Source organism: Apium graveolens, chromosome 4, assembly GCF_009905375.1.
Source record: "Apium graveolens cultivar Ventura chromosome 4, ASM990537v1, whole genome shotgun sequence".
Taxonomy (NCBI): Eukaryota; Viridiplantae; Streptophyta; class Magnoliopsida; order Apiales; family Apiaceae; genus Apium; species Apium graveolens.
The window spans coordinates 28,420,837-28,492,652 of record NC_133650.1 but is presented as its reverse complement, the minus strand read 5'-3'; the positions used below and the strand labels follow the sequence as shown (position 1 = coordinate 28,492,652).

At 37.9% G+C, this 71,816-nt stretch overlaps 4 protein-coding genes across 14 annotated transcripts; all 4 read left to right on the top strand.

The window, feature by feature from the left end:
• Positions 1-17,536: 17,536 nt before the first annotated feature.
• On the top strand, positions 17,537-31,089 carry LOC141717917 (phytochrome-associated serine/threonine-protein phosphatase 3). 3 transcript variants are annotated; one of them, XM_074520166.1, is made up of 12 exons: positions 17,537-17,779; positions 19,125-19,271; positions 19,409-19,476; positions 20,207-20,264; positions 28,331-28,441; positions 28,571-28,621; positions 28,899-28,991; positions 29,105-29,248; positions 29,330-29,425; positions 29,515-29,586; positions 30,652-30,703; positions 30,798-31,089. In XM_074520166.1, exons 1-12 carry the CDS (start codon positions 17,699-17,701, stop codon positions 30,809-30,811), a joined length of 987 nt encoding a protein of 328 aa, XP_074376267.1. In that variant the 5' UTR covers positions 17,537-17,698; the 3' UTR covers positions 30,812-31,089. The 3 variants fall into 3 exon arrangements, with proteins under 3 accessions (XP_074376267.1, XP_074376266.1, XP_074376268.1); XM_074520165.1 differs by having other exon boundaries at positions 17,538-17,779; positions 30,652-31,089; XM_074520167.1 differs by lacking the exon at positions 28,899-28,991 and having other exon boundaries at positions 17,540-17,779; positions 30,652-31,089.
• Positions 31,090-31,200: 111 nt separating this feature from the next.
• On the top strand, positions 31,201-32,551 carry LOC141717918 (NDR1/HIN1-like protein 6). The gene is made up of 2 exons (XM_074520169.1): positions 31,201-31,590; positions 31,718-32,551. The coding sequence occupies exons 1-2, from the start codon at positions 31,571-31,573 to the stop codon at positions 32,517-32,519; spliced, it is 822 nt and encodes a 273-aa protein (XP_074376270.1). The 5' UTR covers positions 31,201-31,570; the 3' UTR covers positions 32,520-32,551.
• Positions 32,552-37,333: 4,782 nt separating this feature from the next.
• Positions 37,334-38,397, top strand: LOC141716736 (uncharacterized). Its single transcript, XM_074518925.1, has 2 exons — positions 37,334-37,771; positions 37,856-38,397. Exons 1-2 carry the CDS (start codon positions 37,346-37,348, stop codon positions 38,336-38,338), a joined length of 909 nt encoding a protein of 302 aa, XP_074375026.1. The 5' UTR covers positions 37,334-37,345; the 3' UTR covers positions 38,339-38,397.
• Positions 38,398-65,943: 27,546 nt separating this feature from the next.
• LOC141716705 (endoglucanase 24-like) lies at positions 65,944-69,107 on the top strand. 9 transcript variants are annotated; one of them, XR_012573300.1, is made up of 6 exons: positions 65,953-66,218; positions 66,585-66,677; positions 67,033-67,120; positions 68,342-68,530; positions 68,615-68,707; positions 68,783-69,107. XR_012573300.1 is itself a non-coding variant. In XM_074518897.1 (5 exons), the coding sequence occupies exons 1-4, from the start codon at positions 66,130-66,132 to the stop codon at positions 68,516-68,518; spliced, it is 447 nt and encodes a 148-aa protein (XP_074374998.1). In that variant the 5' UTR covers positions 65,953-66,129; the 3' UTR covers positions 68,519-68,530; positions 68,615-69,107. The 9 variants fall into 9 exon arrangements, 7 of the variants coding, with proteins under 7 accessions (XP_074374999.1, XP_074375001.1, XP_074375000.1 ...); XM_074518897.1 differs by having other exon boundaries at positions 68,615-69,107; XR_012573299.1 differs by having other exon boundaries at positions 65,956-66,218; positions 68,342-68,707.
• The last annotated feature ends 2,709 nt before the right edge of the window (positions 69,108-71,816 follow it).

The window sequence follows — 71,816 nt, the reverse complement described above, 5'->3', positions numbered from 1 at the left end:
AACGCGTGAGTGGCCGGGTAACGGTCTAGCCCGAGGTCCTAATGCGGCCAGGGTGATGACCGGTGAGGAATTCATCCATCTACAGTAGAAAAGGTTACTTATTGGTATCTTTGCCTGATCAGCAAGATATCTGGTTTATGCCAAAATTCTTTTCCTTCCAAATTCATTGGATATTGCAACTCTGTTCATACTTTACATGACAGAGGTTTTCAGGAAATGTATGGGAGATATATATGAATATATTTATATATCGGGACTTAATGAAGTATCTCGTAACTTCATTATTTATAATGATATTCAAAGATTGAATTTATTCAAGTATTATCTTGTAGTCTCATCTATGTGATGAACTTTTGAACTAATTATAACTTGAACGGTGGTAGTTCAAGTAGTATTTGGAAAAGATATAAGTATATTGGAGTATCTTGTAACTTCATCTTTTAAACTTAAATCTAGTAAATGATTATCTTATGCATGACAAAGATTTTCAGAAAAACGTTGAGACAAGGTTAGATATATGAGATCACCTTGCAACGATATTTTTATACAGTTATACACTGGAACTCTGTGTGTATTATGCATGGAAGAGGACTTCCCATATTTTGAAAAGTATATATATATATACTGAATATTTTGCGACTTCATCGCATTAAGATATCAACTTGGTTTATTTCTTTTGACCAAGACTTTCATGAGTGCTATGAGAAGGCTCATATATTGTTAATCATTATTCATATTATTTTGGTGGGCTTGCTGCTCACCCTTGCATTATTTCTTCATCACACAACAACAGTTAGGAAAGATGGCCAGACTCCAGCAGACCCAGCGCAAGCGCGTGGGAAGCGTCCTGCGTCTTCCCGTTGATATTGTAGCTGCTATAGCTGCAGAGGTAGATCTATTGTAGATCAGACCATCTACTTTTGAGAATCAATTATGTATAATTATAACTTGTGGCAGATAATGGCAATTAACTGTAAATTTATCAAGTAATCATTTTGGGTTGTAATAACTTTTAAAATGTGGATTCAAAGACTTGTACTTATTTAAATTTCATCTCTGAGACTATAACGGGTTGTGGTGTGTGTTAGTGTGGGGTCACAGCATAAGGTTAGTTATTATTAATTAAGTGAAGTGATATTGTGGAAAGAAAGACCGTGACGACCCGGATCCCCGACCTCGGATCTGGGGGTGTTACAAGGTGAAACTGGATGACCTTGAGACCGTTGCTCTAACGGAAGAATGTAGTGCTGTGCTGCAGCAAAAGTTACCTCCAAAGCTTAAAGATCCAGGTAGCTTCACCATTCCTTGCACCATTGGCAAGTTGTCTTTTGATAAATGCCTTTGCGATTTGGGAGCAAGCATCAATCTGATGTCGTTGTCGATCTTTAAAAAGTTGGATTTGCCTGATCCAAAGCCCACCTACATGTCTCTACAATTGGTTGATTGTTCTATTACTTACCCAAGAGGCATAGTGGAGGATGTGCTAGTCAAGATGGATAAGCTCTTCTTTCCTGCAGACTTTGTTATTCTGGATTTTGAGGAAGATAAGAAGATTCCCATAATCTTGGGAAGACCTTTCTTGGCTACTGGCCGTACCTTGATAGATGTGCAGAAAGGTGAACTTACAATGAGGGTGCAGGATCAGGATGTGACCTTCAATGTATTCAAAGCAATAAAATTCCCTACAGAAGATGAGGAGTGCTTAAAAGTGGATTTGATTGATTCTGCGGTTACTTCAGAACTCGATCATATGCTAATGTCTGATGCATTAGAAAAGGCCTTAGTGGGGGATTTTGACAGTGATGATGAGGATGGCAATAAGCAATTACAATATCTTAATGCTTCTCCCTGGAGGCGAAAGCTGGACATGCCGTTTGATTCTCTTGGTACTTCTGACCTCAAAAATGCTGAAGGAAAGCTCAAACCATCAATTGAGGAAGCACCCACCTTGGAGCTTAAGCCATTGCCTGAACACTTGAGGTATGCCTTTTTAGGTGATGCATCTACATTACCTGTTATTATTGCATCTGACCTTTCAGGTAGTGAGGAGGACAAACTCTTAAGGATTTTGAGAGAATTTAAATCACCTATTGGATGGACCATAGCAGACATCAAGGGGATCATCCCTTCATATTGCATGCATAAGATTCTGCTCGAAGAGGGTAGTAAGCCAACTGTTGAGCAACAGCGCAGACTTAATCCTATCATGAAAGAGGTGGTGAAGAAAGAAATTCTGAAGTGGCTGGATGCAGGAATCATTTATCCTATTTCTGACAGTTCTTGGGTGAGCCCCGTGCAATGTGTGCCTAAGAAAGGAGGTATTACTGTGGTAGCAAATGAGAAGAACGAGCTCATCCCCACTCGAATAGTCACAGGATGGAGAGTATGCATGGACTACCGAAAGTTTAACAAGGCCACGAGGAAGGATCACTTCCCTCTTCCGTTTATTGATCAGATGCTTGACTGGTTGGCTGGTCATGAGTATTATTATCTTCTGGATGGCTACTCGGGGTATAATCAGATTTGTATTGCACCAGGGGATCAAGAAAAGACTACCTTCACTTGTCCATTTGGCACGTTTGCTTTTCGCAGAGTTTCGTTTGGGTTATGTGGCGCACCGACCACTTTTCAGAGATGTATGATGGCTATATTCTCTGACATGATTGGCAATAATGTCGAGGTGTTCATGGACGACTTCTCCGTCTTTGGACATTCGTATGATGAATGTTTGAATAATCTTCGTGTCATGCTCAAAAGGTGTATAGAAACTAATTTGGTGCTCAATTGGGAAAAATGTCATTTTATGGTGCGTGAAGGCATTATTCTTGGGCATAAGGTCTCTAGCAAGGGTCTTGAGGTGGACAAAGCCAAGGTGGGAGTTATTAAAAATCTTCCACCACCTATTTCTGTGAAAGGAATCCGTAGTTTTCTTGGTCATGCGGGTTTTTATCGGCTTTTCATCAAGGACTTTTCGAAGATATCTAAGCCGCTGTGCAACTTGCTTGAGAAGGATGTGTCTTTCAAATTTGATGATGAATGTTTGACGGCATTCGAGACTCTTAAGAAGAGTTTGATCACTGCACCAGTTATTACAGCACCGGATTGGACAGAGCCTTTTAAGATGATGTGTGATGCAAGTGATTATGCGGTAGGCGCAGTTCTTGGGCAGCGCAAGAATAATCTCTTTCATGTGGTCTACTATGCTAGCAAGACCTTAAATGGGGCCCAAATGAACTACACCACTACTGAGAATGAGCTCTTGGCTATAGTCTTTTGTTTCGAAAAATTTCGATCTTATCTGCTTGGGATAAAAGTGACAGTATTCACTGATCATGCGGCCATTCGCTATTTGGTTTCCAAGAAGGATTCGAAGCCGAGACTCATTCGTTTGGTGCTCTTACTACAGGAATTTGAGTTAGAGATCAAGGATCGTAAAAGGTACTGAGAATCAAGTAGCTGACCATCTCTCTAGATTGGAGAATCCTGAGTCTACTTCACATGATAAGACATTGATCAATGAATCTTTTCCGGATGAGCAGTTGTTCGCAGTTCAGGAGGAAGAGCCATGGTTTGCAGATATTGTGAATTATCTTGTCAGTAATATAATGCCTCCTAATTTGACCACAGCTCAAAAGAAGAAGTTTTTGCATGAGGTGAAGTGGTATATGTGGGATGAACCGTATTTGTTTAGACATGGAGCTGACCAGATCATCAGGAGATGTATCCCATTCTGTGAGACGGAGGGGATATTACGAGACTGCCACTCCACAGTTTATGGAGGACACTATGGTGGTGAGAAGACGGTAACTCGTATTCTGCAAGCAGGTTTTTTCTGGCCTACCTTGTTTAAGTATGCTCATCAATTTGTTTTAAGGTGTGAACGTTGCCAAAGAGTGGGAAATTTGACGAGAAAGGATGAGATGCCGTTAAATGTGATGCTTGAAGTCGAGGTCTTTGATGTTTGGGGAATCGATTTCATGGGGCCTTTTGTCTCATCCTGCAATAATCAGTACATCTTGCTGGCAGTCGATTATGTCTCAAAATGGGTAGAAGTCAAAGCTCTACCGACAAATGATGCAAAGGCAGTGTTGAATTTTCTTCATAAGCAGATTTTCACAAGGTTTGGAACGCCTCGAGAAATTATAAGTAATGAAGGGTCGCATTTCTGCAACCGTAAGTTCACTTCTATGATGCAGCGTTATAACGTGAATCATCGAGTTGCTACTGCCTATCATCCGCAAACAAATGGTCAAGCGGAAGTATCTAACAGAGAGATCAAGCGCATTCTAGAGAAGGTTGTTTGTCCATCAAGGAAGGATTGGTCTTTAAAGCTCGATGAAGCTGTTTGGGCTTACAGAACAGCATACAAAACTCCACTTGGTATGTCCCCGTTTCAACTGGTGTATGGTAAGGGATGTCATTTACCTGCGGAGCTTGAGCATAAGGCCTATTGGGCGTTAAAAAACTTGAACCTGGATCTAGATGCAGCTGGAAAGAAGCGAATGCTTCAGCTTAATAAACTTGATGAATTTTGACTCCAAGCGTACGAGAACAACAAAATGTACAAGGAAAAGGTGAAAAGGTGGCACGATAGGAAGCTACATCCTAAGTTATTCGTGCCGGGGCAACAAGTTCTCTTATTCAACTCTCGTCTCCGACTTTTTCCTGGAAAGTTGAAATCAAGGTGGTCTGGACCTTTTATTATCAAAACTGTGTTTCCACATGGAGCGGTGGAGATTTTTGAGAATGATCCGGACCAAGCATTCAAGGTTAATGGTCAGCGTTTGAAGCACTACTATGGGGACACGGCAAACCGAGAAGTGGTTGGTGCAGTTTTATTGTTAACTTGAGGAAGGTACACAACGTCAAGCTAATGACGAAAAAGAAGTGCTTCGTGGGAGGCAACCCATGATTTGTTGTTACAGGAACCCTTAGAAGTTAATAACCTATACAAAACCACAAAAAAATCAAAAAAACTGGGCCAAATTTTTTTTTTTCCAGTAGCCTCCTGAGCGCTCGCTCAGCAAGCTGAGCGCCCGCTCAGGGGTCGGCTGGGAGAAAAAATTTTAGTTCCATAAAAATCCAAAAAAAATCAGAAAAAAAAACAAAATACAAACCATAAACCCACGACCTATTTCCCCATTATCCCATGATTTTAACCCTTAAACCCACTCCTAATCAAATTCTACCATAATTCATACCCTATATATACATACACCTATCCCATATATCTCCTACACTCTTTCTACACTTCAACTCTCTCCCAAACACAAAAACATAAATCTCAAGCACTTTTATTCAGATTCGATGGCACCCAAGAGAGCGAGGACTATTGATAGCAGCAGCACTGTCCCTACTGCTGATTCTTCGAGGGGTACTGCTGCGAGGCCTCATTTGAATGATAGGGCTGTTGAGGAGGAGTACACTAGGCTTTTGGGGAAGCCGATTCTGAAGGAGAGGGGCTTTTTACCATCGGGGAGAGATGGTGAGTTGTTGCCTATGATTGCTGAGAAGGGGTGGATAGCTTTTTGTGAGTCACCTGAAGCAGTGCCGATGAGCGTGGTTCGCGAGTTCTATGCGAACGCGAAGGCCGAGAAGAATGGGTATTATGTGGTCCGGGGGATGACGGTTGATTATCACCCAGCGGCGATTCACCGTGTGATTGGGCAGAGACAGAGGAAGCCCACCGAGGAGAGCTGGAACGAGAAGACTGCTGAGGATTTTGACTTGGATTTGATTTGTGCTACTCTCTGTAGGCCGGGCACAGTATGGACTTTCAAGACTGGAACTAATGAGTATCGTCACTTTCCGGCGATCGCGATGAACAGGTATGCCCGTGCATGGAATGCATTTATTTGTGCTAATATGTTGCCTTCTTCGCATGCACATGAGGTCACAGTTGAGAGAGCATAGTTGTTGTGGGGAATTTTGAATGAGGAGTACTATGTGGACCTTGGTGAGTTCATCTACCAAGGAATTCTGAAGTTTTTGAGGGGAGCTAAGCACATGAACATCCCTTATGCATCCACGGTTACTAAGCTTTGCCGAGCAGTGGGAGTTCAGTGGTCGTCTCATGAGCAGTTGCAGTTGCCGGCCACTCCTATTGATTTCGGGACTCTGAATGCGATGCAGGAGTGGACCGGTGGTGAGCCCGAGGAGCATGGGTTGGGTTATCGTCTTCCAGGAGGGCGTCCAGCACGAGGTGCTACTATGGCGAGGCCAAGGCGTGATGAGGCTGGTTCTTCTAGAGCTCAGGAGGGTGCTGGGATGGCTGATGCCCAGTATAGGAGGCTGTCACGGAGGATGGATGCTATGTACGAGATGCAGAGCAGGTTTGCTTAGGAGCTCACCCTTGCGCTAGGGACCGCTTTTCGAGGCCTTGGAGCTGACATCCAGTGGCCAGTTTTTGGTGCGAACTCTGCATATCCGCCTCCTGATACACCACCCACTGAGGGTGATGATGATGATGATCTCTCGGAGTAGGTACACCCTGTGTTCCTTTCTACTACCTTCACTGGGGATAGTGAAGATTTTAAGTTTGGGGGTGGTAGTTAAGGAATATTTTGTGTGTGTTGGTAGTTGCATATTTATGATAGTTAGTTCATATAATTGCATAATTTTTGCCATATAGAGTTTTTTTTATTATTTATAGCTTTATTTGTTTATCATGTCATGTAGCTCATGCATTTGCCATGATCCCTTTTGCGCTGATTTGCCGACTGATTTGTGATGTTGATGCGAGTGTAGTGATAACATTAAAGTAATGTTGAATTGTGTAGGTTGATATGCATGCTAGAAACACTTGTAATTTCACTAAATCTTAGAGAATGCTTAAGGACTAGATTGTTGTTATGGTTCAACGGTTTTCGAGGTTAATCTATTTATTATATTTAGAATTTTATAATAGGTTCTTAGTGATAAAAGGCATGAAAAGAAAAAAATATGGAGTAAAAATGGAATTCATTGCTAATTGTGGCTAGGCGTCAAATGGCTAGTAGCCAGCTCGTATGTGTATGTGAGTAGTCTAGGGTTGAGTAGGATGGAGCGAAACGCACTTGCTCAGAAATTTTTGAAAAAAAATATATATATAAAAAAAAGAGAAAAAAAATAATAAAGAGTTAATGCGTAATTGATCACGAGTGGGCTTTTTGGTATTCGAGTTATTAAGTTCTTAGGGGACTTGTGCCTAGTGACCTAAGGCTTTTATAGTCTGGGATCCGCTAACCTAACGCTCGCTACATGGATACCATTGTATAAGTCTTTTGTGGTTCTCACTCATTGCACGGTCAAATAAGCATTTTTTGTTATAAATAAAAAGCATGATTCTGTAATAAGCTCCAGGATTCTCGAAGTGTTATAAGTCACTTTGTGCCTAGAATTTTTATTCTTTGTATACTCATGCGATTGCCTGGATGATAGTTGAGTCATGATAATTAATCTAGTTGCGAAGCATATCTGTTAAGCATCTGCACACACCACGTTTCTGGCTGTATGTTAGTTTGTATGATTCGATTGATCTTTATTCGCCTAATTGCATTTGTTGAGATGTCGTGAGTTGGTTGGTTTGGTCGTAGTAAGGGGGATCGCTGCATTTCATATAGATTGCATTCATGCATGTTTTTAGTTTGTTTTTGAGTCTGTGACGCTTGAGGACAAACATCGATTTAAGTTTGGGGGTATGATAAGTGGCATTTTATACCACTTAGAACGTCTTATAATAGCTTAAATTGGTGTCTTGAAATCAAGTATTTTGTGTATTTGATGCGTTTTTCTAGTGTTTATGCATTTCAGGGTATTAGTTGCATTTCGGGGGAGAATTCATCAATAATAGGCCTTGGCATGTGTCTAGCATTGCAAGTGGGAAGAGAGGAGCAGATTACAGCGAAGAAACGGAGCAAACAGACCATTTTTCCAGAAGGGGTCTGAGCGCCCGCTCAGCTATGCTGAGCGGCCGCGCAGGAAGCTGAGTGCCCGCTCAACTATGCTGAACGGCCGCGCAGGGTCGTAATTTCAGATTTAATATTTTAGACTTCTAATTCTGTTTGGCTTCCAACTTCTGAGTAATCTGGGTTTTATGGGACTCCTATATAAGTAGATTTCAGAGACGTTTCACGTGTGTTGGATCGTTTTATTAATCAAGAAGCGAAGGAGATAAGGAAGAAGACCGTTTTAGCACATCGCAACGAAGAGGAAGCATATTTTCTTGTGATTCTTTATTTCGTTGTACCGTTGGATGCTAGTTTTCTTTGCTTTGAACCTATTTACTCTTGTGACGTACTCTGGTTTAATATAATTAGTTTAGTTATTATTCTTTTGTGTTTATTTATCATGTTTTCATATGAACCCATGATGACGATGAGTGCTAACATGGGCTAATCATGATCATGGGGTCGTAACGGATTTACTGTGTACTTCTTTAGTTAGTTGTTTAATACCTTAGTGTGTGATGCTTGTATGATATCTAGTATTGGTTGTGCGTATTTGTCTTATGTGCGTCACGAACATATAAGATAGGGTGTTAATCTCTTGTGAAGCGACGGTGGATCTCGAGATTTAGAACTTGCCATGCTAGCATAGGTTCATGTACGAGTCTGCATGATTAGTGGGTAAGTCTAACCGTTTTATTCGCCCTGTGTAATCAAAAGGAATAACTTGTTCTTAAATCATTATGTTGTCAATTTCTGTAGACATATAGGGACTCAACATAATTGATGCTTATTCAACTTCTATCTTAATTGTAAATGTTTGGTAGAATGGTATTAGTACAATGAAAGTTGGCTTTTATCAGTTTCGTGTTATTCGATTAATATCATCGCTGTTGCATGCTAAGGGTAATAACAATGACTACTGAAGGAAGTAGTAATGAAGTTGTGATCTCATGAGTGTTTTAATATTGTTAATTCTAAATGTTAATTAAGTGTTTAATTCTAGTAGTTAATTATAGTTCATAATTAGTTAATCAAATTTAAGTGTTATTGTCTTAACATTGAGAAGTAATCATACATTGGTGAGTGAGTTTAATTGAACATAATTAGTCTGAGTCTCTGTGGGAACGAACTAGAAAGTATTCTATATTACTTGTGAACGCGTATACTTGCGTGAATATTAGCGCGTGTTTTCGCCTTAACATGTACCCCAAGGTGTAGGTTAGGATAAATGTATATTTGAGGTATTAAAGTGTGACTAATAGAACCATTGGAGATTATCAGAATAATGAGAAGAAAAACTAGAATCATATATGATTTGGAAATGATGTGGATGTAGAACTCGGAGCTGAGTCTCCAGAGCATTTAGGGAAAAACGGTATTATTAACACCAAATGTTCATTTGGACAACACGATCCATGTTACTCGTAGTTCTCTATAGGTTGCCCATGAGGGGGCATCACATGTGAGAACCATGAAGTCTAATTATTAATATACAGTTGAGGTTATTGACCCAAACTATTTGAAGGTGTCATTTTACCAATGAGGATGTGAACATCATATTAATCACGAATTCACCAGAGATAGTGTCCAATATACCCTAAAGGATATTTTCTATTAAGAAAGATTTGAATGTAATATAAGAATGTTATCGTAAGACGACTACACTACATGATATTATTAGTGCGCTTAACATGTAAGGATATGATGGTTTAGCTCAGAGATCGAGAGCATCGAGAATTGATGGCATGTCTACAATTAAATGGCGTAAGATTACAACGAGCGATAGTTCGACCTTAGAATCTTTTAGAAGGATAGACCAGTGAGTCTTGAGTGGAATTCTTCGGTAGAAATAATGTCAGAGACTACGTATATATACTCGTAGACCTTTAATATATTCGATAATGTATGTTCACTTACACACACATGTCACCGAACTTCTGGACTACATTGAGATCCCTAAGAGATCTCTTTGATCTGTTCCCAAGGAGAACTGGCCACTTGTAGTTAGTAACGGATGCGTGTAGCAGGCCCCTATCGGCTTAAAAGATGCTTTTGGAATATTTCTGAGTAAGGACTTCGAGGTAAAACACCTGAATGACAGATATACATGTGAAAGTCAAGTTAGTAAGCGATTTTAAAATGATTTGAAAGAGACAATAACTGAAATAAGGAATTACAAAAACGAAGAGGTGGTATCATCCTCAGACTGATAATAATGAGAGTTAGGATAATCTGTGAAATATTTTGGCACCTACTCATTGTCACGCTACTCCCTCCAAACTGTTGATCATTCGATTGCCTTGATAAGTCATATCAGGCAATCCTTTTCATTCCCTACTTTGAACTTCTGATGTGACCATCTTGAATAGTCTTTCTCCGTATCAGGACTTGTTCAATTCTTTTAGTTGATCAATGAACTTTCATTCATAGATTATGATCTTCTTGTTCGGCTCAGAGCTATTTATACTTTATTTCTATTATCCAAGGAATTTTTAATAAATTTTCCTTAATTCATCGACAAATATTCATAATGAATATCTTTATTTGATTCTTCTTTCATACTTACTCTTCTCAGTCGAGATTGTAAAATATTTTACAAATGGTTAAAATATTGGATGATCTAATATCCATAGATTTATGGGGAATTCTTTTCTTCTAATCGGGATAAAATTGTATATTGAACTTTGAAATCATATTAAGGGTATCAATTTGATATTGGTATTCTGAATTCAATTCTATTTGAGAATCTAATAAAGTATGTGAATAAGGGCACCTCTGAGTGTACCATTTTATTGGAAAGAAATAGTTGATGAGAGGCTATCGATTGTTCTAATGCCAAGACCACTCGATTCAGAGTTATAATTGTTTTTCTCGGCCCAAATTTGAAAACTCTTTATTTTAAAATCGTCATCCGGGTAGCCACAAATTTCTTCAGTGGTTACGATGTTGAGATTTTTTTTACAAACAAACTGAAATATGCCTAGTTGCATATGTTCTCATGAATGACTAGTTAATTGTCCTAACTAGTCGAAATTTTAATTAATACGACGAAAGCCTAGCCAATCGTCCTAGCTAGTTGCTATGGGCCAATCCAATTGGGCTGGCCATTTTCTTAGCCGGTTGATAATATTGCTTGATATGGACTAGTTATTATTTTGCTAGTTCCACTTCAAATTAAATTTTTATTACTCCATAGTGCATTATATATGCAAAATTTAATTGTTGATGAAATTTTCAAAGTATGAATTAATTGAGACCTAACTAGGTCGCCCACTCAAACGAGATTTCATATTCAGTTTTATGAAATATTTTGTTCATGAAATGTTCTATCTTTCGCTTATATAATGAATATCCAATTAAAATCATAAAGTGATTCAAGAACAATATACTTCCTTATTTGTTAATCATTGAATAAAATTCCTTCTTTCAAAATAGCATCTCTTTGAACCCTCAATAGTTAACTTTTGGTTAAGGTTGTTATTCGAAATTTCTTTCATTATTCAAAAAGAAAAGTATTCTTTCAATGGGGAAAATCTTGCAAATGTCATTCGAATAATGTTATTATTCAACAATCATTGCTTCAAGGGATATTCTTTATAATGTCATGATATAAAATTCTAAGGACATGGAAGGATAATTCTTGTTGTATTCATTCATCCAAGTTATAAATTTTTTGAGTGTTGCGTCTCTTTTATTCAGAGCTCATTATTTCTTCAGATATTAAATTTTCAAATCTTGATAAGATTGTCTAAATTACATCGACATTGTGAAAATCATTCTTCCAAGGCTGATTGTTTTCCGAACAAATAAAGGTATAGTTGAGAACCAATTATTGTAAAATGAGACTGAAGACTCAGTGTTATGATGGTGCAATCGGAGCATCGTAATGAGTATGTTGTTTTAAAAAGGGAATATTATGTTTAGTTATTATGATAAGAATCTTTAACATGGTTATAGAAGAACGATAATAAAGATACCAACGTGATTAATGAGATACGCCTCTATGGAATATTATCGATAGGTACTAATGAATTCGGGAAAGACCAAGCATATATGAATTCGATGTAAAGGATTTTCAAAAAGTGAAGGTAAGATTAGTAACAACCCTGTGTTAGCAATACTCGACGATAAGAAGAGGATTTTGTATGAAGTATAATGATATGTCTATGCGGCTTAAGGACCGTTACATAAGGTGTTCTAATAATAATCTAGAATAATCGCGATAAGGTTCGCACTGAAAGGGACAAAAAGTTTAACTAATGAGAACAATTTGGATTTTTTTTTTCTTACATTGAACACGAGGTAGAGGCTATAGTCAAATTGATCAAGAGTTGTGATTGAGAAATCTATTATCATCAAGGAAAGGCCAATATGGGGGTCGACACTTTAAGTAGTAAAAGATAGATTGAGAATAATAAATTTCAGGATAACTGATGAAAAGGATTGCATGAATGAATTTTGAAGTTGAGACAAGGTGAATAAAACCCTTTATTAGGTAACCGGGAGACTTGATGATGCCTAAAAACTTAAAAGAATATTAGTCATGACCGAATATGAAAGGGATGTCATTGTTTAGGCAAGTAAGTACTCGACATAGTTGAAAGTGAAAACGGAAAGGCGAGGTTTAAAATTTTTGCGATTGCGGCCTGTAAATGACCCGAATGGGAGTAAGATTTTATTATAATAAATTCTAGAGGAGGATTATCAGGAACCAAGTAAGCCGTCGTGCTATTTTAGGATTTTGAGTAATAGGTTAAATAAGACCGCCTATTTTATTATGCAAAGGATAAATCTCCGCTCTATAAATTTGTTATGAACACGGAAGAGATAATTGGCGATAGGGAGACCCCGTGATATTGCGCCACGTAAGGATTGCGAGAAAGGACAAACAGAGGCATGACTTAAAGTTCTTAAATCGACAAGTAGGATGGGAGGACTATCCAGACCATTGAAGATACGTCTATCAGCTTGCCTTTTATTTGGAACGATTAGGAGAATCGCCTATCATTGACAGGAAATTCGTATAGATATACTTACCACGCGAGCATATGGAAAATAGACGCTGATATCCCTCACGAAGGACAACGTGGAAGAATGAAGAATGTTATGGTTAGAGCTGATCAAAGGCAAGAAAGATCGTACACGCCCTATAAAGGCCACTGGTAGCAGGTACCAATTAATGTGAATACGTCTAAGACGCTAGCGAGAATAACAAGTACGACCCAGAAGGTATCGTAGTACTGTAGATATTATACGGGGAATGATTAAAGAAGTCCGACCGATGACGGAAGATGAACGTTCCACGATCCTAAAACGTGTCAATCAATTGCGTATGAAATGGTGCTTCCTTCAAGGTGGCAACAGGACGATGATGTGCCTTTCATTACTACAGGAAGAAATGTTAAATATGACGCTAATCGTGTAACAGGAGACGAGCGTGTAGAAATGCGACGAGAACTTCTTACATAAAATAATCGACAGAGATGATGCGCCAAAATGGGAAAACATTAAGGAACGAAACTCTAGCACTAGTCGGAGCGATGGAGGGGGAAACGAATAAGTTGAAAGATGATTCGAAACACTAGAAAATGAGCTAATCGTCCATATTATAGATTTTTAAGGTAAATGAAGCGACCAGTTGACGTTAATCGAATTACCGACAATAACGAGTTATCATGCGGGCATTGGAACGGCTACAAAGTTTTGTCCGGAAGAAAGAATTGTTCTCTCTTAGGTTGGAAATAAATTGGTAAGCAGAGGATACTGGACCATAGTTGAGTCAACAGACCAAAGGAATTCCTAGAACTTATCAGAACCCGGCTAGTGGTAGCCCAGGATGAACAATAGAGATATGCGGACCCAAACTATAAAGATAGAAAGTACGAAGTAACAGACCAAGTATTATTGAAAGTGTCTCCCAGGGAGGGAGTGATGAGATTCGAAAGGATAGAGACTATGAAGTAGTGGATTTAGTGTTGTTGAAGGTATCTCCATGGAAGGGGGTAATGAGGTTTGGAAAGAAAGGGAAGTTGAGTCACAGATTCATAGGACCCTTTAAAATTTTGAGGAGAATAGAACCCCTAGCTTACGAGCTCACATTGCATCCTAATCTGCAACAAGTGCACAACATGTTCCACGTGTCAATGCTAAGGAAATACCATGCCGATGCGCGACATGTGATAGAGTACGAGTAAGCAGAGTTACAACCAGACCTAACCTACATTGAGCAACCGGTAAGAGTAATGGACCAAAAAGAACTAATGATGAGGAAAAAGACTGTGAAGCGGGTTAAAATCTTGTGGAAAAATCAAAATGTTGAAGAGCCAACTTGGGAACTAGAAGACGTAATGTGGAATAGATATCCCCACCCATTTTCTAATTGATTCCGGGACGGAATCCTTGTTAGAGGGGAAGACTGTAATAACTCGAATTTTTGAGACTTTGTAAAAACGTTTAATGAATAGTAACCCTGACAGACGGGGAAAATGTTTTAGCCCACACTATGTTGTGCATGAGAAATTGAGTTTCGGAGTTGATAACATGATTATACGTACCAAATGAGTGTATGTAAATGCTATTCATTTTCGAAAAAAATGAACTTTAAAAAATGATCGTATTTACGAACCATCGAGGATTACGGGAATCATAATATAATTACGAATTTAAAATCCTACGGATTTATATACAAGAACGATCCTTCAAAATATAAAGAATAAATACGAATGGATTTACGCCGCGAACCGTTTACGAGAAATCATTACGAAAACTATTAAGCGACCGAACAAACGCGTAAACGAATAAATAAACGTATCACGCTAACTAACCATGGTAGAAAAGTAACCATGGTTACTTATCAAATAGTAAGCTAAGCTATATAGGCATGATCACCTAAAAATAAGGAATAGTGAAGCTAAAGCTAAAACCAACTAGGTTAGCTTGTAACCTAGGAAAGCTAGTAAGATTTGTCCAAGATATGCCAACATAATACTAGATTAGGTTATATACTAAAAGATATACAAACATATAACACAAGTCTTATTCAAGAAGCAAGCAAGAAGCTCACAAAATCTCTATCTCTCTCCATAAACTCAATGCTGATTTTCAAGAACACCATGGAAAGAAAAATTCATATCTCATGATCTACTCATTCAAAACTCACCAAATCTGGAGTTTGGGGGTCTTCCAGGTTTTATGGGTCTCGGAGGACGGTAATCTGGATCTTTTTTTAGTACTGCTAAAAGTGTCGCCTTCTCGGCGTTAAGTTTAGTAAATTCTTTCTCGGGCCGACTACGGGGTTGCCAATCCCTTTCTTTCCTATCCCTCGGGGGGTTATCAACTGTACACGCTGGCGATGACCGGCGTCGTTCTGGGCGCCTTTCGTGTGCGGGCGATCGCGGACTATAGCTACGACGACGTTCATATCTTGATGAACGCCGGGGAGACTGGATGCAGCTTATTGCTTTCTGGAGCATCATGCGATGTTCTATAATATGAAATGTAGCTTGTAGGATTTTTGGCCTTTTCTCAAAAAATTCTTCTAGAAGTAGCCCGTGTCGAGATTTATCAATGCCCGCTGTCAGGAAGTTGACGGCCATCTGCTCTATTAGATCTGGAATTTTTGCTATTTCCTCTCTAAATCAAGTTAAGAAGCTTCTGAGGCTTTCACCTGAACGTCGGTGCATTGTCATCAAGGACGCTGTGACTTTTATTTCTTTATAATTACTGGAGAATCGAGCCTGGAATTTACTTTTTAGTGTTGTTCATGAGTCGATGGACCGATGTGCTAGATTTTTGTACCATCGAAGAGTTGTGCCTTGGAGACATATGGAGAAAAATTGACATCGAGCAATTTCTGAGTGACCAAAGAAGGCCATGCGGCCCTCAAAAGTGTTGAGAAATTCTAACGGGTCAGACGATCCGTCGAAGTGGTCGAGGGCATGTGTTTTCAATGTCCTGTCGATGCGTGCTTTCTTAAGAACCAGAGATAGATGACTCTCACTGACAGTTTCGAATCCCGAGTGATTGCGCATTATGGTACGCATCTGTGTTATTTCCTCTTGCATTTTAGCAAATTCCTCATTGGAGATAGATTCCGTGGACTCCGTTCGTTGAAAGACGTCGGTAGACGATACTGTGTGTTGTCGACGCTCGCGCGATTGCGTGTATATCGACTCTGCTGATGGTTCATATTCGTATTCGGCGTCATCATCTTCGTCGTATAGTTCGTCGTCTTGCCCCTGGTTTTTTATCGACACTTGTTGGAGCTCTCGGCGAAGACGCTAAATTTCACGCTGCCGCTCGAGCTTGGCTTGGAGCTTTCTGGTCTCACGTTCTAAAAGTTCGAGCTCTTCGTCGGAGTAAGGTAGATCCTCCTGGTCTTTATTATTTTGAGTTTTTAACCTCTCACCCTTTTCGAGATGAAGTTGCATATCGCTTGAAAGCACATTTTTGCCCTTGGATGTCTGGATCCTTAATCGCTGATCTGATTTGAACTTTCTCTTCTTGTCGCGCTGATTTGCATTTGTTAAGTTCAGCGGCTGATCATGAGAAGCTCCTCCGGTAGGGGAAATAAACATTTCGGCTTCAGAGTCGACTGTTTGGGTGGTTCCTGCTCACCGTGGCTTTTAGAATCAGCGGCGATTTTTGCCGTCAGCTCCTTCACCAGAGTTGGTTCGGCTGTTGCCGGATCAATTTCTTCCACGATCTTATCTTGGTTGAATCTTCAGAATAAAGCTCTCCTTCTAGCGCTAAATAATAAGCCTCAAATATTATTAATACATAAGACCAATCTTTAAGATGGTATTTTCTTTACTTAATTTGCCAAACTCTTCAAATGAGTTTGTTCCTTTTTATTTATAGAGAGTCGCAAATGGGCTTTTCTTTACCAGTGGGCCTCTTGGGCCATTACATCATTTACGACAACTAAGTCTTGTTGGGCTTTCTCTCCTTTATGCCCATGGTCAAACACAAGCTTATTTATAGTCAAATATAAAATTATGTTATATGACAACTAATTATATTTGTGTATCTTTCTTTCTTGACAATAAAACCAAAACCCCTATGAAACAGCAAAACCTAAAATCTAAAAATAATTAAATCATAACCAATAAAAGTTAATAAGCTAGCAAAGTGTAAATATATACAAACTTACTGAACGAACTAGGACTAAAAAATCTTAAAATATTATCCAAAAAAAATCTTAATTTAAGTGAATTACATGTAATTTACTTCAAAGAGCTGATAGACTTGAATAATACTATGATATTATTGTGTTTATCGAATCTCAACAGTGTTCTGAGTGCTCTGTATAATTTGATTGAAGAAGTTTTTGTGTATTTAATGGTAAAATTGTCGTGGTTGAAATGGATAATCATAATGTATTTAGGATACTCCCAGCTATAAATTGTAATTTGGGCCGAAAGACTTTAAAAATAGAGTATTCTGATGATTTTTTCGCTGTAAAACACGGTTTAGTAAAAATGTAATATAACAGTTTAATAAAAATGAAAAATAATTAAAGACAAAAAAAATGAAAAAAGAAAGAGAGAATTGAAGAATAAAAAACAGGGGGTAAAAAGTGTGAAGAAATATAAATACCGATTCATAGTCTTTTGTTTTTGAACAGAAATAGAAACGTAAGAAACCCAAAAGCAAAAAATCGAAAAACAAGGGTTTGGAATCTGTGTTGTACTGTTTTCACAAATTCCGACCCATTTGAATCTTCATCAACCCCATTTGCGGACGGTGTATATATATATATATCGTGAGTGATGGATTTGGATCTGTGGATTTCAAAAGTTAAAGAAGGCCAACACTTGTCTGAAGATGAGCTTCAGCTGCTGTGCGAATATGTATTGTCCCTTTTTTTTACCATCATGTCTGATTATTCCCATAAATTGAGAATTAGGCCTTTTCTATTTTCTTTTCGATTTCAGATTATTATATTCCAATGTTTCTTGCCAGATTCTCTTAAATAGCATTGGATAATTGTCTTTATTAAGAAAGGAACTCGTGGAAATATGTAAATTTCCGCCTTTTTCTTTCTTTCAAATTAAATGAATTAGGCATACAGCTGGGATACCTTCAACTTTGATGTTCTCTATGGTTAAATTCATTTTGTTTATTCCGACTCATTTCATTATGAATTTTCATGTCCGTTTGCACTATATTTTACGAGTGCACAGGGAATATAAATAACTAACACTTTCGTTAAAAGTATTGCACGCTTGTTGTGTATAAGAATTGAATTGAATATATAATGTTCAAGTGCTACCATAACTACTTAGGTATATAGTTAGGTAGCGTTGATGCACTCTGTATCCCATACGGCCCAGGTGCATATGCGGTGTGCCATTCTGACGGGGTGCGGGAAGGGTGGATTCCGTACTTAACGGTTAAATGTAAAATATATCAAAAGAATTGATTTGTTTTACATATTGTATATATACGTCTATATGTATAAAGGTGATATACATAGATTAACTATTTGACTTCGTCTACCTATGTACCCACCGATAGTTCACATTGTCTATGTAATATCTTCCTATGATATATCCTATAATATATAAAATTTAAAATTTGTTTTCTACTTCTAGTGTTTAATATTTAGTTTAATTTGAATGCAACTCTTGGATTGTATATATTTTATGTATTATTTATATATGGTTTTCATATTCTAATAAATGCCGTATTTCCCCGCAACGGAATTCCCATAGTTTTGGATTTGCTGAATTCCCTTATACATGTACTGCGCACCCGCACTCATACTTCTTAAACAGCTAGGTATAGTGATGCTGATACCCTGGCACAAATGGTAGTATTGACATTTTAGGCTTGCTAATTGTAAATTATGGTCCAATGGTTTTTTTGTGTCACTGAATAAAATATGGCATTTCTCTTCGTTTGGAGATTTTAAATTCTATTTAATGTTACACGCTACATGGTGGACAAATTCATTTCAAAAAATGTGGACTCTTTTCAGAAGCAGCTGTCCACCTCAGACATTCCATTTTTATCAAGATGTTTTTGTTAGGTTGCATTTTAAGCGGCATATTCTTAATTATTTCTTTTTCATTCATCTTATAGCTATCTTTCTAGGTACTAATTGCCAAGTAACAACTATTTACATTTTTTTTAGCAAAAATTGCGTCTGACTTGAGTCCATTTGTGTATTTATATGTATATTAATTGTGACAGGTGAAGGACATCTTGATTGAAGAGTCAAATGTGCAGCCTGTTAACAGTCCAGTTACAGTTTGTGGCGACATTCATGGTCAGTTCCATGACTTAATGAAGCTCTTTCAGACAGGAGGTCACGTACCAGATACAAACTATATTTTTATGGTCTCTCTCTCTCTCTCTCTCTCCCCCCTCCCCCCTATTACTTTCTCTGTGTGTGTCTCGTGGCTTCGAATTTTAAAACAACGTTAACCATATATATGCTTTTTTTATTAATTGTGAAACTTTTTGTTTCTCGGCAGGGAGATTTTGTTGACCGTGGATATAATAGTCTTGAAGTTTTTACAATTCTGTTACTTCTTAAAGCAAGGTACGGTATTCATGGGTATAGTTCTCTGCTCGAGCCCTTGTGCATATGAAGTGACTTTATGATATTTTTTATGTAGTTTAGTCACAAACTTTCTCCGACTAATATTTGTGTATCTTTATCAAGCCTGAAGCTGGCATATAGCAAAAAATCAATTTAATCAGTATATTATTATATTCTGCCACTAATCTGGGTACATAAGCAGTATCAGAAGGCAAGGTTAAAAGAGATATAATTTCTACGATGTTCTAGTACAGTAGTATCGCAGAAGCTTCTATAAAAAAGCATCTACTATGTGTCTGAGATGTGCATCATTCCATGAAACAATGTAAACACTTGTAGTGATGGTCCTGGTCTTATCTCTTAGTCTTAGTAATAATTTCAGTTTAGGTAGCATGTAACTATATGATTCTTCAAAACATTTAACTAAAAACTTAACTACAGACTACCAAATTGGGAACATGTTGTAAAATTATTGTGAAATTGGTGGTTACCAAATTAGTTCAAATTTTATGGAATCTGCTACATTAGATCTAAAAAAGGTCACCTGGATAGGATATGCCTATGCTCGTGTTCCTTCAGGAACATTTAACTGTATGGATACATAAATACACTTTTAAACTTGAAATCTATACTTTTTCAAATTTTGGTTGATTGAGCATAAAAATTCGATATTTGCTACTTTATTTGTTGATTTATTTTCTCTGGTTTGCTTTTTCCTACTTCCTACCAGATATCCTGCAAATATTACTCTTCTACGGGGGAATCATGAGAGCAGGCAACTCACACAGGTAAAATTGATGTAGGACAAGATTTGTAGAAACGATGATTTAATAAACAAAACACAATAAAAAGATCAAAGCAGCAATGAATTATACAAATCCCAAGAATAATTAATCAATATTATTCCAAAGAAAGTGTATAATCAAAGTTTAGTAATAATGTGGGGGATTATATTACTTATATAGACTATAAAACCTTAGTATCAAACCTAATGGACCAAGGACCGTAAACATTTGGGCTTTATTGTAAATAAACTCCTAACCCCACATATAAAACATATAGATAAATACATTATTTATCTCTACTCTAAACAAATATAAACTACTAATAACATATAAATTAATTGATTATATCCGTTCCTCATCATTCTCCCCTTGGAGAAAACTCGACCACGAGTTTTGTAGAAGTCAAGAATGATCCAAGGATAAGATGGAACCAAGATAAAATTCATGGTTTTCTGGAAAAATGGAGGCGCAAAGAACTTTGAAAATTGACAAACAAGTGAAGGAAGCCTAGGCAAGTACTACGGAATGATGAAGTCGATATGCTCAACCTCAATAATATCATCATCTACTTTATGATACCCAAAAGTTTGAAAGCAATCTGGTTGTGGCTTGGTTTCTTCCACTTGCTCCTCACAAGCAACCTCTAAATGCTCAACTTGTTTAAACTCCTCGACTGAATATTGCGTAACTTGTTTAACCTCCTCAATTGAATCTTCCCTATCAGCTTCTTCAGTATGCTTAACTTCCATCTCTTCTTTAATCATCTTCTCATTTTACAAATGTACAAGACGTTCAACCTGAGATGTGAGAGTCTCAAAAGCCCTATGTACTTCCACCTTTGCACGTTTGTAATTTTCATCTGCAAGGTTGCATCTTTCTTTTCTCAACTCAATTTCTTACCTCTTTTCCAATCTTTTAAGTTCATCAAGTTGGTTATTCAACTCCTTAACCATAAGTTTATATTGAAGTAACCAACGGTCACGATGACAAACATAGACTTTGTAATAGAACTCATCATGTTCAATAGATATTATCTTCCACAATATCAATTTGTTGTTTAATGTAGGAAGACATGTTCTAAGACATAAAACAAATGCCAATTCTCTGAAGTTTAGGGGCTGAGCAATAAGTATTTTAAAGTTCAGGGACAGGTCTGCATATTCTGCAAAGTTCAGGGGCTGTTATGTATATTACCAGCCTCACGTTTAATTTAGAAAAAGTTATAAAGCTCGACTGGAAAGGTTATCCAATCTGATTCTGATTATGTTCTTTACTTCCCCAATCCGATCCTTCTTGTCATTTGTCCGATGACTGTTTAGAGAAGTAGGTGGTGGGCTTGCGGGTTTGGGTTGGCTATAAAGGTTCTGATTTGGGGATTAGAGTTCTTGCATACGGGTCGAGTCGGGTTTGCAATTAGGGTTTAGAGTTTGGGGATTTAGGAATTTGTATTTGGGTAATGGACTTTTAGGGTAGCAGCGTTGAATAGGTGGATGAACAGCGGCTGTATGGCGGCTGTGGGATGGTCGTTGACTAGTGGTAAGTGTGGCGAACAGCAAAGACGTGGCTGTGAACAGTAGAAACGGCCGCGAACAGTAAAATCAGGATGAACAGTGATCGATGAACAGTAAAAACCTCGGGAATTCGGCTCTGATGCCAATTGATGTAGGACAAGATTTGTAGAAACGATGATTTAATAAACAAAACATGGTAAAAAGATCAAAGCAATGAATTATACGATTTCCAAGAATAATTAATCAATATTATTCCCAAGAAAGTGTAGAATTGAAGCTTAGTAATAATGTGGGGGACTTAGTATTAAACCTAATGGACCAAGGCCCGTAAACATTTGGGTTTTATTGTAAATAAACTCCTAACCCCACATATAAAACATATAGATAAATACATTATTTATCTCTAATCTAAACAGATATAAACTACTTAATAACATATAAATTAATTAATTATTTCTGTTCCTCATCAAAAATACTTCTAATCTATTTTAATATTATATATTGTTACAACCTCCCTTCAATACATGATTATCAAAAGAACACTAAACTGAATATGCAAAAATGTAAATGTTTTTGTGTTTTTGTGTGTTTTAAGTGCAGAAAATCAATAGATATAGGCTAGATTATTAGAGAATAGCAGAGAATCACAGAGAATAGCTAGATTTCGAAGAAGAAATGAACACAGAGAAAGTTTAGAGAAGAAACAATTCAGTTATAGAGAGAGAAACTAGAGAGAGAAAGATACTTGGTGGAAAGGATATTCCATTTTCTGATAATAGTTCAAAGCATAATGAAAGTTACAGGTTACATATGCTATTTATACTAGTACTGCTATCATGACTTCTCTTGACTTTTGTAGAAATACCAAACTTCCCTTACTTACATACTCTTCTTAATACAGTATTAACAGACTCATATTATACTCCTTATAGCTATCCTGACATCTATGTTACTCGTACTCGGCTAGAAGTGTTTGACATGGACACTTGTCCAAGTATCGGACTCGGAAACATTTTGGAAAATATACATGTTTTTGGCCGAAAAAGTCCGAGTGTCGAGTGTCCGAGATGGGTACTCGAAGGTAAATTGAAGAGTCCGAGTAACATGGCCTGACATCACTCCCTCCTTCAATTTCACCTTGTCCTTATGGTGAATCTCTCCTGTAACCGGTTCTTCAAATTTTCTAGACAAGGCATCATACACCTCATTGTATTTACCCTGCCTATACAGAATAGTATAGTTAAATCGTAAGAGTTTGCTTATCCACTTCTGTTGGATTAAATTGGTGACCTTCTGCCCAGTTAAGAATTTTAATGCCCAATGATCAGTCTTGATATAGAAATGCTTATCCATTAAGTAGGAACTCCATTTTTTAACAACTGAAACCAGAGCCATTAATTCTTTCTCATATGCTGACATAACCTGGCCTTTTGGTCCTAAGGCTTTGCTGAAATAAGCCAAAGGCTTGCCACCCTGAGTTAGGACAGCTCCTATGCCAGAGTTGGAGGCATCAGTCTCCACAGTGAACTTTGCTGAATAATCAAGCATCTTAACCTTAAGTACTGGTGTACTAACGAGGGCCATCTTGAGTGTCTGAAAGGCTGTAGCAGCTTCCATGAACCAATGAAAATTGTCTTTCTGCAGAACAGTTGTTAAGGGCTTTGCAATTATTCCAAACCCTTTCACAAATTTTCTATGATAGCCACTCAGGCCCAAAAATCCTCTCAAAGCTTTTACAGTAGTTGGGGTTGGCCAGGATAGAGTGTCTTCCACCTTTGATCCACAGCCACTCCTTCAGAAATTGTGTGCCCCAAAAAAGCAACTTCCTTCATGAATTCACATTTTGACATCTTTGCAAAGAGTTTGTTACTCCTCATTAGTTTAAACACCTCTTCCAATTGTAACAGATGCTCCCCCTTGTTCTTTGAGTAAATGAGAATATCATCGAAGAACACCAAGACCGACCGATTTCCTCAGATGAGCAGAAAATACTCTATTTATTAGATGTTGAAATGTAGCAAGGGTATTTGTGAGCCCAAAGGGCATCACAGTAAACTCATAGTGACCCAAGTGGGTTCTGAATGCAGTCTTCTCAATGTTACCTCTCCTTCATTCTGACTTGGTGATACCCTGCCCTTCTTAATTCCAATTTAGTAAAGAATTGAGCCCTCCCAGTTCATCCAAGAGCTCTTCAATCAAGGGTATGGGAAAGTAATTCTTGATTGTGAGTGAGTTTAACTTCCTCTTATCAATGCAGAACCTCTATGTTCAATCCTTCTTTTTTACTAGGAGGATAGGTGAAGCAAAATGAGAGTTACTAGGCTTTGACTCCAGAATCTAGCATCTCTAGTATTAACTTTTCAATCTCATATTTTGCTCATAGGAATTTCTGTATGGCCTGATGGAGAAAGGCTGGGAACCTCTTTCAAATCTATTCCATGTTCTATACGGCTATACCTCTATGAGGTGGTATTCTCACCGGTGGCTAAAAGATGTCATCATACTTGGATATTAGTTGCTGCAATTGATCACTAGATTGATCTTATTCAGGTCTATCATGTGCTTATGGTTTGTCAGCCACTGCATACAGAAGATATATAAAACCATTTCCTGCCTTTGGCAACAACTGACAAAGGCAGCAACACTCATCTCTTGCAAGGCTGGTCTTAAGGCTTGGGGTTTCCCCTCCAAGGTCACTGGTTGCGCTTGATATTGAAACTTGAGTTGGAGTTTCTTGAAATCAAAAGTTACTGGTCCTAAAGACCCTAACCAGTCCACTCCCAATACAAGTCATACCTCCCCATTGGCAAAGTTCTCACTGAAGTATTAAACTCCATGTCTCCTACCTCCCATTTAAAACTTGGACATTCATATTTGTTGCTAAGATGATTTCCATTAGCAACCAATACCTGTATTGGATGAGTTTCAACCAACTCACATTTCATCTTAGTGGCTGCAGTTTCATCTAAGAAGCTGTTTGTGCTTCCTCCATCTACCAGAATAGATAAATTGTGCTTTCCTCTATTTCCATTCAGCACAATGGTCTGATTACTGTGATTAACTTCAATTGCATGTACAGACACTTCCATTTGCAATTCTGGTACTTGTTCTTTTTCCATCTACCAGAATAGAGAACTTGTGCTTTCCTCTATTTCCATTCAGCACAATGGTCTGATTATCGTGATTACCTTCAATTGCATGTACAGACACTTCCTTTTGCAATTCTGGTACTTGCTGTTCTGGTAGATTCTTGTCACTTCCTTCCTCCTTTTCAGTTGAGACCTTTGTTACCCGGACTTTTCAATTTTGCCCTCATACCCGTGTCCATCGGACATGACATGGGTGTGGGTATGGGATCTGAGTCGGATCCTTTAGATGGAAACATGACACTTTAACCATGAGAAATCTAGTTCAAAATTATTTAAAAGGCCTCACAACAACTTAATCCTTTTAATTCAGGGGTGGGATATTTATAAATTACTTTTTTCATGTTATCCTTTTGATTTATGTTATAAATATGATATAACCAATTATACATATGTTTACTTTATGTGGTAGAATACACAAATTTACAAATGTAATGTATAAAAAGCAGGTATAATTTCGATTATGTGAAGATAATACGCCGAATCCCCGCACCCGTGTCCAATTTTGGATCCATATCAATGAATCCTAATTTTTTAAAAACTAAGAGTCTGACACTTAGATCCGTACCCGCATCCGACACACGTACCCGAGTCCGGGTAACATAGGCTGAGACATCAGTCTTCACAACTTGTTCACAGAGGTTACTATTATTTATAGATAGCTCATCTTCAATATTATCATCTTTGTTCTTAGTATCCGTATCTCCCTTAATGCTCAGCCATTCTCCCCCTTCTAATACTTACCAGCCTCATACCTATTATACTCTGTAGTATTTTCTTTTGGTAAGCATCTTGGTCTGAATTCAGCACAGAATCTGGCCTTCTTAAAGGCTTGTTCCACTGATTTAGGTTCCAGCAACCTGACTTCATCTCTGATTTCCTTACATAAACCTCCAATGAAGCTTTGAAGAAAGAACTCTTCAATTAGAGAAGGTATCCTTTCCTTTAATTGTTCCTTGAGTTTCTCAAACTGATCAAAGTAGTGATCCACTGTAGTAATCTGCTTGAGTTCCTTAAAGCTGTCAAACAAACAGTCACCTTCTACAGCTCCAAACCTGATCACCACTTGAGCACAAAATTCGTCCCAATCAACTTGCTGCCTTCCAGTAGGGTACACCTGATACCAGCTCTTTGCTACTCCTAGGTGCATTAAAGCTATAACACTTTTTTATTTCCTGGAATGTCAAATATATCAAATTACTGGTCACAGTCTTAAATCCACTCCTTTACCCCATTGTTTCCCTTGAACTTAGGAAATTTTAGCTTGAGGTGATGCAGATTGCTTTCCTTGCCGGTCCTTGCCAATTTCACTTTTCCTTTTAAGTGCCTCTGCTCTTTTTCCAAAAGGATTAATAAATTCATGCTGATGACCCTGTCTATTTCTTCTCTTACTAATCAATTGAAACTGTTGCACTACTAGTTCCATCATTTCCTCTATTTTCTGAAGTTTTAATCCAGTAGTTTCCCTGTGTTTCAAAAACTGCTGTTGTACACTTTGCAACAAATCATTATAATTTTTATCTTCCTCGTCCATCAGTCTCATCTTCCTACTCAATCCCAACACAACTTCACACAATTCTCAACAATCAACCAGTAAAAACAACTCCTAAGTTTCACAGTACTTCTATCAACAATCAATCAACAACACAGCAACTGAAGAGCAGTAAAACTACTATAAATCTAATATTTTTGTGATTTTCTCAGTAATATCAAGCAAAACTACTAGATCTATGTAATACTAGAGTAAACAACTACTAAACTTCAACAAACAGAGGATTGAACTAAGTGAGACCAGTAATCAAACACCTGGAGTGCAGAAATTACAACTCCTTAAATTCAACTGAGATTACTGAGATCAGTAGCTCGATCAGCTCGCCTAGTGTTGCACAACATGATTGAAGCAGTGGATTGATCAAATTTGAAGCTCAGATACCAAATCTGTCAGGAACTCTAAAGTGAATATGCAAAAAAGTAAAAGTTTTTGTGTGTTTTAAGTGCAGAAAATCAATAGAGATAGGATAGATTAGTAGAGAATAGCAGAAAATCACGGAGAATAGCTAGATTTAGAAGAAATGAACACATAGATAGCTTAGAGAAGAATCAATTCAGTTATAGAGAGAGACTAGAGAGAGAAAGAGACTTCGTGGAAAAGATATTCCATTTTCTGATAATAGTTCAAAGCATAATGAAAGTTACAGGACACATATGCTATTTATACTAGTACTGCTATCATGACTTCTCCTGACTTATGTAGAAATACCAAACTACCCTTACTTACATACTCTTCATAATTCAGTACTAACAGACTCATATTATACTCCTTATAGCTATCCTGACAGTGATGAATTTCCATGGCCTGTAGAAGGTAGAAACCACTACTATTTCAGAAATAGTGTTACAGTCTAACTAAGTTTAGTGTTTCCTCAATTGCACTGCTTCTGCTTTTTTTCTTTGATGCACTCCTAATAGCTTCTTATATTCCAGAGATTATTATGAGGAAAGAAAGTTTGTGTTGCACATGGCTTCCCATGTTGTTTCTGCTTCCATTAGTGTTCTTCTTATTTCCTTTCTGCATAGCTGGCCTATGTAGTATAAATACGTAGCCTAGGTCATTACCCGGAAAGTCTTAATTTTCTATATAAACATTAAAGTGACATAATAATTCGAATTTTAACCAAATGGAAGATTGGGAAACAAGTGACTATACTCAACAAACACGCCTTCCTACTGCTCGATAAAAAAATGGTGTATTAGTAGATTACTGCACCGTGGTAACATGGAGCGAATAAGAAATTCCTCCGAAAATACTTTGTTCTTGTGGTTTCTAATGTAAACATATTCAGAAGTCCGAAAATATTAATTAGGAGTCCTACTATATTAATGAGGCGCTTCCATTTTTATTTACCAGGTAGTTCAGTCATATAAAGGCACTGTTATTTTTATTATAAGATAGTTCAGCACATAAAGAAATATTGTTCCATGACAAGAGTTATGTACTAGCACAACTCTTTTTAGCCTTTCGGATGGAAATTATAATCATGTCATGCTATGTGACGTATTCAGAAATAAAGGCATTGGATTTCGAGTAAAATCCAAATTTTAACTAATGTTGTTGTGAGAGTTTCATAAAGCTCAGTTTAAAGCTTGTGTTGCGCTATGAGCTAAATGTTTGCTGCTTTGTGTTATGTTTAATTTTTTTTTTTTTGTTCGAAAAGTTCACCTACCTAGGTCTTACTGCTGCTGGTACGTTACAATTTTGATATCTTGTTATTTTTTATTTCTAATGTATCTGTTGTTTCAATTTGTGAAATTCTTGAGGTTGTATGTTGTTTTGAGGCACTATTTGTTATAGAGCATGTTTCAAGCCTGAGTTATCGATTCATGCTTATGATTAAATTACTATCTTTTCTAGGTCTATGGATTCTATGATGAATGTCAAAGAAAGTATGGAAATGCTAATGCTTGGCGGTATTGCACCGATGTTTTCGATTATTTAACTTTATCAGCAATTATAGATGGAACGGTACTCTCTTCTTTATCTCTCTCTATAGGTTTATATATGTGTATGCATGTATGATGTCTGTGTTGCTGCTATTTGTCTACTTTTGTGCTTGTATGCTATATTGATGTCAGTTTTTTACCTCAATTTCAGGTACTCTGTGTGCATGGTGGCCTTTCTCCGGACATTAGAACCATAGATCAGGTCTGTTTTACTGTATGATTACTGGCTCTAACTATTTTCTAAACAACTGTTGTGTCCACTGTATTATATAGGAAAGACGTTGAATTTTATATTTTTGCATTCGGGAACATATATTATTTCTTTCAGCTAGTCTATGAGTAAGTTTAAAGTTCTTTTACCTATTCCATGGAAGTATATAGCTGTCAGTTGGAAGTTATATAATGTTTGTTAATGATTATGAGTATGTTGAATCTTGGAAGTTGCTTTTCAATAAGAAAAAGATTATTGCATGAGGTAGAAGGGATCTGGCTATGTACAGACTACAGTAGGTTTGTACAGAAGGAATCTGGCTTTGTCTAGAAGATGTGATTCTGTGCTACGAATACAAGTAGTATGTCCTGTTATTGTAATTTTATTCTCTAGTTTCATGTTTTGTTTCTTATTTGCCATTTATCAAGTGAGTGTTGAAAGATTAAGTTTATATATGTTCCATTTACTTAACAGATTAGAGTCGTTGATAGAAATTGTGAAATCCCACATGAAGGCCCTTTCTGTGACCTCATGTGGAGTGACCCTGAAGATATTGAAACGTGGGCTGTCAGTCCTCGTGGTGCTGGCTGGCTGTTTGGGTCCAGGGTTACTTCAGAAGTAAGGGTTATAGTTGTACCTTCCTGGTAACAAGGTGTTTGCAAATTTTTATATCTTTACCATGGTTTTTTTGTACCTCAGTTTAACCATATTAACAAACTTGATCTGGTTTGTCGAGCTCACCAACTTGTGCAAGAGGGTTTGAAGTATATGTTTCAAGACAAAGGACTTGTAACTGTGAGTCACCTATGTTTTGTTGGTAAAGTTCGTAAGTGAAAACATTTCAGTGTATGCAAATATAAATCATTGCTTCTTGATCTTTGCAGGTCTGGTCTGCCCCAAATTATTGTTACAGATGTGGAAATGTTGCCTCGATTCTTAACTTCAACGAGAATATGGTACTATACAATTTTTTTATGCTATATCCTAGTCAGTCGAATCACTTATATAGATCAAGCGGGGTCACTAGTCCCAACTGTGGTAGCCTATCATGCAGACTGTATGCAATGACAGTGTGTTGAGTAATTTTGTAATATTCTGGTAATCGGTTAATAGAATTATAACTTTATTCATCTTTAATAAAGCTGTAACTACATTGTCACGCTGTACTTATATCTATCGCAACAAATTGAAGTCTAAATTTTGGTCAACCCAATAGGTCTTTCCTATTTTATTTGCAGACTATCTATTACCTAGACGCTTCAATTTTTCCCTCATACCCGTGTCAACCGGACATGAAATGGGTCTGTGTATGGGATCTGAGTCAGATCCTTCATATGAAAACCGGACACTTCAACTTTATGCACTTCAGTTTGAAATGATTTATAAGGCCTTACAACTTGTTTCTAGGAGGGGTTGTCCATAGATTAATATTTCCATATTATCCTTATAGTTTATACAATAAATTTTGACATGAACAGTTGTGTTTATGCTTTTCTATTGGTAGAAGACACTAACTTACAGATGTTAAATATGTAAAAAGTAGGTATATTTTCACTTATTTGAAGGTTGTGTGTTTAATTTCTGCACTCATGTCCAATTTCGGATCCATATTTTTTGTCGTAGTTTTTTAGCTTGAATGTTCCGGATGGTAAAATTTAAACTTCTAAGTCAACTACTAGATTTTCTTTTAAAAATAAGTTAAATAAAGCAATATGATGGTTTCAGTTATATCTAATATAGAGTTGTGTTATCCGATTAGGCACTCTTTAGTTTTGGCTTAAAATTTCCCATTTTGTTTTTACCTAAGAGATTGTATTGTGTGGATAAGTATATAAATTCTATAGGTGTACAACTCGAGTAACTTGATTATGTGATCATTCTAACATTTTTAGCTGTGTAGTTTAATCATAAGTTTCAAAGCATTATCTTATATCTATTGGCTATTAGACATATTGGCTCAATAGTTTTCTCTTTGCATGTTGCCATTTTCATTGTTTTGCTTCTTATTATATTCCCATCAGGAGAGGGAGGTGAAATTCTTTACTGAAACTGAAGAAAACAACCAGATGCGAGGTCCTAGAACAGGAGTACCTTATTTTTTGTGAGTGATATCTGTTCACCTTTTCAACTGTGATATTAATTAAGCACTTGATTATTGCTGCTCCAGTCAGAGATGGATGAAAGATTGTTCGATTAGAACTGGCACGATGTGGATTAATTGCCACATAAGATGAAAATTGTACCTAATATCTGTGGTTTGCTGATCCAGTGTAGTAAAAGATTCTTTAGAGGTCAATTGTTTTACTCAAAGTATAAAATCTTAGATTACTCTCTACCAGGGTTAACTTCTTTTTTTGTGTGTAGAAGTTGTGTTGTAGCCAAGTACTGGTGATGCTTGATATTAGAATTTGGTCTTTACAAGAAAATGAAAAACCGAAGGTTATGCCTGTCCTTTTTTTTTTTGCTTCAAATAAGTAAATCTAAATTCCTTTAAAATTTTTAACAAGTAGAAGTCATTCTTTAGTAGATAGTTTATTTTTTGATAATTAATCACACGCACATCTCAGGAGTCGAACTTGTGACCTCCCGCAAAGTACTGCACCTCTCGCAAGGGGGTCACTGCGGGGGTCGCACTGCACCAACATTTTGTTGTTTTTTTTGTAAATAGTTATTATGCTCCATTGAAGGTCTTATTTGTTTTTTCTCATTTCTCATTTCTGTTTCTGTGATTCATGAATCTGTCATTTTTAATAATATTCTAGCGTCCAAAATTTTGGATGAAAGTCGATCTGAACAGAAATATTAAAAAAGGATTACTAATTAACAAGTGAATTCTATTGTAGGTCACCAACTTGAGTTACATACTTGCATTGTTTTGTTATTAGGTAAGGAAGGTAAGAATTTTGCAATCCAACTCTTCAAAAGAACTGAAGGATGTAGATGTTATATAAAACGTACAGGTAGATATTTCTGTATATACGTTACTTTTACATTCATTAACAACTCCATCAGCTTTACAATATTCATAGCAAAATACATCAACAACTCCAAGTTAACATTCTCAACACCAAAAATATCTTTGTACAGATGTGCCATGGCTGACCATCTAAAAATTCATCCCGTAGTTGATATCGAAGCACCTTCAACGGTTCCTGTAGTGCCTAATATCTCATCCATATCTTCTCAATCCATGCATGTCAAAAACATGAATCCAGTACCACCACAAGTACACGGGCCAACAGGCCCACCACAGCCACCATTTCGGCAAACCACCCCATTAATTCCATCACCACCACACCGCAAGTCGAGAAGCTTTTGTTGCAAATGCATTTGTTGGACAATCTCTGTGTTGATCCTCATCCTCGTCATTCTTGGAGCCATAATAGGCATTCTCTATATAGTTTTCCAACCAAAAGTCCCCAAGTACTCTTTAGACCGCCTTCAAATCTCAGATTTAAGACTAAACACTGATGGCAGTCTCTACGCTAAATTTGATGTCCAAATCACAGCCAAAAACCCCAACAAAAAGATAGGGATATACTATCAGGAAGGAAGCCATTTAAGTGTCTGGTATGCCCAAACAAAACTATGCCAAGGCAGGTTTCCGAAATTTTACCAAGGTCATAGGAACGAAACGAGTTTAAACGTGTCATTGACAGGGCAAGCGCAGTATGGGAACACGTTGCTGGGGGCATTGCAAGAGCAACAACAGACAGGAAGGATTCCTTTAGACCTTAAAGTAGATGTTCCTGTAAGTGTAAAACTGGGGAAGTTGAAGTTGAGGAAAGTGAGAATACTGGGAAATTGTTTATTGATTGTCGACACATTGAGCTCCAATAGCTTAATCACTATCAAAGCTAGTTCTTGCAAGTTTAGATTGAAGTTGTGAAGGTTCTGAAATGTATCTTGTGTTGCATACTATCTTTTTTTTCTTTTGTTCTAATATAATTTTGGATTTTGATGTTTTGTTATTATGGCAGGAGGGTAAGGTTTTCTTGGGAACCATAACTAAGTAGAAAATTAATATATTCTTTTAATTATTCTTTTGTAATGTTTTTCTTTTTCAGAATTTTTTGCAATTTTTTTTATGTTAAATAATATATTTTTATTATGTGATTCAATGTATTTTTTAATTTATTGTTTTATTATTTTCTTTAACATAAATTTTGTAATACGTTTTTATATTAGAATATGTACTACTATAATTACAGAACATATTTCTAATAATATTAAAATGTATAAGTTTTCAAATAAACATATCTATCAACTTAAACCTCAGGCCAACTCCAATCATGAATCCAAATTTGAGGCGGATCCAAATTCTATTCCAATCATGTGTTTGAAATATAAATTCAAATTCAATAATCATTATTATATTCATTTTTTAGATTCATACGTTTTAATTATTTTTTTAAAATAATTAAAGACCTCTCTCCAAACTCTTGCAAGAGTATAGTTTTTCTCTCCTTCCTGCTCTAGAGGTGAGAGAGGGTGTTACTATGGCATCAATTAAGGACATTAAAATGTAAATGGCGGACATGGACATCAAGAACGAAGAGCTTATCTTTGATGAAGGTATTGAAGAGGAGATTAATAGATTCGAGCTCTACATGGTAGGCAGTTTTTTTATCGGGTTATGAAGACAAAACTGGATGATGTATGGAGGCCGGTTTTGTGAATCACTATCAAAGATCCGAAGCCGGGTCTATATTTATTCCAATTATACTATATTTTGAACTGGTCGTTTGATAACGCACTCCTTGTTTTGAATGAGATCAAACAAGGCAAGAACCTGACTAAAATAGCACTGGTTCGTGCAGATTTCTGGATCCAAATACATGACCTCTAGTATGCTACATGTCAAAAGCAGTGGGGAACAACTAGGTAATGTTTTTGGCACGTTTATTTAGTATGATGCTAATAACAATTCTAGTATTTGGCTTGAGTTCATGAGATTGAGGATTCAAGTTGATAACTCCGGTGAGCGGGCGGCTCCGTCCGACGCCGTTCCTGGACCTTCTTTGGCTATGGATGAGGTGTAGCTGCTGGTTGGGCGCCTGCAAAACAACACCGGAAGGGGGGTCTGGTTCCCACGGCGCCTCCGGTGTAAGAATAAGAACAGGGCTTTGGAGAAGATGAAGATGTGTATATGTAATGCAGAGGCTGCTGTGTGTGTGTATGGATCTGTATGTATGATAGCTGCTGTGTGTTTTTGAATATATGAGAGAGTGTGAGTGTGCAAGAGTGAATATTTTCCAACTCCTAAATCCTTCAGCCTTGGGGGTATATATAGCCCCAATGTAGGGTTTAGGGGTAGTTACCTCTAAATCTGGGCCGTTGGATCTTGGGAGCGGAGGACGCCTGACTTGGGTGGATTGCTTACACGTGTCCAGGGGAGGACCACCTCCAGAGTGTCCTACCGGCCTTCTGACACGCGCCGTGCTTGTCTGGTGTGTTGGTTGTTGATAGCTGTCATAGCCACGTGCCCACGTACCCTTCCTTGGTGGGTTGTGGGATGTGCATTTGTTTGCTGGGACCTCCCTCATGGTGGTCTTGGCCCCGATCCGGATCCGGGTATGCAGGTGGATCCGGATTTGGGCAATAGGATAGACCCGGGCCTGGGCTCCTATGCTTGATTGGCCTGGGAGAGGGGGGTCTTAGTAGGTTAGTTGAGCCTGTATTCCTTCAGTCCAGGTTGACGCCTATCCGGGTCTCTTATACCCTATCATTTGTCCTCCACTCCCTTATGCGGATTTTCTGGATGAGGGAGTAGAGTAGGGTTGCATATTCGGCTTAGGAAAAAATTTTCTGCTCCTGGTTGCCCCCTAATCCGGATCTGGTGTAGTAGATGCCAATCCGGATTAAGGTATAGTAGATGCTTTAGAAAATTTTCTGCTCCTGGTTGCCCCCCAATCCAGATCTGGTGTAGTAGATGCCAATCCGGATTAAGGTATAGTAGAGGCTTTAGAAAATTTTCTGCTCCTGGTTGCCCCCCAATCCGGATCTGGTGTAGTAGATGCCAATCTGGATTAAGATATAGTAGATGCTTTAGAAAATTTTCTGCTCCTGGTTGCCCCCCAATCCGGATCTGGTGTAGTAGATGCCAATCCGGATTAAGGTATAGTAGATGCTTTAGAAAATTTTCTGCTCCTGGTTGCCCTCCAATCCGGATCTGGTGTAGTAGATGCCAATCCGGATTAAGGTATAGTAGTTGATCCAGGATTTGTGCTTTGGAATTTGAAAGGTTTGGGATTTGTAACGTTTTTGCTTAATTCCCCCCATGAATTTGAATTTCGACAGTTAATTCCTAAAAAATCGCCCCCATAATGATTATGGGTCTTCAATGCAGTTTTGTAACTGCTATTCCAGCCAACTGCGCCCTGCCACGTGGCAGGGGCTACTCCTTTTCTCGGGCCTATAAAAGGCTGTCTCCCCTCTCCCCTTATTTTTTATTTTCTCATCAAAGAAATACCCAACCGTCACTTAACTCTTGTTCTCTCCCAAAGTTCCCGAAGTCTCGCCGACGATTTGAAGCTCTCGATTGCTGTTGCCTTGATCGTTGTTCTCCTTGCTCTTTCCTCTTTTGCTTGCGATTTGTAAGCCTTCCTCTCTTGTTTTTTTATTTTTCCTTTCGAGTTCTTGCACTTTTCTCCGAGCTTTTAGATGCTTCGATTTTGTTGTGGATTCTTTGTGTTGCGGCTTGTTTTTTGGTGGATGTGTTTATTTTTTGCTGATTTGTGTTTAGATCTGTTATTTTTTGGGCCTTTTTGTTTAATTTTTGTGCGCTTTTGTATTCGATTTTTCTGGGTTTAGTCTCTTTGTTCTTCGTGTTTTTGATAGAAAAACTGTGTGTATCTATAAAACTCATATGTTTTGCCTTTTGATTCTCAAAATAACTGTTTGTGGGTTAGGGTTTTTGTTTTGGATCCGGGTTGAGGGTATAGGATCCGGATCGGGGGAGGTTGTTGGGTAGAATTATATGACATGTTTTCTAAGCTGTTTTTGGTTGCTTTTGATCCGGGTATGGGTGTTTGCCGTGAGGAACCGGGTGCATGAGTGATTTTAAGTTTTTGGTTGCTATGGATCCGGATTCGGATATTTGCCACCAAGATCCGGGTCCATGGTTGTTTTGTTGTTTATTTGTAGTTAACATGATCCAGATCGTTGATGTTTTTCCGGGTTGGACTTGCATTGGTGGTCCGGATCATTAGGTTATGGTAAAACTAACATAACGTACCTTATCCGGACCGCTTAGCAAAACAAATAAAATCTGTAGGGCCCAGGCTAACTGACCTTCATTTTAATAGGTATATGGTCCGGACCAAGGAGCGAGCTAGGAAAGTCTATAACTACTACCCCAACTTTTCTGACGAGGAGAGTGATCCGGATTCATCTGGTAGAGAACAGATCCAGGGCGAGATGGTGAGGAAAGGGTCCGGGTCTGTGGGAACAATTACGAGCTTCCGGTTCAAGAGGCTTCCGAAAAACTCGGTTATTTTTACGCCAGACGGCCGCTGGTCCGAGATTAAGTATCATTTCGTGAGAAAGCCACCCGGGTTTGAAGATAGCATTTATTATACCCGGGTCAGATACGAGAGGCACGAGGATGGCCACCCGGGTGTTTATGACCAAGGTGGTCTGGAAGCAGCTTTTGCTTCGTTTGGGATCAGCCGGGATCATTACCAGCTGAAGGATTTTTATGCTGAAGCTGATCCTGGTGATATGGACAAGGCAATCCGGGCTGCTTTTCAATTAACTCCTGATATCGCTTGGAGGTGGCCCGAGCCCCATGAGAGGATTTTCCATCGTCCTGCGGATGGTTTTGTTCCAGTTTGGCTGGAGCATCTAAGGTCCGGGTGGAGCCCTCGTTGCCATATTTTTCTTAAGCACCCGTGTAAGTATGTCTACAGGATATCCCCAATGCAGATAACTCCAAACGGAATTAAGTCTATGACCTGGTTCATAGCTTGCTGTAACAAGGCCGGGCTCATGCCTACCTTCAAGTTGTTCCACCATATTTTTTATCTCTCTAGATCAAGCCATAAGCCTTTTTATGAGCTCAGGTTCCGGGCAGCAGAGTGCGGCTTTGGTCCGGGTAGGTCCAAACCTGTCATGCACCAGACCTTGTTGAAATATTGGAACGGGGAGATTTTGATGTTGAAGGGCTTCGACCTGGAGTTTCTCCCCTATTTTACAACTGGGGAAGTTAAGACAAAGTTCAACCCGGAGATCTTGGAGGGGGAGGCTGTAGATCAGATTAGGAAATTTTGCGGTAGTCTCGGGTTCCAGCCGACCCGGGATACCTTTATGAACCATAAACTCCTATTCCAACTCGGCTGTAAATTTTTCTTTAACCTGCTCTGCTTGTGATCCGGGTCCCCATCCCTGTTTGGCGATCCGGATTACGGTTCCTTTTTCTTTTAACTTGTAATTATTGCTGCGGAATCTCTGTTTGGCCTTTGATCCGGGTCTCTTTGTTTTTCCTGATGACCCAGATCAACGTCCATTTTGCTTTTTTACTTGTAGCTTGTTTGCATCAAATATTTTCCCATGATCCCGATTATGGTATATTTAGCTTTGTTTTCCTGATCCGAGCTTACTGCAATATTTTATTTCCGGATTTGGTGGTCTTTGCATGTATATAAATCCTATGCTGATAGTTCTCTTTTCCAAATTTCAGGTTTGCCACATTACAACCCTGCATCCAGAGCGATAATGTCTTCTTCGGCTTATGCAGCAGCTTTCAACTCCTTGGGATTGGCATATAAGACAACCAAAGGGGCCCCTGGTACTGGATCCGGATCTGTGGATGCCGAGGGTGGTGCCGAGTCTTCTGCCCCCCGGAACGTGCCCAGTCCGGGTGACGTTGCTTTGAACGAGGATCCGGATGTCCAGGAGATCTCTGAGGACCCTCCTTCGAAGAAAAGGAAGTCCGCCCCGAGAAAGCCTCCCCGCGGAAAAGCTGTCGTTTGTGATTCGGAAGGGAAGGGCCCGGATGGGGGTCTCATCAGAATAGGGACAAAGAGCCTGGTTGACCTAGCCGGGTTCATGTCTAGTATTCCTTCTCAAGATGACTATGAGGAGGTGGAGGGATACAACATGGCTGCAGCTCTGAAAAGGGTCACCGGGCAATGGGGACAGGTATCCAAATTTTCCATGTCTTTGGTTCCGGATTGCGTCCCCTATTCTTTTTTTTATACTTAGTCGATTTCTCTCTTTTTTCAGCTCGGGAGTGCCATATCTATATGCTCAGACGTTGCCTACACGGAGGTCCGGGAAGCCAACAACCGGACCAATACCGAGAAGATACGGGCTGATACTCTGCAGGGAGAGCTGGAGGAAGCCCGGGAGGGATTCCGTGTGGTGGAGTCTGGGTTGAATGATAAGCTAAAGGATTCAGAGAACCGGGCTGAGGGACTTTCCAGGGAGGTAGAGAGGCTTAAGGCCGAACTCGCTGCAAAGGAGAACTTGAACAAGAAGGCTATAATTGCTGAGTTCAAGGCCAGCGATGTTTACGACTTCGGGGTTGCTCAGGCCGGGGTTCCTGAAGTCCGCAGATCCTGGGTCGTCGCTGAACGCCACATTAAGACCGACCTATTGGTGTCCTGGGAGAGCTTCATCCAGGAGTTCCTTGCTGCCAAGGCTGTAGTGGAGCAGGGTCAGGGGGAACCAGAGCCTTATGACGGCCCCAGCCCCAGCTTCCTCTAGATCCGGACCAGCTTTGCTAAGCTTCTCGGGCCCAACCCTTGTAATTTCTTTTTCTAGGATTTCCCATTCTCGTACTTTGATTTGAACTATTTGTAATATTTGGATTTGTTCCGGATTGATGGCAATCCGGATCTTGCTTTAAATTTTACTTTCGTTGCCTTGTACTTTCCTTCCATTGTGGAAAATATTTGCTTGTCTTCAATCTGTACTTTTCATTTTTATGAGGAATCCGGATCCTGGCTCTATTGCGCAAATGATCCTGATCCGGGCTGTGGCTATGGCCCCTAACCCGGATTGGGTTTATATCAGGGTTGTTCCGGGTATGGAGCCTTATCCGGGTTGATGTTTGCTTTTATGTTTAATTTACTTGGAAAATATAAGTACATGATGGTTGTTTTAACCCAGATTCGAATGCTTATCCGGGTTGCTTTTTGGTATTGAATTTGATCTCAATCCGGGTATGAAACCCACCCGGGTTGATTTATGGTTTTTTGCTTTATGTACTTAGAAAATATTGGTACATAATGTTTGCTTGCAACCCGGATCTGAATGCTTATCCGGGTTGTTGTTTGCTCTTTTGCTTTACATAATTGTTGTTTTCAACCCAGATTCGAATGGTTATCCGGGTTGGTGTTTGCTTTTTTGCTTTATGTACTTAGAGGGTTACCTAAGTACATAATGGTTGTTTGCAACCCGGATTTGAATGATTATCCGAGTTGATTTTTGCTTTTAAATTTGCTTTCAATCCGGGTATGTCTAATCCGGATTGGTGATTGCTCCATTTACTTAGGAATTTTCTAAGCAAATAGTGGTTGCCTTTGTTTTTTGCTTCCAACCCGGGTATGAGAACGTGCCCGGGTTGTTTTTTGCTTCCATAACTGGTAATTTAAAAGTAATAACTTTCTAAGAATGGAAAATTCTTTTCATTGCTTTGCAAATTTTTTCATACAAAATATAGGATCATAGATTGGTTGCTTGCCATAGGCTACAATTTCTGGTTGCTTTTGGTTGCTTTTTCTACTGGTAAAACTTTCTGAGCCTGAGTCCATGCCATGTATTTGGTACTTCAGACTCATCCATGTTCATGAGCTTGTATGTTCCTGGCCTTAGAACTTCCTTGACTTTGTATGGGCCTTCCCACTTTGGCATTAGCTTTCCAGTATTGGTGGGATCTGAAGCTTCTGTGTCTCGAAGGACCAAGTCTCCAACTTGAAAGTTTTTGACTCGGGACTTCTTGCTGAAGTGCTCTTTGGTTTTCTCTTTATACTTTTCCATTCTTGCCACTGCCTGGTCTCGAACTTCATCAATTAGCTCAATATTTGTCCTGAGCCCCTCTTCATTTGCTATCTCATCAAAGTTGATTGCTCGATGGGAGGGGGATCCCACTTCAATTGGTAGCATAGCTTCAGTCCCATAAGCTAGTTTGAAGGGAGTTTCTCCCGTACTTGTACGGGGGCTTGTTCTGTATGCCCAAATTACATTAGGCAATTCTTCTGGCCATTTGGTTTTGCTTTCCCTGAGCCTCTTCTCTATCCCCTTGAGAAGTATTCGATTTGTTACTTCAACTTGGCCATTCCCTTGAGGGTAGGCTACCGATGACTTCTTGTGCCGGATACCCCTTTCTTGGAGGTAGGATTCGAATTCTGAACCAACGAACTGTGGCCCATTGTCTGAGACTAGTACTCTCGGGATCCCGAATCTCATCAGAATGTTATCCATGAACTTGATGCAATCTTGCTGGTTTATTGTTCTCATTGCCTTTGCTTCTACCCATTTTGTCATATAATCAATTGAGACTAGTAAGTACCTGAGGTCTCCTATGGCTCTGGGGAATGGTCCCATGATATCAATGCCCCATACAACAAATGGGATTGGTGACAAGACTGAAGAAGGTAGGACTGGGCTCATCCGTGTCACATTGCTGAAAAGCTGGCATTCCTTGCATTTCTTCATGAATTCTATTGCATCCTGGTGGATAGGAGGCCAGTAGTATCCTTGTCTTATGATTTTGTGAGCTAGGGCCTTTGCGGACATATGATCCCCGCATATTCCTTCATGAACTTCCATAAGACAGTAATGTGCCTCTCCTGGGCCTATGCACTTCAGGATCGGGGATGAGAAGGTCCGACGATAGAGTATACCCTCTTCGATGAAGAATTTTGAAGCTTTTGCTTTTAACCTTTGAGCCTTCCCTTTATCCTTCGGGAGCTCTCCCTTTTCCAGGTAGTTAATAAATGGAGTCATCCAATTCAGACTGTTGTCTATTTCCATGACCTCTTCAGACTCTATGCTCGGTTTCTGCAATTCTTCGAAGTAGACGGAGCAGTCCAGGTCTGATGAATTTTGAACAAGTTTAGATAGTGCATCAGCCTCTGAATTCTCCTCTCTGCAGATTTGGATGACTTGGGTTTTTGGTATAGAGGCGAGGTAGCTTTGGACCAAAGCCTGGTACTTGGCTAAAACTGGATCCTTGGCTATGTACTCGCCATTTGTTTGCTTTACCACGATCTGGGAGTCGCTGTAGATTTTAATATCCTGGATCCTGAGTGTTCTCGCTAGCTTCAACCCTGAAATCAAGGCCTCGTACTCTGCCTGGTTGTTTGTTGCTGAGAAGGCAAAGGAGATTGCTGTTTGGATTGTGAATCCTTCTGGGCTCTTTAGTATGAGCCCGGCTCCTGATCTTTCATTGGTTGAAGAGCCATCAACTTTGAGAGCCCAGGCTCCTATGTCTTGATCAGTATTTCTCTCCGGATCAACGCTCATGGGCACATGCTCATCTTCCGGGAAATTACATTCTATGATGAAATCAGCTAGGGCCTGGGCTTTGATTGCTGTTCTTGGAATGAAGCTCAAGTTGAACTGACTCAGCTCAACTGCCCAATTCACCAATCTTCCCGAGATATCTGGCTTGTGTATTATCTTCCTTAAGGGTTGGTTAGTTACAACCCGTATCTCCCTTCCCTGGAAGTAGTGTCTGAGCTTTCTGGATGCTGTGACCAAGGCAAAAACAAACTTTTCTAGCCTCGGGTATCGGGTCTCCGCATCTTTTAGCACTTGGCTCACATAATAAACTGGTTGCTGTTTTCCGTTCTCTTCCCTGATCAAGGCTGCTCCAACTGCTAGGGCCCCTGCTGATAGGTAAAGGGATAGGGGCTCCCCGGGCTGGGCTTTAGTGAGCACGGGGGTTGAGAAAGGTACCTTTTGATTTCTTCAAATGCGCTTTGGCATTCTGGGCTCCAATTAACTTCTCTCTTATTGGTTGCTCCTTTTAACAGGTCAAAGAAGGGTAGGCACTTTTCAGCTAACTTTGAGATGAATCTTCTGAGTGCAGCCAGTGACCCTGCTAGCTTCTGAACATCATTTTGCGTTCTGGGAGGCTTCATCTCTTGTATTGCCTTTATCTTTTCTGGGTTGGCTTCAATTCCTCTATTTCTTATCATGAATCCAAGAAATTTTCCTGCCCCTACTCCGAATTTGAGCCTGAGTGAGTATTTTCTCAAGTTATCGAAGCATTCTCTTAGGTCTCCCATGTGACCGGGGATGCTTGTGGACTTTGCAATCATGTCGTCAACATAGGATTCCAAATTCCTTCCGATTTGGTCTTTGAAGATTTTATTCATTGCTCTTTGATATATTATTCCCGTATTTGTCAATCCGAAAGGCAGCATCAGATAGGCGTAGACCGCCCTGTGGGTGATGAAGGCTGTCTTTAGGATATCCTTGGGATTCATTTTGATCTGGTTGTACCCCGAGTAGGCGTCCATGAATCTTAGCATTACATGCCCGGATGTTACGTCGATCAACTGATCAATATTCGGCGGGGGTAGGGGTCTTTGGGGCATGCACTGTTCAAGTCTGTGTAGTCGATACACATTCTCCATTTCCCGTTTGCTTTTTTCACCATCACAACATTTGCCAACCATTCCGGGTACTTGACTTCGCATATTATTCCTGCTTTGAGTAGTTTCTCAATTTCTTCATCAACTGCTTTCTGCCTTTCTGGGGCAAAAATTTCTTCTCTTTTGCTTGACTGGTTTCCTCTCGGGGTTGACATCCAAGCTGTGCATCGCTATGGATTCGTCCAACCTGGGCATGTCTCTTGGGGTCCAAGCAAATATATCAGAGTACCCTTGGAGTAGTGATACCAGGTCTTTTCTGAAATTAGCCTCGAGCCCGGACCCTATCTTTATCTTCTTGGAAGGACCGGTTGTATTGATCAGAATTGTTTCTGTTTCTACAGCGGACTCTATCTTGGATTGATCCATATTTGATACCAACTGTTGGATTCGGGCCTCTGTATTCTTCTTCGTATAGATCTAAGCCCGGGTTGTCATCTCCTTTTGGTTGCTTGCCCCTACTTCAATTGTTTCAGGGTTGGTTGCTTGCACAGTAGGGTTGTTTTGGCCAAGGACTGGGCTCAATTCAATTTCTTCAGTGACTTGGTTGCTTTTCTGCTCTTCTGAACTTGGTTTGGTTGCTTTTGGGTCTGAGAGGGACTCTATGATCTGAACTTCTTTTCTCGCATCATCCCTTGAGTGGGGGCGATGTTTCTTGATACTTTGCTGTTTCCGGAGCACCACGGCCTTTCTCTTGTTGTCTTGATGAGTTTCAGCCATTACCAGAGCCTGGATGTAACATCTTTCAGCTACCTCATAGTCTCCCTTGATTTCTCCTACCCCGGTTGGAGTTGGGAATTTGATTTTCAAGTGTGATATGGAGGTGATTGCTTGGATCCTGGTCAGGGCTGAGCGCCCGATTATGCCGTTGTAGGATGAAGGAGTATTGATAACGTAGAACTTTATCACATGGATAACTTGGTTTGGGCCCGATCCAAATATGACTGGCAAGTATAAAGTTCCCTGGATCGGGACAAAGTTGTTCCCGAACCCATACAGAGGGTTCTCTTGGCATTCATTGGAGCGTACGCTCCCAAGCTTCATCCTATCCACAGTATGATTGAAGAGTATGTTTACTGAAGATCCATTATCAATTAGCATCCTTCTTACTTCATTGTCAAAGATATCTAGTATTACAACCAAGGCTTCGTTGTGATTCGGGTTGACTCCTTCATAATCCTTGCTGCTGAATGAGATCATCATCTCCGGGTAGGATTGGACGGAGAACACCTCATCTCCTGAGCCCGGGCTCCTAGAGGGAGAGTATGACCCTCCCAGGACCACATTTACTACATTATTACCCTTCATTTACCTTTCTTCTCTCTGATTTGTCTCCCTTGAGATGTATTGATTCAGGTTGCCTTTCTTTATTTGATCTTCAATGAAGTATTTTAGAGAGAGACAATTTTCAGTCTTGTGCCCATGGGTTTCATGATAGTTGCACTGTCTGTTGTAAGGCCTGCTCTCTGGGGGAGTCTGCATTGGCTTTGGAGGATAATAGAATGGCTTTCCCTTGATCTCTTTCAGTATTTCTTCCCAGGTCCTGTTTAGTGGTGTCCACTCTGGCTCTTGCCTAGGCTCTCTGTCCTGTCTAGGTGGACCGGGATCACTTTTGGATTCTGTTTTAGGACCCAATCTTTGGAATATTGGGGTGTTTTGTACAACATTTGTCTACTGGGTTTGGTTGCTTTGTTTGAACTTTTTCTCCTGAAGGTAACCCCCTTTCGGTCGGTCATCAGAAGATTTGTTCCTGTTTCCTCCATTCCGAGTCATTCTCATCGCCTAGAGAACATCTGTTTCTTTTATGAATCGGGCTGCCATAGAATAAGCAGCGGCCAGGCTTTGGGGCTCTTTGTTTATCAACTCCACAATATACCTCTCATTGTGTTCTGGATCCATGTTCCTTCGAAATATGCTTAGAGCCTCCCTTTCATCGAGATTCGAAACTTTGTTGATGGCTTCCTGGAACCTCCGCATATAGGCTGAGAGTGCTTCGTTATCATATTGGCGGATTGTCTCCAGGTGGCACATGTGCATTTCATGTGTTTTATTGGCTCTGAATCTTCTAAGGAAGGCTCCTCTGAATTCTTTCCAGGAGTGAATGCTTATTGATGGAATCCTGCTGAACCATCTTTGAGCCCCCCCTTTGAGGGTCGAGGCGAAGAATCTGGATTTGGTTAAGTCATTGTAATAGTATATCTGGGCTATCTGTTCGAAGTAGTTGAGGTGCTCTTCCGGATCCCCCAGCCCATCGAAAGAGTCGAAGTTGTAGTGTTTGAGATTTTTCTGTCGAGGGATGGCTTCTAGGGAGTGGCTGAAGGGCGTGAGGGTCTCCCCAACTTCCAACCCGGAATTTTTCTCCATCTCTCTCTGGAGCTCATAAATCATGTCTTTAAGATCCTTCTGGCCTAGGGTCCCTCTGAGTTCTTTTGCCTCTTGTTTTAGCTAGGAGCCTCTCCTCCTCCAATTGCATTCTTTTCTGAATTTTTTGCTCCAGCTTTGCCTCTTCTTCCTTTCTTATCTGTTCTCTGATTTCTTCTAACTTTTTCTTTCTGGTTGTTTCTGTCTCCTTCTTACTAGGCTCTTTTTGATTCTTTTTTGCCTTAGTCCCAATTCGGTCGAAGACAGATCTCCTGGATTGCTGAGAGTCCCCAGACTCTTCTTGCTCATCATCTTGTTCAAATTCTATCTGAGCCCGGGCTTGTTCGTCTCTGTAGAGCTTGATTGCTTCAGCAAGTTCATGGCTTGTTAAGTTAGCCATATGCTTCTCTGCAACTGGAACATTGGTGTACTTGTACTGATTGAGCTCTATGACATTTCTAGGATCCCTGACCGGGGTATGCTGCATTAGTGGTTGCTCCTGGAAGGTCTCCCTGTCTCCTCCAGGTTCTTGAACTTGAGAGGGGTCTTGATCCGGATTATGGGTACTGGCAGAGGGCCTACCAGCTGTACTTTTTCCTGCTCTTGCCATTACCCCAATTGTACAAACAACTGACCAAGATTTGAGGCTACAAATATGGATCTGAGGTTGCTTTTTTGAAGACTACAAGAAATTTCCAGAATAATAGCAAACAAACTTTCTGGCTTTGCTAACAACAATACTAAACAAGAACAGCAGGCTCTAGAACAAAAAAGAAAATATGCAAGCTAAACAGTTCTGGGTTTTAAAATTATCAAGACTATTAAACCCCAGGCTTCAAGACTATCAAGATTATCAAACCCTAATCAACAAAAATTTAACAAATAAGAGCGGGCTCACACAAACGTGGCCTGAAGTAACAAGCTCACACAAACGTCGCTAAAATGAATATTCATATTCAAGAAAGGGTTTGGTTGCTTGTGTTCTTACAGGTTTAAAAGTGGACTCTCTCAAGAGTTCGCTGATGAAGATGAATCCAGGGGTACCGAGACCCAAGGATGGAGCGCCCTCCTTCTAGCGCCAAATAATAACTCCAGTGAGCGGGCGGCTCCGTCCGACGCCGTTCCTGGACCTTCTTTGGGTATGGATGAGGTGTAGCTGCTGGTTGGGCGCCTGCAAATAACACCAGAAGGGGGGTTTGGCTCCCACGGCGCCTCCGGTGTAAGAATAAGAACAGGGCTTTGGAGAAGATGAAGATGTGTATATGTAATGCAGAGGCTGCTGTGTGTGTGTATGGATCTGTATGTATGATAGCTGCTGTGTGTTTTTGAATATATAAGAGAGTGTGAGTGTGCAAGAGTGAATATTTTCCAACCCCTAAATCCTTCAGCCTTGGGGGTATATATAGCCCCAAGGTAGGGTTTAGGGGTAGTTACCTCTAAATCTGGGCCGTTGGATCTTGGGAGCGGAGGACGCCTGGTTTGGGTGGATTGCTTACACGTGTCCAGGGGGACCACCTCCAGAGTGTCCTAACGGCCTTCTGACACGCGCCGTGCTTGTCTGGTGTGTTGGTTGTTGATAGCTGTCATAGCCACGTGCCCACGTACCCTTCCTTGGCGGGTTGTGGGATGTGCATTTGTTTGCTGGGACCTCCCTCATGGTGGTCTTGGCCCCGATCCGGATCCGGGTATGCAGGTGGATCCGGATCTGGGCAATATGCTTGATTGGCCCGGGAGAGGGGGGGGGTCTTAGTAGGTTAGTTGAGCCTGTATTCCTTTAGTCCGGGTTGACGCCTATCCGGATCTCTTATACCCTATCACAAGTTGTTGTAAGGAAACCATTAAAATGCAAGAAAAAGTCTGTAAAAAGGATAAAACAGATGTAGTGGGGTAGTGTAAATATGAGAAGCTGGGCGAATTCTGTTTCATTTATAGGTTAATATCACATACTGAACATTTTTGTCATAAGAAGATGGATGGAACGGTACAAACGGTACAGTTACTGCTAGAGAATGGGAAAGTTGGTGGCATGCACCGCCGCGTTGAGGTGCTGTTGGAAACAAAAGCAAGTGGTTAAGGGAGGAAAGCGACGGTGACTGGTTGACCAAAAATGGTAAATATAAAAACAAGCAGCAACTCAGGGGGAGGTTACTCCGAAAAAATGCATACATGTATTTCAGAGAATATCTTGGGTGATAAAGTAGGGAACGAGGCAACAATTTCGGAACAACATGGAAATGCCAAAAAGTTTTCAAATTCTAAAGGGGGAAATTCAATAATGCTGGACCCAAGGAGAAGTTTAGTGGATTTATTTTTTGAGGAAAGGAAAAGGCAAAGGAGCGAGAGTCGTGATATCTTAAATGTTGATATTGAGACTAATATGGTCAACACTGATTCGAGTTTTCTGGTTTAAATTACACATAGTCTTTTTTTAGTTTTTTGGCTACGCTTGCAAAACAAGCTATCCATCAGCAATGAATTGCCTTAGTTAGAATTGTCAGAGATCAGGGTCACCCCACACATTTCGAGCTCTGAAGGACCTTCTACGTGAACATAAACCTGGTTTTGTTTTTTATGATGAAAATGTTATCTTTTGCAAGTAAGATTGAAGATCTTAGAAATCGATTTAGTTTTGAGAATTGTTTTTCTGTAGATAAATTGGGAAGAAGTGGTCGCCTTGCCTTCATCTGGAAAAATAGTTTTCACAATGAGATCACTAGTTACTCTCGTAATCATATAGATGTTAATATTTCTGAAAATAATATTGTCAGCTGGCGTCTTTCATGTTTTTATATGGCTGTCCAGAGCGTGATAGAAAAAAAGAGTCTTGGAATCTAATTCATAAGTTAGTAACTTTATCCCCCCTGCCATGGTGCATACAATGGGATTTTAATGATGTATTATACGCTTCTCACAAGCCGGGCAATTTAGCACATCCCCAAAGTCTGATGGATGGGTTTCAAAATGCTATAGAAGATAGTCACCTGAACTAGTCTTGTGTGGAGGGAAGTTTACCTGGGAAAAAAGTCGTGGTTCAAGTACCTGGGTTCGTGAAAGGCTTGGTAGAGCCTTTGCTTCTACGAGTTGGTGGTCTAAATTCCCTTTATGCAAGCTCACTATTTTACACACATCATGTATAGATCATGAACCCCTCATCCTGGAATTATTTCAAGTGGAAATCTCTAGCAAAAAATTCAGATCCCGCTTTGAGAATATTTGGCTTAAAGAGCTGAATTTTGTGGCTGATGTGTCTGAGGCTTGGAGTAATATCCCGTCTATTCATTTATTGCCCAAACTGATAGAAGTTTTTCCTTCATGGAAAGATGGGGTAGATCTTTTTTTAACAAATTCAGAGAAAAGGTGAAGCATCAGAAAATAATTTTGGATAGACTGGCGGACATGACTGATGAGGTTGGTATCAATGAATATTTGCAGGCTAAGGATGCTCTAAATACTCTGCCGTCTCAGAGGAATCATATTGGAAACAACAAGCTAAATTGTTCTGGTTAACTGAAGGTGATGAAAATACTAGATTCTTCCATGCTAGTGCCTCAACTAGGAAGAAGTCGAACCGAATTGATCCCTTGATGGATGAAAATGAAGTGTGTGTTAAAGATCAGAAAGGTATGTGCGACATTGTGTTCACTTACTTATCTAAGCATTTTGTGGGTGATACGGAGGAAGAACACATAGGTCAGGTAGCCTGTGCGAGGAAAATAACTAATGTACAGAATGCAGCTCTGACTGAGGATTTAAGATTCGAGGAATTCACTGTAGAAATTAAACAAATACACCCGACAAAGTGTTGGGACCGAATGGATTAAACCCTGCATTTTTTCAAACTTTATAGAATCTAATGGGGCAAGAGGTCTTCAAGTATTGCTAAAATTGGTTGGACACATCTATATTCCCAGGTGAACTCAATAACACAATTGTAGTACTTATTCCCAAAAAAGGAAATTGCATAAAAAATGAAAGATCTTTGACCAATAGCCCTTTGCAATGTCTTGTACGAGATTATAGCAAAAGTTTTGGCAAATAGAATCAAAGTTGTTCTTCCTGATATAATATCGAATAACAAATAACATTTTAATTGCTTTTGAAATGATACATCATGTGAGACTAAAGAACAGAGGTTCTGAAGGAGAGGTAGCCCTTAAACTCAACATTAACAAAGCATATGATAGAGTAAATTGGAAATTTTTGCATGATAGAATGAAGGAAATGAATTTCTCTCATAAGTGGATAGATTGGATGCTTTTTGCCGTCAAGAATGTATCCTATCTGTTATGTCTCAATGAGTTTTTGGTTGGACCAATCTATCCTAAATGTGGGCTCATACCAGGGGATCTACTTTCCCTTATATATTCTTCCTGTGCGTGGAAGGTCTTTCTAATGCTATTGACACTGCATCAGAGTTGGGTAGTATTCATGGTTGCAAGATCAGACAATCAGCTCCAATTATTTCTCGCCTCCTTTTCGCCGATGACGGTTTTTTATTTTTCAGAGGGACTGTCGAAGAAGCAACAATGGTGAAACAAGTCCTGTCGAATTATGAGCAACTCTCAGGAAAATCTGCGAACTATCAAAATGCAGAGATTTATTTTAGTGCCAATATTTGTAGGGACAAATAGTTGGAACTATCACATATCCTGGGTGTTCATAATGGTATCACTGATATGAACTATCTTGGATTACCCTCATTAATTGGTAGATCCAATAAAAGAGTGTTTGGTTATTTGAAGGAAAGATCAAGTAAAAGAATCCAAGGTTGGTGAAAGAAACTTAATCGAGAGCAAGTAAAGAAATTTTAATCCGGAATGTGGCTCAGGATATCCCTGCGTATACCATGTCTTGCTTCTTGTTTCCTAAATCTCCATGCTAGGAATTTGAGATCATGTTCAATAGTTATCGGTGGCGGTCCAGCTCCAGGGAAGGGAATGAGTTGAATTGGCTGTCTTAGAATAACATGAGCCTGGCTAAGTCAAAAGGTGGTTTGGGTTTTAGGGACCTCTATAGGTTTAACATAGCCTTACTTGGAAAACATTGTTGGAATTTCATGAGTAACCCATAGTCATTGGTCTCGAGTGTTTTTAAAGCTTGTTACTTTCCCAACACTTTGGTTATTAAAGATCGTAAGGGTCACAATCCTAGCTTTATTGGGCAGGGCATTATAACAATAATAGAGGAACTCAAGAAAGATTTTAGATGGGTTCTAGAGAATAGCAAGGATTGTTAGGAATATATTGTAGGCTTGATGATATTTTACCAAAACATATTAGCAGATTTAATTAAGTGAAATTGTAGCTTTCAACGAATAATCTTACTCTGTCATCCGTTGAAAGAGTAGCTTATGTTTGAATAAGTTTTTGTAGCACATTCCTGTGTACTGTAATGTATTAGAGAATTAGAAGTTGTAGAATATTTTATGTCACATTGGCTACTAGAACGATATGCAAAATAGGTTGGCTAATTGTAAATATTAGATGCCTTGTAATTTTGCATTAATGAAATTGAGTCAACTGCTTTGGAAATACTTTCAACAGATGTTTCTACAAGGCTTCGACGGATAACCCAAGTCCCAATCAACGGATGATTCAATAGAGTCTCGACGGATAATCAACAGAGTGTCGACGGATAACAAATTCAAATAGGAGTTGATAGTGACTTGACAGTCACATGGGTTGATTGTACACAAAAGGAATGTGGCATCCTATTAGCAGGATTTTAAAAACAAAGAAGCATTTCCATGCTAACTTGAAGAAATATAAAGATGCCAGATAGAGAAATGAAGAAACATGTGACTAGACTTAGACACTTTTGTTTTATTAGTTTGTCTTTTTTACATGTAACTTGGTGATATATAAATCAAGAGTAGCAAGTAGAAAAAGATTGATTAAAAAAAAGAACTGAGAAATAGATAAGGCATAATCTGTTAAGAATTTCTTAGTTCTTACTTTATAAATTTACTTGTAAGCACTGTGTGCATTATTGCATCAGAAAGTTCTCAATCAATATATATCTCTGGTGGAAAGATCAATCCATCAGAAAGTTTTTAAATCTTTGTGCTTAATAACTTAGTGTTTTGAATACATTCATATTTTATTCCGCACACTTGCATATTCAAATACTGATATACTTTGATAAAATAGTTTCTTTAATTTTGAAAAGAAACCTAGAATTACATTCAACCCCCTTCTATAATTCTATTGTTAGATTGTTTGGGAATAAAAATTGGAATCAGAGCAAGCTCTTGACATACTAAGAGTTTAAAAATCAAAACAACTAACAACATGAGCAGGAAGGATGTTTGAGTGAAGATCCCCTTTCTGGATAAAGACAACTATTATCACTGGAAGTTGAAAATGCACATGCATTTTCTCTCTTAAGATGAAAGATATGTTGATTGCATTAAGAAAGACCCTCATGTTCCTCGAAGAGCTGCTACAGATACTGAAAGAGCTGTAGGCAATGAGCAAAACTTTCCAAAGCCACAATCAGAATGGACAGATGAAGACGTTGAGCAAGTGCACAAAGATAAAAAGGCTTTGAACATTCTATTCAATGGTCTTGATTGAGATATGTTTGACAATGTCATCAACTGGAAAAATGCTAAAGATATTTGGGATACAATTCAAATCATATGTGATGGAACTGAACAAGTGAGGGAAAACAAGATGCAACTTCTAATCCAGCAGTATGAGCACTTTCATTTTGAAGACAGTGAATCTTTGAGTGACATCTTTAGTAGATTTCAAAAACTACTAATTGTGCTGAAGCTGCATGGAAGAGTCTATCAGACAAAAGATTCAAACATGAAATTCCTTAGATCTCTACCAAAAGAATGGAAGCCTATGACTGTCTCTCTCAGAAATTCTCAAGATTACAAGGAGTTTACTTTGGAGAGACTATATGGCATTCTAAAAACTTATGAGCTTGAGTTGGAACAAGATGAGCAGATAGAGAAAGAAAGGAAGAAGGGAGCTTCTATAGCATTGTTAGCTGAACAAGAGAGAGTGAAAGAGATGAAGGTTGAAGTTGTGAAATCTACACCAAACTCTAGGGTTTGTGAAGGCAAAGGAAAAAGGGCTAGTTGCTGAGCATGAAGATCATCTCAGTCAAAAAAATGGAGGACATAGATGAACATCTAACTTTCCTATCAAGAAGGTTTTCCAAGCCCAAATTTAAAAAGAATTTTGGAGCAGCCTAGCAAAATAGAAACATGGTGGATAAATTCAAATTCAATGTTTCAAATATGGCTTGAGTGGTCATTTTACAAGTGAATAGAGAAATCCTGACTCCGAGAAAAAGAAGTTTGAGCCTGTAGATTACAAAAAGAAGAACTTGGAATTGCTCAAACAAAAGGAAAGGGCTTTCCTGACTCAAGAAAATGACTGGGCAGCTAATGGGGTGGATGACGATAAAGAAACAAGCTATGTCAATCTAGTTCCAATGGCCAAATCAGATGAAACATAGTTTAGTTCTTCAAGAAATCAGGTAATCACTACTAATCTAGCACACCTTTCTAAAGATGAGTGTACTGATGCTATAAATGACATGTCAACAGAATTATATCACTTGCGTGTTACACTTAATTCACTCACTAAAAAACACAAAAATTAAAGAAAACAATCTATCTTTAAGTGAAAGAAATACTGTGCTAGAAGCTCAATTTATTGAATTTGAGAAACTGAAGATAGAGTGTAGAATTGCTAAAGAGGAACTGACCGAATCTTTGAAATACTGTGCTAGAAATAAAAAAACTGAAGATAGAGTGAAAAAAATGTTGTGCTAGAAAGCAGCTTGAACGAGAGCACGAGGTAATCAAGGCTTGGAAGTCATCAAAAGATGTACATACCCAAATTGCTAAAGTTCAAGGTATAGAATCATTCTGTAAAGAAGCCTAGAAAAAGAGCAAGGAGAAACTGGATCCTGCTTTAGCAGAAGGATTTTTAACGAATGTGGATTCAACGGATAATGAAGATTATCCGTCGAAAGACAAGAAACCACATTCGTCGAATGAAAGAAAACCAATTAGCAAAGCCAAGCTATCTAAACTCAATGAGAAATATGGATTAGTGTCCAAGAACTTCGTTACAGGAGAATTAAGTTAAGTCAAGGAGAACAAAAGAGTTAATGTGGGGCATCTGTCAATGAAGCAACTGAAGGACCAATTGGAGAAAATTGAGGTTCAGGCAGAGTTCAAAAAGAGAAATAACAGGAATTGGAAAGTATGAATTAAAAAACATAACAACTGCACACCTAATATATATGCACGTAGAAAAATCTGTGTTAAGTGTGGTAGTGTTAATCATTTGTTTGTTAATTACAAATCTGCTATGCCTGCACCCATGTCTGCACCTCCCTCATTTCTTATCATGCCCACAATGCCTATGAATGTCATGCCTGCATAAAATTTGAAAGCACAATTTGCTAATATGCCATTTGCACAAAATCCTTACTATGCTGCATTCAGTATACCTTAAATGCCATTTAGCATGCCATACTGGAATAACATGTTTGCACATAATATGCCATTTTGTTTTAACCAACATGTGCATGATAATTATGCAATTATGAATGGTTTTCAAAGCCCTACTGTAATGACCAAGGTTGAATCTCAATCACCTAAGTCAAATGAGGACAAGCCTAAGAAACCTAAAAAGAAGGCTAACAAGGCAGGACCCAAGGAAACTTGGGTACCAAAGTTAACTTGATTTTATTTTGATGTGTGTAGGGAAACAAAAGGAATCTTTGGTATCTGGATAGTGGTTGATCAAGGCACATGACTGGAGATTCCACCCTGCTCACTGATTTTAGTGAGAGAGCTGACCCAAGCATTACTTTTGGAGATGACATCAAAGGGTATACTGTGGGATATGGCTTGATTTCTAAAGACAATGTCATCATTGAAGAAGTTGCTCTAGTGGATGGACTCAAACACGATCTTTTGAGTGTCAGCCAGCTATGTGACAAGGGCAACTCGGTAACATTCAATTCAGAAGCCCGTATTTTTATAGACAAAAAGAACAACAAATTGGTTCTCACTGGAGTGAGAAAAGGAAATGTGTATCTAGCTGACTTCAACTTATCAAGTGCAAATTCTATTACTTGTCTTTTCAGCAAAACAAGTCAAGATGAAAGTTGGCTGTGGCACAAGAAACTGTCCCATCTGAACTTCAAGACTATGAATGAATTAGTCAGGAAAGATCTTGTAAGAGGCATACCTCAAGTTGAGTTCTCAAAGGATGGACTGTGTGATGCCTGTCAGAAAAGAAAATAAATCAAGGCATCATTCAAGAAGAAGCTGAATTACAATTAAATAACCACTACAACTATTGCACATGGACTTGTTTGGACTAGTCAATATGTTGTCAATCTCAAAGAAAAGATATTGCCTAGTGATTGTGGATGATTTCTCAAAGTTCACTTGAACATATTTCCTAAAATTTAAAGATGAAGCTAGTGAAATCATTATCAATTATATAAGGCAAGTCAACAATCATCCGGATCTCAAAGTAAGAAGAATCAGGAGTGACAACGGAACCAAATTCAAAAATTCTGTAATGAGGTTATTTTGTGAAGAAAATGGGATCATGCATGAGTTTTCAGCAGCAAGGACTCCACAACAAAATGGAGTGGTAGAAAGAAATAATAGATCTCTTATTGAAGCTGCAAGGACAATGCTGGAAGAATCAAAATTACTAACTTACTTTTGGGCAGAAGCTGTAAATACTGCATGCTACACTCAGAATGTTTCTTTGGTCAATCATGCAAAATGCATGACTCCTTATCAATTGTTCAAGAACAGAAAGCCAACACTAAACTTTCTTCATGTCTTTATCTGCAAATTCTATATTCTAAGGAATCAAACTGAGCAGAATGGAAAGTTTGATGCCAAAGTAGATGAAGGTATTTTTGTTGGGTATACAGTTGGAAAAGCTTACAGAGTCTACAATCTCAGAACCAACATTGTTATGGAATCCGTACATGTTTTGTTTGATGATAAGAAGATTGAAGGACTGCATGATGAAGGTTTCCATGAAAGCCTCAAATTTGACAATGTTGAGAAGAAGCTTTGTTGGATCCTGATTGGGTTTTAGCTATGCAGGATGAGCTAAACCAATTTGAAAGGAATAAGTATGGAAGCTGGTACCCAAACCTAAAGGCAAGAATCCTATTGACACCAAATGGGTATTTAGAAACAAGATGGATGAAAATGGCATAGTGGTCAGGAACAAAGCTAGATTGGTTGCTAAGGGCTATTGTCAACACGAAGGAATAGATTTTGATGAGACCTTTGCTCCTGTTTCAAGACTTGAAGCCATCATAATCTTTCTAGCCTATGCAACCCATGTCAATTTCAAGGTCTATCAAATGGATGTTAAGAGTGCATTTATGAATGGAGATTTGGAGGAGGAAGTCTATGTTAGTCAGCCTCCTGGTTTTGAAGACCACAACTTTCCAGATTATGTCTACTATCTTTTGAAGGCACTTTATGGATTGAAGAAAGCACCTAGAGCCTGGTATGACACATTGTCAAAATTCCTTTTAGAAAATCATTTCACAAGAGGTACTGTTGACAAAACTCTTTTTTTTTAGAAATGTTAATGACTCTAGTATACTTTTTTAGATTTATGTAGATGATATTATATTTGGATCTACAGATGAGAAACTTTGCAAAAAGTTTTCCAAATTGATGCAAAGTAAATATGAAATGAGCATGATGGGAGAACTGAATTACTTGGTTTACAACTTAAGCAAGTTAGTGATGTAATATTCATTATTCGAACCACATTTATTTATGATCTTTTTAGAAGTTTGACTTAATGGATTGCATATCCGTAAAAACTCCTATGGCCATTGCCACTAAACTTGAATTGAACACTATTGAAAAGTCTGTTGATATTTCACGTTATAAAGGCATGGTTGACTCACTTCTATATTTAACAGCCAGTAGGCCAGATATTATATTTACTACTTATCTTTGTGCTAGATTTCAAGTTGATCCTAGAGAATCCCATTTAGTAGATATTAAGAGAATTTTCAGATATCTCAAAGGAACACCAAAACTTGGCATTTGGTATCCTAAAGATTCTGGTTTTGATCTAATTGGTTATTCAAATGCAGATTATGCAGGTTGTAAAACTGATTGAAAAAGTACAGCAGGAACCTGTCAATTTCTAGGAAACAAGCTATTATCCTGTTTTAGTAAGAAACAAAATTCAGTTTCTACTTCTACAGATGAGGCTGTATACATTGATGCTGATAGTTGTTGTGCACAAATTTTATGGATGAAGAATCAACTATTGGACTATGGTCTATATGTGGACAAGATTCCAATTTTCTGTGACAACACTAGTGCCATTGCTATTACTCAAAATCCTGTGCAACATTCAAGGACAAAGCACATTAACATAAAGTACCATTTCATTCTAGAACATGTCATGAATGGTACTGTGGGACTTTATTTTGTTCCAAGTGAGCAGCAACTTGTAGACATCTTTACCAAGCCACGTGATGGGTCAAATTTCACTAGGTTGGTAAGCGAGTTAGGTATGCTTAATTATTCCAAAATTATTTTGATGTCTAAGTAGTTTGTAATGTAGCCAGAATCAAATTTGAATTTTCCTAAAAAGGAAAATTTTGGCCAAGTCAAAATTTGCATCTCGACGGATGTTCATTATCCGTTGAAAGTGAATATCCGTTGAATTTCATTATCTGTTAAAAATTAAATATTATTCTGGGTACTTTATATCTCAACGGATATCTGTTTAAATCTATATGTGTTGAATTTCTTTAACCATAGCCGTTAATTCTATACCTAATCCGTCGAAATTACTTATAATATGTAAGTATATGTCAATGGATAATTACTAGAATTTCTACAGTTTATTTCATTTTTTTAAACGACTATTTTGGGCAACTTTCATTGGGCACTTTAGTGTACTTTTTAATTGTTTATTTCTGAGAAAGTATAAAAGCCGCCTTTTATTTTTCATTTTACTTTTATCTTTCTCAAAACAATTTTACTCTCTTCGTCTCCAAAACAAAAACCCTTTTCTCTGTAACTGCTTTGAATCACAACAATGGCACCTGTAGCCAAAATCATGTCTCAATCTGGATATTTTATGAGAAGAACAACTTCGTGGCACTGGTGAACAAAGATATTGTTGTTTCTGAGGACTATCGTAAGATGATAAACTTCATACGAAGTTGCAAACTAAGCTATGCGATGCTTGAATCTCCAGTTATCTACTGTGAAGTTGTGGAGGAGATTTGGACTACTTTTGTGTACAACTCTAAAGATAAGACCATTGCTTTATCTCTGAAAGGTAATGATTATTGCATTAATTATGATGAAATACAAGCATATTTTCACTTACATGAAAACAACACAAATGTTCCACACACAGACACAAATGTGAGCACCATGCTTGTGTCTATGGGTTATTCTCTCAATCCTGCCAAATTAGGCGAGGTTAGGAGAATGGGCCTTAGAAAATAAAGGAGCTTTCTTTGTGACTCTTTTATAAAAGCATTTTCAGGAAATAATAGCAATTTTGATGCAGTTACTTACTCTATGTTTAATATGCTTTACATTCTGTTAAGTGACAAGTACTTTAATTTCTGTAACTCTGTCATGTTTGAACTAGGGTATAAGTTAGGAGACATTAAAAAGAGGTCAAAGAACATATACTATACTAGGTTTATTATGATTCTAGCAAATCATGTGTCTAAGGACCTCTTGATTGAGAACCCAACAAATAAGCTTGATTGTTGGGTCCAAGAAAAGAGGGTACTTGCTGATCTTAACAGGAACAATATCCATAGTGAAGTACCTCTCAACTATCTGCCAATCATGGAGGCACCTCAGGTAAGTGAGGTAACAGTTTCTGTCTCTACAATTTCCCAATCTCAAGTTTATTTACAAACTATTGTGGTTATGACATCTGTGACAGTGACCAAATAGATGCCTACCCAAGCCACAAAATCCAAAATTTCAAAAACCAAGTAAAAGAAACCCCACTCTAGTTCCTCTCAAAAGAAACTAGTTTTAAAAACTACCAAAGCACAAGTGGGGAGTATGAAGGGTGGTAAGGAAGGTGAGGGACAGAGTGAAAATCGAAGAAATCCTAAGATTAAGGAGAGTGAGGTAAGTGTGACCCAAACCAGCCACATTGCAGCCTCCAAAGAGACTGTGGTGCTTAATAAGAAAATAAGCTCATTGCTAGTTACATCCTCCCAAAAGGATGTGACTATTGAAACAAGCTCTCAACAAAGAGCACATGCCAAATGGGGAAGGGACACAGACCAACCTCAAACTTATATCAGAAAGAAGAAGTCTAAAACCAATGAGGGAGTCACAGGGTGCACACACAGTGCCAACTGCAGTCAAAGACTCAGTTATTGCACCATTACAAATTCAGGTTGAGGTGGTTCCAATAAATGTGGATTTACATATAAAATCTCTCACAATTGAAACACCTCTCACACACAATTCTCCCACAAACTCACTGAATGTGGACATGATAAACACATCAAATCCTGATTCTCCATCTTTGAAACTCATGTAGGAGCCCAAATCTAAAGCAAGTGAGCATCATCTTATTGATGATTTGTTGGCTCACTTGCCATTTCTTTCGGAAGCTACTGAGAAATGTGCACAATCTCAAATCAATCACCACAGATTCTACAATAATTTCAACTCCTAACTCTATCATTTCTACTCTCTCGACGAATATTCCTCATCCGTCGACAAGTGATTTTCTCTCAACGGATAAGCGTCATAATAATTATCTGTCGATATTTACAGCTGCTATTTCGACGAATATCTCTCATCCATGTCTCTACACAGCCTGAAATTTCTAAACATGTTACTAGTTTAGATGACTTAGTGGTTATTCAATCACTCTTAAGATTGAGGGAAGGGAGTGACTTGAGTGAGAGGCTGAGTTGCTCTCAGTCAAAAGGAGAGGAAAAGAGTGAACAACTGTATGCTATTTCTTCCAGCACGGCAAAAGTGAGTGAGAGGAGTCCCACCTTAGACGATGAAGGTGGGGGTGTGAGGGTGGAAAGCCAAGGGGAGTCCTTGATGCAAGAAAAGAGAGATAATGAGAGAAAAGCAGGTATAACAGAATGGGGAGATCACATTGCTAGTGAGTTAAGAAATATCAATGATGCAGAAAAGAGCAACTATTTCAGCAAGAATATCAAGCTATTTTAGATTCTATCTCTTTTGATGCAGAGACAATTACTCATCCTGTTCCAGCATATCAAATTCTAGTTGGACAGGGCAATGAGGATGCTGTGAGGGTGCACACTATAACTTCTATGCTAAGGGCAAATGATGCAATCAATTCACTACCTTCTACAACTGGTGATGATTTTGACTATCCTTCTGGTGCCTCTGGTGGTTCTATTGGTGTTGACTCTCTTGGAGAGGATGCTGAAGAGGTAGGTAGGAACATAGGGGGAGAAGCAGAAACTCCAGATTGGATGTTTACAAAGGACTGCAACTATCATCATTTCAAACCCACCTTGTTCAAACTTATTCATCAAACTCAAGCTGCCATTCAAGCCACCAACAATGCCAGCACCAAAAGTCTTCTGCAAGCACATCTAGAGTCCCTACAGTTGCATAAAATTCAAGCTCTCCAACATAATCAAACTGTAGATGTACTGAAGCATGATATTAGTCAAGTCAAGGAGGATATCTATAAGAGATTGGATGCCAAACTTCCTGATTTTATAATGACTAGCCTAAACCAAAATCTCGGGATATATTATGTCTTTAATTGGAAAGTTGAGGATTTGGGTTCAAGACTGGCCAAAGTGGAGAACTCAGTTGCTCAAATTCTTTCAAATCAACAAACTTAAACTTAACTTCTACAACAACTGATGGCTGGTCAAACTTCCAACCCTGCTTTACTTGATGATAACAAAAAGGGGGAGAAGGATGTGCATGTACAAGTCAGTGAGGTAATTTTTCCAGCCATTATCTTATCAAAGTCACCAGTGTTAGGTAGTATTGATCTAATTAACATAGCAGCAGCTGAACTCAAGCTGAAAGAACAAAGGAACAAAATTGATGAGAAAATTGAAAAGGTATTTGGTCTAATTGAAAATCAAGATAAATCTGTGAAGCATTTCACACAAATAAGACAAATTCCAATAAGTAAAACGAGGTTGGGGAACATGGAAAGGGGTCAAACCTCATCTAGAAGACATCAAAAGACCACTGTGATTTTAAAGACCAAGAATCACTCATCAAATCATTCAAGCAAGAATCTATTGGACCTAGTCTATGCAACTCCTCAACCTGATAAATAGAAGCCGCTTGGTCACTCCATTGCAAATCACAAATATCCAAGAGACTCAGTCCTGAAGAAAAGAATAACAAAGATTTACAAGCATGGCAAACTAATTTGTGTGATGGCTGGACATCCTCAATTTGGAGAAGCCAAGAAAGAATAAAAATGGAGGCTCAAGTATCAGAAAAGGAAGGCTGCCTTAGAATCTAAGAAACAAGCTGAAAAGCTTGCCACCAAGTCTGAAAGTGAGAAGCCTGCTACCTTAACTGAAACCGAGAAGCTGGAGGAACAAAAGCAGAAATCAGGAAAGGGATATAGGAAGAAAAGAGCCAAAAGGAAGCTGGCATTTGAAGAAAAAAAGGAAGAACCAAAGCCAATTCAGTCTACTACTACAAATCAAGCAACTATGCCCATAATGGAGCAAGTTGAAATCAAGGTCCATCCTTGTGTGAACTTTCATGGTGAGCCAATCATTCCCAATAATGAACCAATAGACTGGGAAGGCATATCTATTCCTGAGCTAAACATCCCAATACCAACCACTTCTAAAAGAAAAGAAAGAACATACCAAGAAAGCCAGTCAAGTCTATCCCATTTCGATACAAAACCTTATCTAAACCTAAGCCAACAGTCAAAAAAGGAGATCAACTCTTTATTTGTGACATAAAGGAGTTTTCATACAATAATCTTTACTTGAATGAGCTAGATGAAGTGAGAGCAATTGATGCCCACAACAGACTCCCAAAAAGATTAGTGTTCAGGTACAAGAGTGGAAAGGAATTTACTTGGCCTCTTCATAGAATTCTCAATGAAGGCTACTCTATCTTAGTAAAAGTATTCTCTGCAATCAAGAAAAAATTTAGATTCACCATGGCGGTCAAAAAGGAGATACTCAACAAAATGGAACAAATAGGACAAAGCTGGAGAGACCTAAGTGCACTACCAAGAGTCTTTACTATTCCTTACACTGGAAATATAGTGCACTTGAGGCCATATTGGTTGATGGAGTTCAAGGATGAAAAGAATACCATAAGATTTTTCAGATTGGAAGACCAACTAAATATATCAAGCAATGAAACTCTCAAGGAAATACATGAGATGCTGGATCAATCCAATGAAGATGAATCTGAGTTCTACAGACAACTCCAACACCAGATAGAAGAGAACAATGATAAACTGGGAAAGAAGACTAGACACTCAAGGAGAAAAGATTAATTTTCTCAGACTAGAAGAGCACCTTGAACAAATCTTGTGAGACTTTTGAACTTTATTTTATCAACTTTCAATAAAATTACAACACTTATCATTTTATCTGCAATTAAATGATCCTTTTGTATAAGGTGTTTTGTTATCATCAAGTCCTCCAAAACTTATGCCTACAATTATAGTAGACATAAATTGGGGGAGATTGTTAGGAATATGTTGTAGGCTTGATGATATTTTACCAAAACACCTTAGCAGATTTAATTACACTACACCATAAGTGGCCTATTGTAACCGTAAAAAAAGTGTTGTTGAAGCCCAAAAAGTGTGTCTGTAAGTTAAAAAAAGGGCTATGGTTACACTTTTATGAAAAAACAGTTCGTAACCAATGTGGCCGCTACCTTAGGGGTCTATGGTTACACTTTTCAGTTTTTAGGTTACATTGACAAAACTGTGCCCATATATGGTATACGCCTACACTTTCACATTTATAGTAACATTTTAAGTACTGTAACCATAGACTTATAGTCACACCAGTATTTTTTTTGTTACATCAAATTGTTGTTACCAAAACGCCTTTTTTGAAAAACTCTGTTTTCATTGGTAACACTTTTTATATACGGTAACATGTTTTTAATATACATTATTTAGCTTTACTAACAGTTTTGTTGGCTTTACCTACACTTTTAAAGTATTACTAACATCAAATTGTGACCATTTACATCATACTGGCTACACATTAAAAGGCTATGCTAACACTTTATTTTAAAAAAAAGACAATATAGTGTTTGAAAATACCACTTCCCATTACATAACCAACAATCATTTCAATCCAAAATCCACAATGACAATCCAATACATAAGCAACCAAAATATAACTACTGCCAACAATATATCCAAGGCAATCCAAATAAACTACTACCAACAATCCAATGCAAGCAAAATAACTTGATACCATCTAATACCGATAATATATAGCTAAGTACCCTGGCCAAATTTAAGTACCATTTCCAACTTAACAACGTACTAGTTCATAAAATTTAAAGGGTAACCATGACAACTTCTACTTATACTCATCCGGATCCAAACCCATCCAAATCTTCTGCAGATTTATCCAAAGCATTGAGGTTGATGTTCAAATTTGGATTTTGCTCTGCCAATATTTTCATCATCTCGCGAACCCTTTGATCAAGCTTCTCATCCATCTCTTTCTGAAGTTCGGCCCGAATTTTTGCATAGTCATGCTCTGGAACTGGAACTGGACCTGGAACCGATATTATGCGTGGTGTTCTTGGAGACTTTGGTTTTTGGTGTTTTTTACGAACTAGCCTTCCAATCAGGTAAGATGGGTGGTGTTCTTTGGCGTCGTGAACCAACTCATTGGTAGCGTCAACACCATCGGTTTGCAGAGTTTTCTGGACGTTGGCCTGTATAAAGATGAAATAAGAGCCACTATTAACGAACTGTGCAGCAGACAAGACGAAAACTCTAAGTGAACTGAACAATAACAGTTCATGAAATTCAAATAGACTTTAGGGAATCTATCTAGCAGTAGTCATTTTGAACGAGAATTTTCTATATTTCCAAGATTTTTATTTTTTATGTACTATCTAAGTTTATTATCTTTTTGTAATCCTACTTTATAGAGACATTATTTTATATGTATCTTAGTTTATTATCTTTTTTATCTTAGTTTTTTTAACTAATTATTTTCTTAAATAATTAATTTCAACTCACATATAATCACTATACTAAATTAATGAACCCCATAGTACTATACACTCAGATTTTAGCTTCTTTTTTTTGCTAATTTCAGCAAACAAAATATCACGAATTAATGCATCATAAGACTAGAAAATCTGAATAATCAGATAGAAATCTATAAAATAAACTTACAATTTTTTCGTTAACGACTTTAGCCATCTCATCTGGTAACTTGTAACTGCGCTTGTCATCTCGTTTATGCGTCTCCAAATACACATCAGCATCAAAAACTTTTAAAAACTCTTCCATTTCATCATCATCAATACCCACAGGCAATTTATCAAGTCTGTCAAGTAGCTGAAATTCATAGATTTAAAGTACATTTTAGTGCAGAAAATATTTTAACAGTTTCTATTTAGAATGATTAAAATGAAATTAAGTGAGTGACAAAATTTTTACCAAGTTGTTGGTAACTTGGGCAAAAGTTTTCAGCCCAGTTATATGTGGCTCTGTTACTTTTTTCGTGCTTCCGCATTCCTTTTTGCTATCGCCTATTGGATTAACACATAATAAAGAGAAATTGACACATAATTAAGGAGACGGTTGACACAAAATTAATAAGGAGAAATTAAATATACAGTTTATACCTGAACTTTTTCGTGACCCCAATATGTCAAAAGAATCTTCCAATCTTCAAGAAAAACATCCCTCGGCCTATGCTTTAACCTCTCCTCATCCGTAGGATATTTGGAATAATAATCTCGCTTAATTAAACTTTTGGTGCTCCTGAACTGATCACTCAGGGTTGTAAAAACCCACGATTTAGCCTCTTCTGGAATAATGTACTTATCCTACAAAAAATAACAAAAAGTGCATAAACAAGAAAACAAAAAATAGTAGCACAAATAATGAACTCATGAAAACTAATTCACCTTGACATACTCCCATAATAGCTCTTTTTCGGGAACTTGATTCCAACTAGCACACGTAAGCGACATGAACTGCCTAAGGGTTGTCCCCAAAAAGTTGCTAAATTCGGCAATTGACCACTTTCCTGCACAAGATACAGGTTGAAATTAATCGTTCAGGGTGATCACTTTTTTCTCCGTACGGTTATGAACATGGTTCATTTTGGTTCTCACTCTCTTTCTTTTTCGAGCTTCACCAACAGGTGAATCTCCTAATTCTCCTATGCATCAGTTGTAAATATCAAATGCAGGAAAATAAATATGCCTAAAATATGATGCAACTAATTAGCATGAAAAGATCTTATGCATAAAATTACCCGATTTTGATATCACTTATTGCGTTCCAGATTCAAACTCTTGGATCTCCTTCTGAATGCCAAGTTTCTCACATTTCCGTAATTCATTATAAGCAACCATAGAACCAGGGCCGTATTTCAAAGCTTGTAGTTTTTCTTTTGCAGTAAGCACGGGCGTCTCATTTATCTTCAAATTATAACCATTAAAATTATCAATTTATTAGAAATATTTACAACCTTCTCTAATATAATCTACTTTAGCCGTAATATTTTTGACTTAATATTTTAATTCAATTTAATCAGGAATCATACACTAAAATTGAAATGCATAAAATTCAAGTATACCTCATCAACATGATCAGGTGACCCCATAGTTGGTTCCTTATTCTGGGATTCTTCAACCAGTTTATTAGCCTGGCCACGCGTTCGGGGACAACTAAAACTACTTGGAATTACTCTCTGTTTCTTGGTCTTTTTTGTCTCTACATGAATTTACATTTGTCAGCAAGTATCACAAGTATTGAGAAGATATGATACTATAAACATGATTTGATTAAAAAAATATACCTTTGAACTACCGATATCATCCTCATCATGGTCACTTTGTTCACCAGCTTCCTAATCATTATCAGGGATATAATCACATTCAGCTCCATCTTTATTTGGTTGTTTGGCTTTGTGTTTTTCCGTCTCACTTGCAGGCTTAGTTCTGCACAACCCAAGCGCCTGAAGCTTTTGCTTTATTTTTTGCAACATTCTTGTTCCTTCTCATCTCATAGTCATTGCATCCATCACCTTCAACTTCCTTTAGCATCTCTCTACTCCCTCCAGATTCCAAAAAAGAAATTTGTCCAGCACCGGTTCCGCTCCCATCTATGTCCTTCACTATAACTTCTGGACTTTTTTCAACTGCATATTTTGGACTTGGTTCAACTGCAGCTTTTGGACTTGGTTCAACTGCAGCTTTTGGACTTGGTTCAACTGCACCTGTTGGACTTGGTTGGTATTTAGAACTCACATCATGATAGGTGTTGAACTTCAGTTTCTTCCTTGTGCTTTTTCTTCGTTCCTTCTCATTATTAATATCTTTAAGTGTCACAAAAGTCCTTTTATTGACATTTTTTTCCACCACTTTGAAAGGGCTTGATCTTGGCCTTATAATCACAAAAGGCTGCATTTGATTCATTTAAGGTATAGATTTGTCAACTGTGTTGTCAATGTAAAAAGAGATATATGATTTGTCACGAGTTGCTTCGGCTACACCTTGATCATCTGTCATAAGTGTCCACCCTCTGTGATTAACATATAAGCCTCCAATTTCCTTGTAATTTAGCTCTTTAACATAATCCATCCACTACACCATAGATGACCTATCGCAATGATTCAATCACGCGTGTTACAAAATTATGTTACCTTAGCTATGCTCATATTAGCCTACCGCAACACGGTATTTTTAATGTTACCTTAACCTTTGTAACATGTTACTATAGTTTCAAAGTGTTACATACAATAACATGTGGAAACTTATGTTACAATAGAGTGTCAATGGGTTAAAAGTAACATTTTATAAAAAAATAAATATATATAATTATTTTACTTTAAAATTAATCAATTTTGATAATATAATTAAGCAATAATATTTATATTAGTTAAGATTCATAAAAAAATTGTTAAATTTTGTAGACTGTACTGATTAGTGACTGATAATTTGTTATTTATAAAAAATTTGAATACTATTTAAACTTGAAAATTTATAAAAAAATAAAAATAAAATGAAATAAACAATGCTGGACTCTCGTTATTGGGCTTTTGATCAAGCGGGAAACAGCAGGCTCAAAACTTTTGAAGAAGCGGCAATTTTATGGATAGCCCGGGTACATTTTGGACAATTTATCTCTGTTGCTCTCCTACACTTTCTCTCCACAGTCAATTGAATAATTGGGGGTTTCACTATCTCACAGATAAAATCATCCTAAAATAGTAGATAAAATCTCACAAGTTCGAGCTTCAAACAATTGGGGGTTTCACTATCTCGTATTATGACAGCAAACAATGTTGTTTCACATTCAACCCACTCATCTCTTGGTCTCCGATCCGGAACGGGTCTCTCCGTCGGCAAACAAATCGTCCCCAATAAACCCGTAATCTTCTCTCTCTCTCTCTCTCTCTCTCTCTCTCTCTCTCTCTCTCTCTCTCTCTCTCTCTCTCTCTCGTCCCCCTCTCTCTCCTCTAATAATTGTAGTGTTTGATGTAATTTATACATATAGATACAGATTGTATTGTACGTATAGATCACTCATACTATGTTCGCTGTTATTTGGAGAAAAGTAGTCGCCTCTGGCGGCACCTCCTATGCTCTGGTACTTTTCGTTATTTTATTTTAATTGTATATCAATTAATTTGTTATCGTTATAGATATAAACTATGTGTGTTTATGTGTGTGTACTTGTGTCTATGTTTAGGTGTTGGAAGTGTTGCTAGTTATCGAGTTTTTCGGTTTTGTGTAGGTTTTTGGAAAGTCAGTTCATCTTGCAATTTCTAATCCTAGGCTGTGTGACAATGCTCTTGGGGAAGAAGTACCGACTGATTTTCAGTTTTACGTATGTAGTTATGTTTAGGTCAAGTACGGAAAATGAAATATTATTGAAAGGAAATCGGATTTGAATTTGCCAATCTCTCTCCCTAATTCATAGTTGTAAATTTATTTATTTTTATCCAGAGATGGTAAATTTTTTTCCAATGGTTTGTATCAACTATAAGTGAAACTAGTGACATTTGAGCAATTAACATGTTAAAACTAGTGCCATTCAATGTTATTACAAAAACCAAATTTCGTTTTTCTTGTGTTTTGAAATTCTATGTATTGTATAATGTGATAACTTGTAAATATCATTGACACACTCTTCTTGCTCTTTTGAAAACTCTTAAAAACTTATTCAGTTATCTGCTAAACAGGCCTTCTTTCCTCTCCAGAAAAAGAAGCATATCACTCCGGCAGATCTTGCAAAATTCTACATTTGTATGCCTGTTAGCTCTCATTCAGGTATTTTGAAACCATCATTTCTAAGACGACAATATTTTGCACTTTCTTTTTGTAATTAAAGACTACTGCATTCGAGTAAAGTATTCACTGGCCTCTTGTTATACTTGGATTACTTAACACACTGACCTGTCATTTTTGTTAACAAAATTTGAAATTTGGCATCTTTTCCCTTAAGAGAGGGAGATAAATATCATAAGTTATAATAAATTATTTTCCTCATCCTATTAATAGTGAATATTAGGGAGAAATCCAACCTTTGATTACTATTTTATATAAAATTAATATTAATAATTGTTTCCGGAATTTTGGCTAACAATACAAATACCGATATTAGTGAAATATCTTAATACATAAAATATTCAACTATCAACGGAGTATGGATTATATAGGATACCTAAATATCAGTGAAGGATCTTATATAAATTGAATCTATTATTTAAATGTTAAAACTGATATCGTAATGGTTATTTTTTATTTTATTTAAAAATAACTATTTTTGATTTTTTCTAGAATGAAGTGGTTGAGGATGATTACTTAAGTATTATATGGTTAAGTGATTGTAAGAATCATAAATTGCTATTATATATCAATGGTAAATTTACCTTTTTAGGACGTTCAACAAAAGAAAGGAGGTCTAATTAAAATGAAATAATTTGAATATAGTGTTATATGTTCTGTTATCACAACATGTGTTTTTAAAGTAAATTGAGACAAGATATGTTTTCTCATAAAGTGTATTTCTGTCAATATGTATATACAGATTTAATTATTAATTTAATTAATCTGTGCAAGCATGAATTAGACTTTGCTTTTAAACCTACAATAAATAGTTGTGGGAAACATTTTAATAATCAAACTCGACTGCAAACTACTCTCTCTGTCCTATTTATTTTATATAGTTTCATTTTGGACATCCCACTCAATATATACATTTCACAAATAGTAAAATTTTATAATATAATACATTCACTTCTTTCAACACGTTTCACCTAAATTTTCTCTATATATTCAGGTAAGTCTAATTGGAACTGCCTTATAAATCTTAAAATGAATTCTACCATTTAATTATTTTTTACATTATCTTTGCATTTATATGGTTGGGTTTGTCAAAAAAATGTTGAAAACATGATTCTGATGCTTTCCAGTAAGACTATAGAAAAGTTATAACTTGTGTTAAATTTATAATTTGAAAATTTATTTTTTACTTAACATGATTAACAGGTGGGAAATCCGTATAATGATCACCAGTGTTGGGAGAGACCAGAAGACATGGATACATCACGAGACATTTGTAAGGTGGCTTTGAATAATCCAGGTTCTGATGTTGCCGCAGAAGCAGCTGCTTCATCAATTGTGTTCAAAGTCTTAGATCCTTCTTATTCGACAAAATTACTTTAAACTGCCATTAATGTAATTTCTCTTCCAAACCAGACTTGATATTCCAATTGTTCTTACATGATCCTCATGATAGAGTTGCATTCTTATGATATGCAGGTCTTTAAGTTTGTAGACGAACACAGGGGTAAATACAGTGACTCGCTGACTTCAGTAGTCTGTCCATTTTACTGCTCATACTCTGGATATCAAGTAATGATCAATTAGCGTTTCTTTTCACAGTTATCGGTCAAATATAGTTTTTAATGTAGGCTTTTTTATAAATAGGATGAGCTATTATGGGCCTTCTTATTGGTGGAACAAATAAACCAGATCCGAATGCAACAGTATATCCATTAAAGGTTAGGGAGGGAGAGAATGCAATTATAGAAGAGCCTATTACATTTGCTGAGATATACAAGAGGAAGATGTGTAAATATCTTGAGGTGGTTAAGCTCAAGAAACTGGCTAAAGAAAAAATGTTGCAAGACTCAGGAGTGCACATGAAATTTTCGCTTAAGCTCTGTCAATTTAATCATGTAGTTTTTGAATTAATACCAAAACTAATAATTCTCATTTTTTTTATTTTGTTGACTTGTATGAAAAACAAGTTTATGGCATATTCAATTTACAAAAAAATCTTATTAATTTTTTTTTGAAATGTTACATTAGGTACTTAAATGTTACAAACAAATTGGTACAATATAATACAAATCATTATAAAATTGTTACAATAGCTAAAAAAATGTTACAATGAATTTGTGACCCACCAGTGGGCCCCACAGGTGGACCCCATTTTTTTTTGGAAATTGTAAGTGCAAAGGTAACATACATAATGTGATACTATAAATATAGATTGATGTTACCTTAGACTGCTATTGTAACACAAATATTAATGTTACACCAGGGCAAAAGTAATGTTACCTTAGGGACCAAAGGTAACTCGAAAAAAAGTAACTTAATTTTTATGTTACCTTAGGGCGTTTTATGGCTGTGGTAACATTATTTTGGGCCTGTTGTAACATTTTTTTGCCGTTGCTATAGGCCATCTATGGTATAGTGATCATTTCATAATAAGAAATACGGTCACGGTCTACGTAAAAAGTTTCAACCTTGCCACCAGAGTACCCGGTCTTCATAAATTCTCCACTGTGGTGCAATTGAACTTTCACACTGTCGATATCCATCCTGCAACAAAATACAAAAACAGAGATCAGTCAATGTACTGAATTACTTGACTAAAACAGAACATAAATTCTTATGTTAATTTGAGACTGAAACAAAATAGATCGTACAAATATTTGACTAACACAAATCATATATGCAAAAATAATGACTAAGTTTTACAGTAACAATGACTAATTTTTACAAAAATAATGCCTAATTTTTACAGAATTAATACCTAATTATACCTAAGTTTCACAAAAAATGTACCAAGTCAATGATTATCAGTTTCATGAAGCCGATATGATGGATTGCGAATCTGTGTTGCAGGAACATCTTCCCTAAACCAACTACTTTCCTGATCCGCTTGTTCTTCAATTATAGAACGGAAAATTGTGTCATTTGAAAATTGGCCATTTAAATCATCTTCAACTGCGTCATTATCTTGTGTATCATTAATCTCAGCTTACAACTTCTTAATAGGATAGTTGACATATTTTTAAACGGGATCTTCAATATAAAACACCTGCTGCACTTGTGTTGCCAAGACAAAGGGATCATTTTTTGACAAACTCGGTTAAAATTAACTCGAGTAAAACCAAATGAATCCTTGTCATCTTTATACCATGTACACCTAAACAAAACAACACAAAAGGCTCCCCAGTAGTCAATTTCTAGTATTTCTTGAATTGATCCATAGTAACTAACTTCCCAAACTGATGGATTTGTGTCTTTTGAACTTGCGAAACTAGTAGTTAGGGTAGTCAAGAACACACCACTATTTTGTGTGGTGCACTTGCGATCTCTTTGCTCTATATGAAACCTATATCCATTGACTACGTACCCGCTATACCGCTTAGCCTGTCATCTTGAACCCTTTGCTAAGGAAGCTACTTCCCTTGAAACATTCATTTTTTTGCTAATTTCAGACCTGAACCATTCACATACTGTATCAGTATGTGTTTTTTCAGTTTTATACCGTTTGGACTTCGCAATATTCTCCAAGTTGGAGTCCAATAACTTATGATGTTTCCTGGAATTATAAACAGAAATGGTATATTAGTTTTTTAATTCATATTTTATTTTATTTACTTAAGAAGTATTCTGTCAAGTATTTTATTTAGGGGACTTACTCAATTAGGTCTTCCACTTCCTTGTCATCATAGTTAAATAGAATGTACCTATGAGCCACGATCCAAGTATCTTCACCTAAGTTAATGTCCTTCCCGTATTTGCTTTTCCCTAAACCGATAGCATACACACCTTTTTCTGCATTTACACTTGAAGACTCATTGACTGATTTATTTTGGTCATCATTGAGAAACCTTGCACAGAATGTCAAACATTCATGAGCAAGGTAACCTTCCGCAATGGATCCTTCGGGTTTACTCCTATTACAGATATACTTCTTTAATAAACGAGGTATCGTTCAATGAAGTACATCCATCTTTGCTGGACTGGTCCACCATATTGAATTTCCTTTCACAAATGTACCGGTAGGTGGACCATGATGTCAAAGAAGGGATTTGTAAATACGTTCTCAAGTTGACAAAGTATTTCAATAATCTCCTCTTGCAACCTTTTTATTTCATCCAACTCAATGACTTTAGAACAGATGCATCTAAAAAATTCACCTAGTCTGATCAGGGGTACTGCAAACTCGGACTTTAACGATCCTTTGACAGTAAATTGTAACATGTATTGCATAATTACATGTGCATCATGACTCTTATATCCCGTCACTTTCCTATCTTGCACGCATTTGCTAATGTTGGAAGCAAAATCGTAGGGGAATTTCACATTTTCAAGAACGGAACAAAATATTTCCTTTTCTTTGTGTGTCATGTCAAACTTTGTCGCCCTAAATTCAAGATGTTTTCCATCAGCAGAGGGCATAGGATGAAGCTCCTTCCTAATACCTTGATCTTGCAAATCTAACCTAGCTGCTAGATGGTCTTTCGTCTTACCACCAATGTTTAACAAGCTGCCTAAAACTCTATCGCATATGTTCTTTTCAATATGCATAACATCAAGGTTATGTCGAGTTAAGTTGTCCTTCCAATATGGCAAGTAAAAAAAGATTGATTTTTTATTCCAAGGGTTGATATCGCAACTAACTTTTCTTTCTTTACCCACCCTACCAAAAGAATTCTCATAA

Excerpts from the sequence above, each read along its gene's own strand:
- LOC141717917 (XM_074520165.1), top strand. The coding sequence starts at position 17,699 with ATGGATTTGGATCTGTGGATTTCAAAAGTTAAAGAAGGCCAACACTTG. Across the intron at positions 20,265-28,330 it reads AGAGCAGGCAACTCACACAG|GTCTATGGATTCTATGATGA; the intron begins GTAAAATTGATG and ends TATCTTTTCTAG. Across the intron at positions 29,249-29,329 it reads GGTCCAGGGTTACTTCAGAA|TTTAACCATATTAACAAACT; the intron begins GTAAGGGTTATA and ends TTTGTACCTCAG.
- LOC141717918 (XM_074520169.1), top strand. The coding sequence starts at position 31,571 with ATGTTATATAAAACGTACAG. Across the intron at positions 31,591-31,717 it reads ATGTTATATAAAACGTACAG|ATGTGCCATGGCTGACCATC; the intron begins GTAGATATTTCT and ends ATCTTTGTACAG.
- LOC141716736 (XM_074518925.1), top strand. The coding sequence starts at position 37,346 with ATGTCTTCTTCGGCTTATGCAGCAGCTTTCAACTCCTTGGGATTGGCA. Across the intron at positions 37,772-37,855 it reads TCACCGGGCAATGGGGACAG|CTCGGGAGTGCCATATCTAT; the intron begins GTATCCAAATTT and ends CTCTTTTTTCAG.
- LOC141716705 (XM_074518897.1), top strand. The coding sequence starts at position 66,130 with ATGTTGTTTCACATTCAACCCACTCATCTCTTGGTCTCCGATCCGGAA. Across the intron at positions 66,219-66,584 it reads AAATCGTCCCCAATAAACCC|GTTTTTGGAAAGTCAGTTCA; the intron begins GTAATCTTCTCT and ends GGTTTTGTGTAG. Across the intron at positions 67,121-68,341 it reads GCCTGTTAGCTCTCATTCAG|GTGGGAAATCCGTATAATGA; the intron begins GTATTTTGAAAC and ends CATGATTAACAG.